Here is a 72,089-nt window from a genome sequence, read left to right as displayed (position 1 = left end):
ACACAAGTGATTTGAAGATGGATGAAGTCTACAACAGCTTCTGTGTGTGGGAGGAGGGTTGAAATAACCAATGAGGAGAGCAAAGAGGACCTCTGAGCCCGGGGGCCTTCCTGAGGTTGCAAGGGCATCTTCTGTAGACGTGGCCATCAGCTGGGCTCCCTTCCCTCTGCGCCATCGAGAAGCCCAGGGCAAGAACCATTAAATGTTCATTTGGCTCCTAAAATCTGGCTCCACTTGAGTGTGGAAGGTATCGAAAAAACAAACAAACAAACAAACAAACAAATAAGAAACGAGCTCACCTGTAAACACTTCCCACGAAGTTGCCCTCAACTTGGTTTCTAAAGGTCAGCGTAATTCACACGTGCATCCCGTCACAGAGGAGGTTATCCTTTTTGAGAGCAGCCTGGAGATTCCTCTGAGGGTGATGCAGATTTATGAATCAAAATGTTGAGCACGGAGATGAGCATCTGAGGATTTCATACAACTCGAATACAGGGAAAGAATGGCGCTGTGACCACAGCCTCCTACACACGGGGACTACTCTGACGTTCCCCTAGATAAAGCTGGAGTCTTTCCTGTGGCCACGGGGGTCCCCACGATCTGCTCCCGCCCCCTCTCAGCCACTGCTGCTTCTTTTTTATCCCCAGTACTGGGGATTGAACGCAGTTGCACCCTGCTCTGAGCCACACTCCCCAGCTACTTATATTTTTATTTTGAGACAGGGCCTCATTAAGTTGCTTACTCTGGCAGCTTGCAATCCTCCTGCCTCAGCCTCCTGAGAAATTGGATTAGAGCTGTGAGCCGCCATGCCTGGCACTCTACAGCCTCTTGTATCATTTACCCTTCAGCCATCCGTTTCAGATCAGCAGTCTTCAAACTTCTCTATATGAGGGCCTCTCTAGATTCTTAGAGATTATTTAAGGCTGCAAACAGCTTTTCTTTATGTGTATCATACAGATTGATGTTAACTACAGTAGCAGTTATGAGAGAACTTTAAAAAGTACTCATGTTTAGTTTACTCTAAAATGAAAATAAGAGAAGATGGCGACCGAGAAAAGCGGGGCTTAAGAGCCCCGCTAACAACAAATCTCCATTACCACAAAGAGATCCATTCCATGTTACCAAAAATATGCTAATGAGGGTTAATTATGTTTTCCAAGGCATAAATAAATAATAAAGAGTGGCATCACAGATCCATTTTATGTCCAGTTGAATGGAAGCATCTCATGTGTGTTTCTGCCTTATAGGTAGAAGGTGAGATACCGCTGCCACACGCAGCCAGGTGTGGAGGCACACGCCTGCAATCCCAGTACCTGGGAGGCTGAGGCGGGAATCGCCGATTTGAGAGCAGTCTCTGCAGGAGCAAGACACTCAGCGGCCTAGCAAGATTCTGTCTCAAAATAAAAATTGAGCCGGGCGTGGTGGCGCACGCTGGTCATCCCGCGCTTGGGAGGCTGAGACAGGAGGATCGCGCGGGTTCGAAGCCAGCCTCGGCTACTTAGGCTCTCAGCAACTTAGTGAGACCCTGTTTCCAAATAAAGTATAAAATAGGTCTGGGAGTATAGCCCGGAGGTAGAAAAGCCCCTGGGCTCCACCCCCAGTACCATACACACAATAAAAATAAAAATAAAATAAAAAGTAAAAGTAAATAAAAAGGGATGGGGGTATCAGTTTCTGAACTCAGAAACTCCCACTGTACCTCCTGAAAGAATGAAAGTGACAAGCAAATAATTTCTAAGTATGACCAGGAAAATAGTTTTGAACTCATGGGTTTCTTAAAAGGGTCCTCAGAACATCCCAGATCCTTGACCCCACTTTAAAAACTCCTGCCAGATACTCGCAGGCCTTGATTTTGTTGGAAACTAATGGATAGTGTGACAGACAGGAACAAGTGGAAATAAGGTTTGTCTTAATCTTTCTCATCTCTGTAACAAAATACCAGAGGCTACGTTTCTTTATTTTTCAAAAATAAGTCTATTTGGGTCACAGTCTGTAGGTTCAAGGGTTATGAACTTTTTGCTGAGGAAGGCCAAAATCAAGCAGCATCTGCAGGACACCACAAGCACATGTGTGTGTGTTTTCTGGTCTCTCTCCCTCTTCTTATAAGTCCACCAGTATGCCTTCATGGGACCCTCCACCATCACCACCCCACGATCTAAGACTAGCCACTTCCCAAAGACCCACCTCCACACACCTCAGTCCCATCAAGGACTGAGTTTGCACGCTTGGCTACCACAACTCTATGAGAAAACCACCTCTATTCTTCTGTAGAGATTTGTAGTAATTGTAGTAATTGGCTAATTGGCATCTAACTCCTCAAGGAACAGCTGTACTCACACTTACGTCTTCCGGTCCTTCCGTAGGATATTCGCTTCTTCTTACCTCAAGATCAGCTCTCTCTGAGGGAGACTGAGAGGGTCAGCAGATCTATAAGCTTATCTCCGATTATTCACCAACATATTCTCTTATTTTTTTTTTTTTGTATTGAGGATTGAACCTAAGGGCATTCAACCTCAACCTACACCCTAGCCATTTTTATTTTTTATTTTGAAACAGGGTCTCATTAAGTTGTTGAGGGTCTTGCTAAATTGTTGAGGCTGGCCTCAATCCTGCAATCGTCCCGTGTCAACTTCCAAAGTACAAGAATTATAGGTGTGCATCAACCATGCCCAGATCTTTTTAAATTTTATTTTTAGGAAATAAAAACAGTGTCTCAGAGAGGCTCAGCAGTGCTCTTTGTAGGAGTTCTTTGGCCAGTACAATGAAAGTTTGCATGTCTCCTCCTACCATCTGCTGAGACTAAAACCAAAGTTTTTGAATTAGTGCTAGGCTGTTCTAGTTCTGTTCCAAACTGCAGTCTTTTAGTACTTTACAAGTATTGACATATACTCTTAATTCTTTCCTTTTGAAGATCGAGTCTAGTCTACAAAAGGGTAGCCAAATCATTCCAGGAACCATTTTGACAGTAGCTTTTTAAAAATTTTTAATTGCAGTTAGTTAAATACACATGACACAAAATTTATCATCTTTACCATTTTTAAGTGTACACTTCAGTGGTGGTACATGCATTTATATCATTGTACAGCCAGCTTCCAGGGCTCTTTATTTCGCAAAGTTGGAACTATACACTCATTACCAACTCCCGATTCTCTCTTCTCACTGGCATCCACCATTCTACTTCCTGTCTCTGAGCTTGACTATTCTAAACCACCTATAAATGTAACTATAGGAATTATAAACCAGGTGTGGTAGGACACACCTGTAATACCAGTACTTATGTTAAAAAGGGGTGGGGTATAGTTTGGAGGTACAATTCTCCTGGTTTCAATTCCCAGTCTCTCTGTCCTTGACACCCCACCCCCACTGTCTGTCTGTCTGTCTCTCTTTCTCTCTCTCTCTCTCTCTCTCTCTCTCTCACACACACACACACACACACAGAATTATACAGTATTTATCTCTGTCTGATTTTACTTGGCATACTGTCTTCAAGGTTAATTCATATTGTAAAATGTGTCAGACTTCCCTTTCTTTTCCAGGGTACGTCCGTCCGTATCGCATTTTGCTTACCCATTGACCTGCTGATGGCTTCCACCTTCTGACTATAAGGACCATGAGTGTGGCTGTCCAAATATCTACCTCCTCAGGATCCCACTTTTGGTCCTTCAAGTGGACAGTAGCTTGGGATGGAACTGATTGGGAGGGTACGTCTGTAGGTCGGAGGTCTTGGAGGCCTGAGCGGATCGGAGGATCACAGTTCCGGGGTGTGACCTTGACAACGCAAGGTGACCTCTCCCGTGGAATCCTGTGACAAATGAACCCTTTCACACAAAGCCTCTGTCTGGAAGGCGCATTCTACTTGGAAACATGTTTTCTGTGATTTTACGCTGTGAAATGAAATGTCTTCCCTGATGGAGCAGCTATTGTGGCTTATGGGACTGGAAAACAATGTATTCTAGAAATTTAATGTCATGTTAATTTTTCCCTTTGCTTCTATAAAAATAATAACTCCTTTCTTTGAGGGAATTCACATTCTGTCTCACGGCTCTGACCTGCAGCACATATGAACTGGGTTATAATTTATATTCTTTGAGAATGTGTAATTAGAATTGCGTTAGTCAAGCTTACTGGGATGTGTGAGTCATTTTCCTGGGTTTTGGGTTATTATATGGAGGGGACCTAAGCCTTTACCTTTAGCCGCCCCCTCCGATTCTAGTGCAGACTTGCCTTAATTATTTTCGTGTCCCTATATGTTCATACAACTCTTCCCTATTACTTTTCTGGAAACATCTATTGTATACTCAAGCGGGGTTTGGGTGTGTATTCTACTTGCAACTGTTAAATGAAAATGCCAGCTAGCGATCCCTCTGTACTTCGGCTGAATGGTCTACCTTGTTTTTAACAGAAACATTCTCCTCAGCTCACGATGTCTTGGCAGTGGTGTGGTTTCTAGGAAGAGGGAACCGTTACTATCACACTTTGCGTAGAGTTAACCACCGCCTGTTGTTGAGCCATTTCTAAACTATGTTTTTCTTCTTTTTTTGGGTTCATCTACCTGTCTCCCTGCCTCTTGGAATATGGAATGTGACTCTGCCCATCACCTGGAAACAACGATTACCTTTGGACATTGGGACATGGATGACGGGGGTGAGTCCTGAAATTAAGATTTAAGGTGCTGATTTCTCTCTTTGTGGAAGAAGAAAGATGTCAAGTGAAATTGTATGGTGGGAAAATACCTTTAGCGTCTATCTCCTCCATGTATGGCTCTGTGCACAATGCGTATTTGTATTGCTTCCTTTTGGATTTCTTGCTGTGGATTGCAGGTTTTGAATACAAAAGTAACTACTTTGGAGTTCAGCCTCCTGCCGTAGAGAGGGAAAGTCTTGCTGTATATATACTGTTAGTAGCACCTAAATAAACCAAACATGGTCACATTCATGGACAAAGTTGCCACTAGGATCTATCTTGTTGGTTTTCTTTTGGGCTGATAGCATCTTTAATGATAGTTCCTTAGGAAAAATTAGTTGATTAGCTTTATGTTGAAAATTTTAAGACTCTTATTCAGTGGTTTCTATATGCCATGCTCCTCAAATCTTTATACATATTTACCATCTATGGCAGATAAAGATACAAATGTGTTTATTCCTGTGATGTTTATTTTGTGGTGCATTATTTCTGATATAAACCCATTGGAAATGGTACATAGTTAATGTGTTTATATTCAAAGCGCTCTACCCTGTCATGACTTCACTGCTCAGTTCACTCTTAGCAGATGATGTAGCAAAACTTCTAAATATTAAACTCTAACTTTCTTCCCAAACTGACCAATAGTGATGCACCTCACCTCTCTGACGGCCGCTCACTAGCGTCCTCTGTTGGTCCACAGCTGTGGACTGCTGGGAAATTACATATCTGTATCATGAAATACACGATTTTGTAGAGTATCAATATGATATTAATCAAGAACATGGCCATATGGTATTCTCTTTATAATTTATATATTATTTTAATGTATATTATTAGTGCTTGCAATTGTCCATCGTAGTGAGGTTCACAATGTACCCCTATACACGCACACAGCGCTTGCGGTATTTCCCTGCTCCCTCCCTGTGCAAGCTAGTGAGATCGGCGGTGATACCTTCTTGGATGGACGCATCACTATTGGAACTGTTTCGCTGTGGATTTCTTGCTATGGAATGCAGGCCAGACAAGACACGGGTTTTGGCTAAAACCATAAGTAATTTAAAATACATCTTTTCCTAGTTCTCAAGGATAAAGGAAGCAAGATTCCAGGAAAAGCCTTGGTGGGGCTTGGTATTATGAACTAGGCTGGGCCAATATCGTCTCTACTTTTCCTTAAAGGACTTAGCGTGGCGGATTAACCAAGGAAGTCAGTGGAGACAAAGCCCTCCCTGAGTTTCCAAACTGCTACGTCACTTCCTCAGCCAGCTGAGGTGGCAGAATCTCAATTGCTGGGAGCAAACACGTTTGAGGTTACAATCTTCTCTTTCTGAAATTTCTAAAATTATACTGAAGGTTGGCATGCAGCTTGGCATTGATGTTTGTAAGAGTTTCTATTCTGGGGTAAGTAATTTGGGAATCTTGATCTTAGATGATTTAGTTACCCATAAATATGCTGAGGAATATAAGTTGTTAGGGTTTAATCTGTTGAGCTGCGAGTGGTTGATTTGACACAATTACCATCTAATTAGCTGTTTTGACTATTGCATTCTCTTATGATTCTTCAGTTCCACATCAAAATATCTCTTTGGGGGATTCACGGTGTGCATTCCTTTACCATTTCCCATCTTGCCTCTCCTCACAGGAAATTAACCAAGTGGACCCTCACTCCCGGAACCTCATTCTCTTTTCCGGTATTAATTGGTAGCCAGAGCCTACTGCCTTTGAATCGAGCACCAGCCAGATCTTGCGAATTCCCCATCTGGCTGGGGCCTTGAGTGCTTCTGAAGATTATACTTTATTTGTGAACTACTCAGGAAGTGCTCAGAAATCTCTGATTCTAAAAATAGCCAAGCAGCAGCAGGGTAGGGAGGGGTCTGACTGTGCGGCCCTCCCCCATTTCTGTGGCCTGGTGCAGGCCTCTGCTTCATCTGCTCCCTCTCCAGCCTCCTCCAACCAGGACTCTTTGGTTCTGGAGGTTATTTAGGGTTGTCTGATCTTGTTCTATATAATAAGAAAAAAGAGGCTTAGTACGCCACCCAAAGAGTCACTAGCTGGGGCAAGAACAGATCTTTTTTTTTTTTTTTTCTTTCCCTTTATTTTTCTTTTTTAGTACTGGAGATTGAACCCAGGGGCATTTCTACCTCTGAGCTACACCCTAGCCCCTTTTTATTTTTCCTCTTGAAACAGGGTCTCACTAAACTTCTGAGGCTGGCCGACCTCGAAACTGAAATCCTCTTGTCTCGGCCTCCAAAGTTTTGGGATTACAGGTGTGCACCACCATGCCCAACTGGGATAACTTTCTTAAAAATAAATACAGAAATTATAAATAAATAAATAAATAAAACTGGCCCCTGGTGGGCTCACCATGCGGACACAGCTCACCTTCTCGTTGCCACAAGATCATTCCTCTGTACGAGGCTCTGGGCTATGGCCCTCACGTGGGTCGCATTGAGTGTTCACAGTGCCTGATGCTCCGGAAACTTTCACCATCTTAGTTTCTGGCTGGGCAGACAAGGCTCTGCTTAACCTGCCCCAGGCCGCCCCGAAACAGTGAATGGAAGGGCGCGGTTGTAATCACAGCAGCTGAATTACATAATCATATTCATACACTGTCACCTAGCAAACCTTTAGCTCCATCTGTGCCTCCGAAGGTAGACCCTGGGTGCATCCCGGTGACACGGCCTCGGTTCTATTTGCGTTTGCCTTTTATCTGGCACTTATGTAAAGCTCTTTCACGAAGCACACGTGACCTCTCACGGTGGTAGAAAAGGACAATTACAGGAAAAGACGTGTCAAGAGAGTGCTTTGTCCTGCAAAGTGCATTCTGTCTCGAGATAAATAGGCATCTTTTTATCTGACAGCATAATCACATTTTAATAGAACTAATAGTAGTTTAGGAGGAAAAATCAATAGCATCTAGTTCTTTCTCTAAATTCAGAGGCACCTTGTTTGTGCAAATCCCGTTTAGATTTTTGACTCTCGTTCTTGGGTGTTGGAACTCCTAACTCTGGCCGGGAGTCCTTCTTTAGAGGCTAATTTTCTGCTTTATTGGTCGGGGCAATGCGGCCCTTCTCCAGGTCAGGGAGACGTGGAGAGCGGGCATTGATCTTGGTCCGCAGCCTGCCCTGCGCCTTTCAAGGAACTCCACTGGCAAGTGGAGAAATTAATAGGGCCAAGCTTTGGAAGTGCTCGGCCAGAATTCTGATGCTTCCACGTCACCGACTCTGGGAAGACCCTCGCTTGTCTTCCCTGGGTTTTGTGACAGCTCACTAGAGCCATCCTCCCGTCCTTATCCCATCTTCTCCCTGACTCCAGAGAGATGTTTCCAAGCTCTCAATCTCCCCGTACCTCTCTCTTGCTTCGTGATCAAGGGGCTCCCTGGTGCTTCGGGTAGGACTTTTCCATCACAGTACTGAAACGGCCCAGTGAGGATCCATCGTGAGTGTGGGTGTCACAGGGAATGTGTTGCTGATAAAAAAAGTGGGCGCGAAGCTTAAAAAATGCCTTAAGTAAAAATAGGCTGGCTTTAAGCTTGCCGCCAGAGCAAGATTGTGGACGTTCACTTTTATCCTGTATCATTTCTTGCGTGTACGTGTGTGGAGGTGGGGTGGGGGAAATGTGACCAGCATCAGGGCTAGCTCAGTACCGAGGATTGTGTTTTCATCACTGCTTTCTGTCCCATTGCCTAATGGTCCTTGGTATACATACGGTTAATTCGGGTCACCAGGAATTTCTATAACGCTTCTGTGTTGTAATTATTTAACTATTCACTTCGTGCAATTTTTTTTTTCAGTACTGAGGATGGAACTCAGAGGCATTTTACCGCTGAGCTATACCTCCAACCCTAATTTTTTAATTCTTTATTTTGAAACAGGGTCTCAATGAGCCTCAAAGGGCCTCACTAATTAGATGAGGCTGTCCTCGAATCGTGCTCCTCCTGTATCAGCCTCCCAAATGCTGGGATGACAAGCGTGCGCCACCACTCCTGGTATCTATGCAATTTTTATGTTTTTTAATGTGTTTTTTGTGTTTTTTTGTTTTGGTTTTGGTTTTTTGGCGTTACTGAGAATTGAACCCGGGAGCATTCTACCTCTAAGCTACACTCCCTGCCTACTTTTTTTAAAGTCTTTAAAAATTTTTTTTAATTGGTGATTGTAGTCATACATCTTAATGGGATAAAAGACTACTGGATACATACATGCACACATCATCCAATTAGCCCTTACCTGATCCCCACCCCATTCCCTCCCCATCCCTCCTTCCCATGCTTGGCTTAGTGATTGACTTTGATATGTTTGTTTAAGTACAGCATGTGCTTTAGAGAGTTTCCTCTCCCCCCTCCCATCCCCTCAGTTAGGTCTCCTTATTTGCTTCTCTGTAGAATCTCCTTCTTCATCTAGAGTTCCTCCTGTTACCCATTTCTCCTTAGCTTTCGCATCTTAGGGAAAGCATCCGATTTCTTCTTTTTTGTGACTGACCAATCTCACTTAGCATAATGCCCAAGATCATTCCTCACAGACATAGAATAATTAGTCCTTAAATTCATTTCGAACAAAAAAAAAAAAAATAGCCGAAGTAGTTCTCAGCAACAAAAACCATGCAGGAGGAATTACGATCCCTGACTTTAAACTATACTACAAAGCCATTGTAATAAAAACAGCATGGCACTGGCACAACAACAGATACATAGACCAATGGAGCAGAATATAAGACTCAGAAACAAATCCAGGCACTGCTTTAATTCTTTTTGAAACATGGTCTCCCTAAGCTTCACCCCCAGCCCCATTTTTTTATTCTTTATTTTGAATCGGGGTGTCACTAAGTTGCAGAGGGCCTCACTATGTAACTGAGGCTGACCGTGAACCTGCGATCCTCCTGTCTCAGCCTCCCAAGTACTGGGGTTACAAGCGTGAGCCACCACGCCAGCCTGCAACTGGAAAATTATAAAAGCCTTCATTGTGTAAGAGGATGTGGGCGGGGTGTTACTGTGGCCACCATTCAGGCTTAACTTTTAGTGAAATTGATTAGAGAAGAGCAAGGTGCCTGTGGATCTAGGACATCGGGGATAAGAAAAATGAAAAGCTCGGCAATTTTTATTTTAATAGAAGTGGTTTCAATAGAATGGGTTTCTCTCTGAAGACAGGCTTTTTAAAGACCCCCGCCTGTCGGCCCCACAAAGAGTAAATACGTAGTTCTTAACTATTCTTAGTATCAAAACTCTGGCTACTCACTCTATAAACATGTATTGACGACCCCACATGTTATGCGGCCATCAAAGAAAAGAAGCATACAATGACCTGGGAGATAAGAAGATTTCAAACCATTGCAGGTGGGAACATTATTCAACAAATGATCATAAAACTAAACAAAATTAAACAATGAGTCTAGTATTCATAAAAGCAGACTATACCAAAGAAAGGATGTGCTGGTCCTGATGGCACATGCTGGTCACCCTAGTACATGGGAGGATGGAGACAGGAGGACCGTAAGTTTGAGACCAACCTCAGCAACTTAGTGAGAACCCATTTCAAAATACAAATAGCTGGGCCTGGTGGCGCAGGCTCATCATCCCAGCATTCGGGAGGCTGAGACAGGAGCATCACAGTTTGTGGACAGCCTCAGCTACTTAGTGAGGCCCTCTGCAACTCAGTGAGACCCTGTTTCAAAATAAAGTATAAAAAATAGGGCTGGGGGTGTAGCTTAGAGGTAGAATTCCCTGGGTTCCATCCCCACTACTGCAAAATATATATATATATCAGGACTGGGATGTAGCTCAGAGGTAGAATTCCTCTGGGCTGGGTTTAATCTCCAGTACCCCCCACCACAGGATATATTAAATAAGACTTGGCAGAGAGGACAGTGCTGTGTGTGTGTGTGTGTGTGTGTGTGTGTGTGTGTGTGTGTGTGTAAACACACTCTGGAATAAGATGTCATATGATCTAAGTTTTGAAATTTTAGAGACCTCAGTTTGACCCTTTCTTTTTCTTTTTCTTGTTCATACTATTTTTTTGTGTGTGTGTGGTGCTGGCGATGGAACCCAGGTATTGGTGAATTATAGTGTGGTTCATGGTGATGGTGGCATACATGCACAGAGAACATGGGGGGCCTTCCACCAGCCCCTCCTTCCCCCTCCCCCTTCGTGATATTGAGGTTGGATTGGTATTCTCACACATGCATGTAATGTCAGCAGAAGTGTTACCTTCAGAAAGTGTTAGCTTTTAGTTTTTTCTACCCCAAACCTCATTCTCCCCCTTTTTTTTCTTGATGGTACTGGGGTTCCTGGAAACCCTTCTACCTCTAGGCTATACTCCCAGACACCTATTTTTTATATTTTTATTTGGAAACAGGGTCTCTTAGGCCAGCGAGGCTGGCTTCGAACCTGCGCCATCCTCTTGTCTCCGCCTCCCAAGCGCGGGGATTACAAGCGTGCGCCACCCTCATTCACCTTTTATAACTCCTGCAACAATAGCCTCGGTGTTCTGGAAGGAGGGGTACAGGATCCTGACAAACCCAGAGTCAACAGTGAGATTAAAACCCCTTCCTCTTCAGCCTCACTTGGTTCCAGCTCCTGTGGGAGAACGAGGTCCCCACGTGTGGGGCTCCGCTGAGCCCCCAGGCCCGGGCTCCCGTCTGCCTGATCAGTCCTGGGCCTCTGCTGTCACTCCCTGGGCCTCCCTGGCCCTGGGCCCATCTGGGACGACTCTCAGCTGATGCCAGGGTGGAGGAGACTCGGCTCTTCCTCACCACCTCTGGGACAGTGTCTTCGTCACTTTCTCTCCCCTTCGAGATGGCTCCGTTCCTTTCAATGGTTTCTGTGAATATATACTTCCTATGGTTTTCCTACCTTATCTTTAATTATTGTTCAGATAATGGCAGTGCTGATGAATAAGACATTATGACTCTCTCTTCTCAAAGCTTTCTTGAAAAGAAAGCCCCGAAGCATCCCGAATTACAATAGCAAAGTTCTAAATTATGCTTAGGAGGCAGTGTTGATGATAAGAACATAGTTAAACATTACTTTGCTTAGAAAGAAATTGTTCGCAGGACCAATACTGGGTGTCAGCACAATGAAAAACAATTGATTCATCAAGTTCTTCCCTTCCTGCCACTTAGAAAGTGAGCCGATTAGCGGGAGGAATTTATTTTAAAATCTATTTTAGGCTCTAGCTTTCTTCAGCCACCAATTCCCTGTCAGCCCTGCAATCTTATCTTTAAAAGCTGCAGTTATGTGGGTTCGAGGGAGGGGGAGGGAATGGGATGGGGGCTGGATGAGGGCTAATTGGATGATGTGTGCTTGTATGTCCTCTCAAGTCTTGTGTTCCAATGTGATGTATGATTACAATGCACCAATAAAAATAAATTAAAAAATAAAAAATAAAATAAAATAAAATATTTTTAAAAAGAAAAAAGCTGCAGTTACCTGTCCTCCTCTTTGGAAACGTCACCCTGAGGATAGAGGAGGGAGGGACAGTGGGAGTGTAAATTCCTAGAATCTGCATGGATCCTTCCAAATGGATTTGACCATCTTTCTCGGAGGGTGTTGGAAGCAGTCGTGACAGGCTGTCTTTCTCTTATCTTTCAGGGAAATTACTTGATGTAACTTTTAAGGGTTTATTATCTTACTGATACCGGCTACAGTACTGCAGTGGGTGGAGAAGTTGCAGTGTTTAGGGGAATGTATGATTGGGATTGTCAGTGCTAGGGAACATACTGCTTGGCCGCCCTCCCCATTTAAGAAAAAGAATTGGAAAACTCCAGTATATTGCAGGCCAAATTGTTTTACTATCAATATGAAAACTTGGTATTAAATTATGCATATCTTAATGACTTCTGTCAGTCTTAAAGGTATTGAGACAACTATGGATTTTATTTATTTATTTATTTATTTATTTATTTATTTTTGCGGTACTGGGGATGGAACCCAGGAGCATTCTACCTCTGAGCTACAACCCCAGCCCTATTATTTTTTATTCTTTATTTTGAAACAGGGTCTCAGTGAGTTGCAAAGGGCCTCACTAAATAGCTGAGGCTGTCCACGAACTGCGATCCCCCTGTCTCAGCCTCCCAAATGCTGGGATTTTTAAATAATTTTTCCAATTCACTGTCTTTATTTTAGCCAATAAATGGCTTGAGAGACCAATGCCACAGCTCGTATATAGGAGTTTCTTCTCTTTTTATTAAAAAAAACAAACCACCACTGTCATCAAAGAAGATTAGCCACTCCACAGAGCTATTTTGTTTATTCCTGTCAGTCTTGTTTCTACAAATCAGTTATGGTAGCAAACTTACCATTTGATCTAGTAATCAGTGTACAAAGGAGGAAAAAAATCAGCATACGCATGGAAATTATGAGGCAGACATCCAAGAAAATGGGATTTCTCTTTGTTGCTTTGTTTTAACTTGACATAAATGCCGAGTTATGCACAGAACAGAATTTTTGGGATACGTCTCGCTGCCTTCACGCCTCTCTGACCCCGGACCCATCGGACTGCTTGGACTTTCCCGGAGGAATTTCTGTGAGGTCAACGATCACACGTGTTCAAAGGTGGCTCTGCCACATAATCCAGCCGTCAGCAGAACTATGTCTTGTCGGGCTCAAGATTTGGTAGAAATCAGAAGACGAAGGAAAATAAAATGAATTCGCAACATTTTATGGCCTCGTGAACTGCCAGGTCCACGGGGCCATGTCAGCAAAAGAGGAGGGTTGAGCAAACCCGGGGCTGCTGCGCTGAACTTTGCCTGCAGAGCCCGGTGTGCTGGGCTGAGAGGCGCCCAGAGCACAGGCAGCGGGTGTGGGTGGCGTCCTCCTGGGGCAGGAGCCATCAAGTTTGGAGCATTATCTCTGAAGTCTTATCTTCTCTAGCAGGAGCCCACTGTGGAGCTCCAGAAAGTCGAGTGAGAGCCTATTTTTAACCGCAAGTCCCACTGATGCATAATAGAGCCCTGCTTTGCTTAGCTCAGGAGCCCTCCCTCCCCGCAGACATCCTGAAATGCCTGGTTAAGGCTGCCCTGTAGTTCCACATCATGGAAAATATAGAGGTTTGAACGTGTCTGGGATACTTTGCCTTTTGATAGCGCCCTAATTTTTTAAGAGCCCGTGTTTTTGGTGTTTGTTTGTTTTGGTTTGGTTTGGTTTGGTTTGGTTTTTGTGTGTGGTACTGGGGTTCCTGGAAACCCTTCTACCTCCGGGCTCTACTCCCAGACCTATTTTTTTTTTAATTTTTTATAGTTTACTTGGAACTGTCTCTTAAGCCAGCGAGGCTGGCTCCGAACCTGCGGACAACAAGGTTTCTCTAACTGGAATGGCAAGAATTATCTGACTTTAGACACAGGAGAGCATTAACATTGTTAAAATATTTTTACAAGGTCCAGAGGGGCCCTGGGCCCTCTATTTCTCTGGAAATTAAACATGGTGTTTGTATTGGAATCCAAAGCCTTCCAGTCCTGGGCCCCGCTCAGCAGCCACTTTCTAACTAGTGTTTCAGGGCAGTAAATGTTAATGATACTGTGTTCATTTTAATGGCTGCAATGATTAGAAGAAAAAAGAAAAAAAAGCTCTGGTAGTAATGTAGATTTGAAGGATATATTTAAAAAGGAAAAAATGAATACCTTCTTATTTTCTCTTTTAATTTTTTTTTCTTTTAAAAATCACTTCAAATTTTGGACAAGGGGCTCCACCTAGTGTAAGCATTCGGTTAAAAAATAATATGTTTTTTTTTAAAAAGGACAAAAATTAGCAGAATGCACTCCTTTCCGATTGCAAAATAAAAACGTTTACATTTCATAAAGTGTTTTCATGGTTCAGCTCACTCACATAATTGGGATCATAGAAACATTAATCATTTCTTTATTTCTCCACAAATTCATTTATATATGGTAAAATTATATCACTTATGTGGCTAGATTCAATTTTAGGTTGTAATTGTTACTGTTGCCTGTAGTAAATGGATTTTGATTCTATTTTCTAGTGGTGTAATGGGAGTCTTAAATGAAACAGTTTGGATAGCCTCAACAGTTAGTAAACTTAGAGTTATATCCTGGAATGGTTTTGTTTTGTTTTATATAAACAAGGCCTTGAGTTTTAGCCTGACCATTTTATTTCATATTTTTAATAACATCCTCTAATTACATTTTGAAAATGTTTCTGCTGTATCCAACACTAAGATTCACACTTGTTTATTTCCCAGCCACTCAGCGGAGGTCTAGGACTGGAGAGAAAGCAACTTTTTACAGCTTGCAATGCAGCAGACCAGATGTGCATGTGTTCTGCCTTCTCTTGGTTATTTTTGTGGGGTTGTATGCTTTTACACTTAACATCCAGAATTACTTTAGCGGCAGAGTGTAAGAACAGCAAAAGAGATGTGACAGGAGATTCTAGGGCTGTGTCAGCTAAAAAGGAAGGTAAAAATAAAGAAAGCAGATATGGTAAAAAGAAATAAATAAGACATCGCTGAAGGAGCTGGGCGGGGTGGTACGTGCTTGTAATCCTAGGACTTGGGAGGCTGACACAGGAGGATGGCAGATTCGAAACCAGCCTCAGCAATTTAGTGAGTCCCTGTTTACAAATAAAAACTAAAATAGGGCTGAGGGTATAGCTCAGAGGCTGAATGCCACTGGGTTCAATCCCCAGCACCATATACACACAAGAAGGAAAGAAGGAAGGAAGGAAGGAAGGAAGGAAGGAAGGAAGGAAGGAAGGAAAAATAAAATATTATTGGAGGATGGTATTTTATTTTTTCATATATATATACACATCTCTATATACATCTCTATATACATCTCTCTCTATATATATACATCTATATATATATACATCTCTATATCATATATATACACATCTATATATATACATCTCTATATACATCTCTCTATATATAGATATATATATGTATATATATACATCTCTCTATATATGCATCTATATATACATCTCTATATATACATCTCTATATACATCTATATATATATACATCTCTATATACATCTATATATACATCTCTATATACATCTATATATACATATATATATACACATCTCTATATACATCTCTATATACATCTCTATATACATCTCTCTATATATACATCTCTATATACATCTCTATACACACAATATATATATATTTGTGTTGTTGGTTATTTGTTTGTTTTGAAGTACTGGGGATTGAACTCAGGAGCATTCAACCTCTGAATGATATCCCCAGTCCTATTCTTTATTCTTTATTTTGAAACAGAGTTTCATTAATTTACATAGAGTCTCACTAATTAGCTGAGGCTGGCCAGGAACCTGTGATCCTCCTGTCTCAGCCTCCCAAGTACTGGAATTAGAAGCATGGGCCACCATGCCCAGATCCATTTCTCTTTCTCCTCCTCCTCCTCCTCCTCCTCCTCCTCCTCCTCCTCCTCCTCCTCCTCCTTCTTCTTTGCGGTACTGTGGGTGAAACCCAGGGACATTGTACCTTCAAGCTATTCCCCCAGCCCTCTTTTATTTTATTTTTTTATTTTGAAGCAAGGTCTCACTAAGCTGCAGCGGACACCTCACTAAGTAGCTAAGGCTGGCGGGGAACCTGTGACCCTCCTGTCTCAGCCTCCCAAGTACTAGGCTTATAAGCATGTGCCACCACACCCAGCTCCATTTCTTCATATTTTTTCATAGATGAAAATTTCGGGTGCTAGCCGGACATGGTGTAATCGCCCTTGGTAGGCAGAGACGGGAGGAGGGTTGAGCAGGTTCAAAGCCAGCCTCTCTGGCTTAAGAGACCCTGTTTCCAAATAAAAAAAATATAAAATAGGTCTGGGAGTATAGCCCGGACGTAGAAGGGTTTCCAGGAACCCCAGTACCACCAACCACCAAAGAGAGAGAGAGAGAGAGAGAGAGAGAGAGAGAGAGAGAGAGAGAGAGAAAGGAGGAAGGAGAGGAGAGGAGAGGAGAGGAGAGGAGAGGAGAGGAGAGGAGAGGAGAGGAGAGGAGAGGAGAGGGAGAAATTTCCGGTGCTCATTGCTATAGTCACTGAGTTCCAAGAAGAGAATATAAATACAGTTGTGTGTCACCTCATGGCAGGGGCCGGTTCTGAGAACTTTGTCGTTAGATGATTTCATCTTTGTGTGAACACTGCAGGGTGGACCTACACAAACTAAGGTGGCCACGAGGTCGCTAGGTGATGTAGTCTGCGGGGCTCTGCATACAGGTGGCCCGTCATTGACCTAGTGTTGTTATGCGGGTGCCTGGCTGTGTGTCCTTAAAGGACTAGATAGACTGAGGATAAGGTCCCCTTCCTTGGTGACCCCGTCACAGCCAGTGGGTGCCGAGAGCTGAGAAGCTCCCTCGGGGGAGCATCTGGATCCCGGGCACACTGTCGGCATCTGGATCCCGGGCACACTGTCGGCATCTGGATCCCGGGCACACTGTCGGCATCTGGATCCCGGGCACACTGTCGGCATCTGGATCCCGGGCACGCTGTCGGCATCTGGATCCCGGACACGCTGTCGGCCCTCACACTGGCTGGTGGAGCAGTATACTTGAGTCCACTGTAGGACTGCACATACAAGGTGCGTTTAATCCTCCTCGTGCTTCGTGAATTAAGGGACCTTGGGCTCCCAGATTGGCAGAGTAGGAAGCTGAGGCCAGAGGAATCCCGTAACGTATCTCGGCCGTTTCGGGGATCACTCTCGGCTCTGCGCGTCTCCAAAGCGTTGGTGGCTCCGGAGTAACTTGTGTGTCTCTTTCCTTCACCGGCTGACCCAGAGCCAGAACATGCCAGATGACAAGAGAGTTGAGGCTCTCCCTGTCCTCAGACAACTTGCAGTGTCTCTAAAGAGACCGGACACAGTGCATCTATTTAGGGTTGTATGTTCCTTCATGTTTTAAGTTCGTGGCTAAGGTTATGAATAATGGAAAAAGTAGTATTTCATATCTCTAGAAGTAAGGAGTCTTATTTTTTCTTTTGTTTTTCTTTTTTGGAGGGAAGTACCTGAGATTGAATTTAAGGGCATTCTACGTCTGAGTCATACCCCGAGTCCTTTTTACTTACTCATTTATTTGTTTATTTATTTTGAAACAAGGTCATGCTAAGTTGCTGAGGCTGGCCTCAACCCTGTGATCCTCCTGTGTCAGCCTCCCAAGATTATAAGCGTGTATCACCATACCCAACAAGTCTTTTTTAACCTCTCCTCTAGCAGTGCGAACCTTCCTTTTGGAATGAAGTTACTGTAATAAATCAAATGACTATTACTGAATACTGATTACCAGTACTATGTCATCGAGCACAGTATTTTACAAACTTTTGGAGGTTGGTACCCTTTGTACTCCTAAAGGTTATTGAGGACCCACGAAGATCTTTTGATTAAGTAGCCTCTGCCTGCAACTCGGCTGAGCAATGAAAACTCATAATATCTTAAGTAGCTATCAATCTGTTTAAAAACCACATTAGTAAACTAGTTACACACTAATATACAAGGCATATTTTTGTATAATAACTATTTTTTAAGACGAGACATTTTAGGGGATAAAGGAGCATTATTTCTATATATTTTTGTATTTTTTCAAATCTTAATGTCTGATGTAATAGAAGACAAGTCGTTTCTCATCTGTTCCTGCATTCACTAACGTGATTTGGAAATATGTAAGCAAATTTACCTGCAGGTGGAAATGTCATTGGAACAGGGAGGAGTCTCTCTCTCTATTTCTTTGTGTGTGTGTGTGTGTGTGTGTGTGTGTGTGTGTGTGTGTGTGTGTGTGTTTCTGTCTGTCCTCTCTCTCTCTCTCTCTCTCTCCCCCCCTCCCTCCCTCCCTCCCTCCCTCCCTCCCTCTCTGTTCTACCTCTGAGCTACATCCCCAGCCCCATTTTCCTTCTTAGTTTGAAATGTGATCTTCCTAAATTTCCGCACAGTGACAATTTTGAATTTACATTTGTCCCATCTCAGCCTTCCTGGTACTGGGATTAAGGGTGTGTACCGCCACATCGGCTAGGAGGAGAACCATACTTAGATTTTTTTAGATTATTCTTTAATGTTGGAGATTCACAAGAGAGTTTCAAAGAATTGTCAGGGGTTCCTGGGCCTCACTTTGAGAACTGCTGGTCTAAGTAAGATGAGGCCTAGTTCCAAACCTCTGTTCTTTTATTTACTGTAAAGCTGTAGAAGTTACTTAACCCGCCGGGCGTGGTGGCGCATGCTCGTAATCCTCGCGCTTGGGAGGCAGAGACAGGAGGATCGTGCAGGTTCGAAGCCAGCCGTGCGCGCTGGCTTAGGAGACCCTGTTTCCAAATAAAAATGTAAAAATAGGTCTGGGAGTGCAGCCCGGAGGTAGAAGGGCTTCCAGGAACCCCAGTACCACCACACACACACACACACAAAAGAAGTTACTTAACCCTTGGCAGAACTGATACAGAAACTAGAAACAATGTGCCGACAGGCCCTCACACACAGAAAAGATGCTGAGCAAATTGTCATGATGCCAGTGTGACGCTGGCGAGGACCGTCCTGCGCATCTCACCGACCTGGGCTGGCACAGACTCCGTTTCCCAGCCCAGAGACTGAAGGCACACGCAGGCCGCGGTGTCTAGGAAGACGTTGCTAGTAGCTGCAAGGCCGGCCTCACCTGAGGCCTATGGTCCATTCCATTACTCTTCCACCTTGCTCTCCAGAATAAGGTTAATCTGTGGGCTTGTGCACCTTTCCTACTTTCTAAGTGCACTCCATTCAGGAAACCAGTTATGGGGATTATTCTTAGAACACAGTAAAACACAGATGAATTCTATAGGGTATGGTCATTGAAATTGGCACGTGAACCTCATTGCTTAACACATAATGAACAATTGTGATTTGTTTTCCCCTAAAGTAAAAGATACCATGGGATTTTCCTAAAATAATAAATACCATGAGGTTCCCAAAAATATATATATGCATAAAAAAAAATCCCAAGTGCTGGGAAGGCGTTGCACAGGGTCTCCCATGGCTCACTGCCCCAATGCTGAGTGGAGCTTTAGCCCCCCAGCACTCGTTCACTTTATACCACCAAGAGTTTGACATTGAAGGAAGGTTGTCAGGATGAGGCAGGACCTGGAGGCCACTCTCAGGGGAGGGCCTGGAATCCAGGTCCTGTACAAGGAGACGGGGAGGAGCATTCTGACGTGGAAAGTTTTGAGTTGTTTTTTCTTTTTTGTGGTACTGGGTGATGGAACCCAGGGGCCTTCTACCTCCGAGCTACACCCCCAACCCTATTTTTTTATTCTTTATTTTGAAACAGGGTCTCACTGAGTTGCAAAGGGCCTCACTAGGTAGCTGAGGCTGTGCACGAACCATGATTCTCCTGTCTCAGCCTCCCGAATGCTGGGATTACAAGCGTGCACCACCACGCCCGGCAAGTTTTGAGGTTTTTTTTTTTTTTTTTTTTTTTTTTGGTGGTACTGGGGTTCCTGGAAGCCCTTCTACCTCCGGGCTACACTCCCAGACCTATTTTTTACATTTTTCATTTTGGAAACAGGGTCTCCTAAACCAGCGCGCACGGCTGGCTTCGAACCTGCGCGATCCTCCTGTCTCTGCCTCCCAAGCGCGGGGATTACAAGCGTGCGCCACCACGCCCAGCGAGTTTTGAGGTTTTGAGACAGGTCCAAAATAAGGTGATTCCCCAAAGCGAAACAAACAGCAGAGGGGTCTTGGGAGGACCTGATGGTCCTGGCAGGAGGTCAGGAAGCAATAGCAGACCAAAACCACGGCCCCAGAGCCTGTCACGGGGCAGAGCGTGAGTGTAAACAATTTGGTTTAAGCCAAATCTTGTGGACTAGGCTTAGGGATGGGGAGGGTTGGGGAGGCGACTTCAAGATGCTGGAAAAGATACTCTTCACAAACAGCTGTAAAAATATATTTGAAAAGTTGGTGGGAAAATACCTTCTTATTAAAACACTATGCAAGTGATCCCCAGAAAAAGGATTTCATTATCACACTGCCAGAGGATGACATAATGTTTTTTATCTTAAAAGAACATTTTAGCCCCAGCAATAAAACTGCCACACAGATTTATCATAGAACCAGGAGGGACAAAAGAAACCAGAAACTCTCACCAAACTTTTTGTCTGGGATGAGCGGGGATATGGGATTCCTCGATATATATATCCTTAGTGGTATTAGGTGAAACTAGCATTGCCAGTAGGTTTGAGTACCTCTGGCCGAGACACATTTTTGACATCTGCAAGTTCCAGAAATTCACGGGTGACCTGACTAAGGGGCCCTGCTGCAAGTTTCAGAAATTCACGGGTGACCTGACTAAGGGGCCCTGCTGCTCAGAGTGTGGTGAGACCCCAGTTCTCATATGTAGCTGTGTTAAAGAAAGAGTTCGGGTAGGTCACACCTACCTACTGAAGTTCTCCGTCTGCTTATTTGTAATATAAGAAATGAGACTAGATCAGTGATTCTCAAAGTAGGGGCCAGGACATCAGTATCACCTGGAACTTGTTAGAAATAAAGACCTACTGTAGCATAAACTATAGGGGTGGGACCCAGCAGTGTTCTGCCATGCCTTCCAGAAGATTCTATGGATGCTCTGGCATACTGTGTGTGTGTGTGTGTGTGTGTGTGTGTGTGTGTGTGTGTGTTACTGAAGATTGAACATTGAACCTAGGAGCATTTTCCCACTGAGCTACATCCCCAGTCCTATTTTTATTTTATTTTTATTTTGAAGCAGGGGCTCAGTATGTTGTGGAGGGCCTCACTAAGTTGCTGAGGCTGGCTGCAAACCTGTGATCCTCCTGTCTCAGCCTCCCAAGTACTGGGATTACAAGCCTGTGCTACCAGACTGGCTACAGTTTGAGAGCTGCTGGATCCAGGCCCCTTCTAGCTTCAGTGATCTAAGATTCTAAGAAGTCTTGGGGTTCAGTCTAGTCTTCTGGTACATGGTTATCTGGATCAATCAGAACAGACTATTGTTCTTGGAGACAGCCCTGGGGGGTTCCACTGTTTAACCATCCAGTAAAGCCCTTACCCCCACTGTTTATATAAAATATATTTAGAGCAGCAATTCTTGAGTTGTGTTTGGATTGCAGTTACCTTACAACTGTAGAAAGAGTTGTTAAGATTCTCCAGGAGGTTGAGAATAGAGCTCTGTGGTAAAATGTCAGTCTGATGAGTACTAGGCTCTAGGTTGGATCTCCAATACTGAAGAAAAAAAAGAAAAGATTCTTCAGAGAGTAAGGAGGGGTGGGAAGAGAGGAGCCTGTCATGCTAAAATACACATTAAATATATCTAGCTGTCCCTATATAACTATTTAACGTGTACAGTCATATGTATTAAATTTATGTAATAACCATGGGTCCTTGGTTCCAGGACCCTCTCAGGTACCAACAACCCACAGATGCTCAAGTCTCCTATGTGAACTGGGAGTGTTTGTGTATGTTCTATACTTGTCCTCCTGTGTACTTTAACTCATTGCTACATTACTTAGGATAGCTGATACAATGGATATGTTACATAAATAATTGCTATACTGTATTTGTTTGGGGAATCATGACAAGAAGAGCGGTACATGATCAGTTAGTACACGGTCAGTCCAGACGCGCTGTTTTTCTGAGTATTTTCAGCCCATGGTTAAGCTCGCGCTCTGAAGCCCGAGGTTACCAAAGGCTGCCAGTGTGCAGTTCAGGGGACATGTAGTCTCCCCAGGACCCTCTTGAGGCCCCGTAGACCTGGCTGAGAAGCACTGACTTAGAAACTTTTGGTGGAAGGTTAAGGAAAATAAGCAGGTGTCCATATATTCCGAAGCAGAATCCCCTCCTGCGTGATTTTCCTCTGGTTCCCATTTGTCAATCGAATATGTACAAAACACTGATGGGGAAGGTACTGTTTCGAGTCCTGGGGTGGGATTTATCCCACTTTCTGTGAGTTTTCACACAATGATTATTGCAAAAGTGGGCAGAGCAGATATTGAATGAGGGATAGGTTCCTCCTGCCAAAATCTATTGAGGGAATTCCCAAGATCAGGCAGATGAGTTGTCCTGATGGGCCGGCCTCGGTCGCAGAGGGGCGGAGGAGCCGCCTGCTGAGGAGGCAGCTTGGTCCTCTCCTGGGAGAGGCATCCAGCCCCCACAGACCTCAGAGCCTTAGGTGAGGAGCTGGTGGCTCTGGAAAAGCCGTCTCCTGGGGCATGTTAATCTCCAGAAAGGGTTGAGGGTCTTCCCTTCTTACACACGTTAATGAGCAGTTGTTCCTTCCGTTACTGAGCTCCAAGGATTCTCTTGGCAGCGAAGAACATCTTTCAATTGTTCCATCTTCAACAATTAAACCGGTTCTCTATACAGAGAAGTTATAGATGGCATTGTCAAGAATTTTGAGATTTTTGTTTGTCTGTTTGTTTGGTTGGCTTTATTATTACTGTTGGTACCAGGGGTGGAACTCAGGGGCATTCACCCTCCAAGCTATACCCCAATCACTTTTTATTATTTATTGATTTATTTTGAAATAGGGCCTTACTGAGTAGCTGAGGGTTTCACTAAGTTGTTGAGGCTGGCCTTGAGCATACAATCCTCTGTCTCAGCCTCCCAATAACTGATGTTATAGGCGTACACCACATAACACCCGGCTTGAGTTATATTTTTACTTCCCCTTTTTTGAGCTGATGGGATATTTTAAGAAAAGCTTAATAGCTAGTCAGTTGCCTGGTATAGATTCATTAATTCTATGTACTTAATAGGTTCTCATAAGGCACTGCATTATAGTCCTTTAACAAGGTTTTAATTAATTCTTGCAAGAAAGATAATTTTCTCCTTATTTTCTAGACCTTTCTAATTATAATAACGATAGTTTTATCTTGATGACCTCATACAGCCCGACATCATTCTTGGTCGTTTAATTCTAGCAGAAATAGGGCTAGGGGGAAGTGATTTTCTGATCTGATCACATCTTCATCCTTAGTATTCACGCTGGATGTGTTAGGGCTTTGGTAGGGACAGCGGCTGCTGAAATCCACAGGAAGAGGAACAGCACATTTAAAGAGCTGGCTCGTGAGGCTGACCTCTGAGAGCTGGGTGAAGGGAAAGGACAACATTGCTTCGTCTCAAGCTGAAATATGTGGACTCCACCAGCAGCACTCAATAGGGCCCAATGAGAAGTTGTCACCCATGTTACCGTGATCAGTGAGCTGGATTTTTCTGGAAAATGCAGGTTATTCCTTTTTGTATATTTTATTACAATGCAAGGCCTAAGAAGAAAAAGTGTTTACCTCCCTAACCTGCTACGACTGAATCACATAGAATAAGAGTCCAACAACCTAAATTTGTGCATCAAACATAATTGAGAAATCTTATGTAGTAAAGAATTAGTGTCAGTGTGGGTAACCGGTATTTAGAATATAGTAGAGTGAATTCCATATTAGAATGAACACATAATGCTCTGATCAATCCCATCAACAGTGTCAATGTGGGTAACAGATATTGAGACTATAGTGGGGTAAATTACGTACTAGAATCACTTGTAGACAATGCTCTGAACAGTCCACTCGACTCGTCTCTGTTGATTGTCTGTGTCTCTGGAGACTGGGCCCTGGCTTTGGAGTTCAAAGGCTCCCGGGTGATGCTCAGTGCCTCTGCATCTGTCTCCATGAGAACTGCATGGTCGTCACCTCTGGGCAGTGATGTCATTGGTGGGAAGACGCCCACATGTACAGCCAAGAGCTACGAAGCCAACTTTAATGGCAACTGATCTGAAAGTGTCCAGGGCTAGTGCGAAAAGCAGAAGCTAACACAGCACATCTCCGAGGTCTCGCTTTCCAGGTGCCTACAGCCTTCTGCAGTGATCCACAGGCTGGGCGGATCATGGAAATGTGGACTGAGGAGCACCCGGGGGGCAGGTAGCTGTGCTGGTCCTTCTGACCTGAGCCCTGTCCACACTCCAGCCTCACCACCCTCTGCCCTGCTCCTTCCACTCCTGTTCTGGGAAGGAGAGTCAGGATGGCTGCTCACAGGGCGCCAGTGGCCAGGGCCACTCTGACCTGCTTCAACACCCTCCTGTGTGCTACCAGGCTGGGAGGGACTTCCGGGAGGATCCCCCAGGTGGCCCAACAGAATTGCCACCTGTCTGAGGTCCATCCCTTTGTAGTTACGTGGGTCTGGGGATGGAACCCAGGGACATTCTACCTCCGAGCTACACCCCCTGCCCTATTTTTTATTCTTTATTTTGAAACCGGGTCTCACTGAGTCGCAGAGGGCTTCACTAAGTAGCTGAGGCTGTCCGCGAACCACGATCCTCCAGGTCTCAGCCTCCCAAATGCTGGGATTACAAGCGTGCCCACCACGCTGACTTCTTTTTTTTTCTTCACTCTTATTCCCTAAGTTTACCATTGTATTCATGTTCCAATCCTGTGAGATTACAACACTCTTCACTGTAGCTCATGTACTTTACATAATGGCGTCAGAATGCTTTTTGTACTTCAAAGAGGTACATGATTTTCCTGTCAATAATTGTTGGAACAAAATCTAATTGTGAAACAAAATGTGCTGTTTATTTTGGCAATATGGAAAACTAGAATCTGGACTGACACTTCTACCCAAACAACTCAAACTCTAGTAAGAGATTTTTGTAGTATAACTTCTTTTTTTAATTTTTTTATTGAACATAAATGGTATACATTTAAACTATACTTGGTGCCCTCTCCCTCCTCGCCCCTGTTTTCCCTTCCCCCCTCCCACCAATGATTGTCCAGGGTAACCATGTCATATGCATAATTTTACACATATTCAGATGTAGACCCTCATTAATCAAGTTCAGCCTTCCTCCTCCTCTATCTTTCCATTCAAGCCTTGCTGGTATTTCCCCTCCTTTTCCTGGAGTACCACTGGTATCCTCTACGTTCCCTAGTTTGGACATATTAGAGGGAACATATGTATCTTCTCCTTCTGTGCTTGGCTGATCTCACTTAACATAATGCTCTCCAGGACTTTCCATCTTCTTGCAAATGGTATGATTTTGTTTTTTAACTTCTTAAGTAAATTATTGACCACAATATCTGATTCGCTCATTGTTTTTACCTGTTTTCAAAAGGTGAGGCACTGAGGAAATTTGCTGTTGTCAAAAGCATTTTTGTGTAAGTCTGAACCATGGCTGGTTTAATATGGCTCCATAGGAAGTAACCTAGAATCTTCCTCGGCTACCAACTATTCCAGCAGTTGTTTGTCAATTATTATGTCTTTTTGAAAAAGGCAGTGACCACATAAAATTATATCACACATCTATTTTTTCTGTGTGTGGTGTTCTCCTTTTTCTGAAGGTGATAGATTAAAATTGTTTTCTTGAGCCGGGCATGGTGGCACACTTGTAATCCCAGCATTGGGAGGCTGAGACAGGAGGATTGCGGTTTGTGGACAACCTCGGCTACTTAGTGAGGCCCCTTGCAACTCAGTGAGACTCGGTTTCAAAGTAAAGAATAAAAAATAGGGCTAGGGCTGGGGATGTAACTTGGAAGTAGAATGCCCCTGGATTTCATCCCCAGTACCAAAAAATAAAAATGTTCTCTTGTTGTGCTAAAGTTGTTCTACCCCAGCTCTACTTTATATTTTGATATGAATCAGGGTCTGAGTTAGCAGCACTAGACTGGGATCCTCTAGTCTCAGCCTCTCAGGTACTGGCTTTATAGGTGTGCCCAGCTAGATTCAAATATATAAATATATATAGAGAGAGATTTTGTGCTACTGGAGATGGAACCCAGGGGCATTCTACCTCCAAGCTCCACCCCCAGCCCTATTTTTTAATTCTTTATTTTGAAACAAGGTCTCACCCATTTGCAATGGACCTCACTAAGTGGCTGAGGCTGTCTGTGAACTGCGGTCCTCCTGTCTCAGCTTCGCGAATGCTGGGATTACAAGCATGTGCCACCATGCCTGGCTCTAGATTCAAATATTTTGACTGTCTTCTTTAATATAATTTTCCCTTTCTCTTGACATTTTTCAAGACTTTCTACTTAGAGTAAACTGAGATTCTCACACAAATTTTACCAAAGAAAAATGACATATCAATTTTTCTCATATCTCTTTTACTTTGTTCCCCAAGCAAAAATCATCTCTTTCCATGATCTGAATGCTTGCATCCTCTCCCTAGCCCCTCTCATTTATGCATGGAAATCCTAACCCTGAGACCACGAGCGTATCGGTTGGCAGGCCATTCTGAAGATGATGGGGTCACACATGTGATCAGCACCCACAAGCGCCCCAGGGAGACTTCCGGCCCTTCCCCCATGGGAACCATGGGAGCACGCTGGGAGAAGGTCCTCTGCCAACCAGGACCCTACCGGCCAGAGACTCTATCTTGGGTCTTCCAGCTATAAGCACTGTGAGAAATAAGTTTCTATGGTTTGTAAGTTACCCGGTGTGTGGTATTTTGTTTTAGCAGCCCAGACAGACTGAGACATTCCTTGTAAGCTTGAATATGGGGTCTCTGAGTGTGTAGGTACCAGGAGTACTTATGAATGGAAAGGAGCAGAAAGAACACGGAAGATGAATGAATGGTGTTTTCACTTAGAGTATTTTACTGATTCCAAGCTAAGTCCCTACTCCCAAAAAAACACATATTTTTTCATTCATTCATGTAGTTAGTTAGTTCTGAGGATGAAACCCAGGAACATTTTATATCCAAACTACTCCCCAGCTCTATCTTTTTATTTTTTATTTTTTGTGGTACTGGGCATGGAACCCAAGAGCCTTCTATCTCCAGGCTACACTCCCAAACCTACTCTTTTATTTTATTTGGAAACAGCGTCTCACTAAGTTGCTGAGAGCCTCACTCAGTATCTGAGGCTGGCTCCGAACCTGCACGATCCTCCTGTCTCAGCCTCCCGAGTACTGGGATGACAAGTGTGCACCAGGGCACCCCGCTTTCAGGTTTAAAGTTAATTGACATTAGTCTCTACCCGGAGGAGGACAAAACACATTTTACTCTATGAAAGGTGATCAAAGAAGAAAAGAAAAGTTCTAGGAAACAGGAGTTAAAATAATCAAAGCACCTCTGTGCTTTGTCTCCATCGCTGGGCCACCAGCAGAGAATGTGATAAATGTCCTTGGAGAGACCCAGTCACTGCCTGGCAGGGGGGTCCTCATTAGCACAGCAGTGCCCCCCACCACCTGTATACAGTTCTGAAGAGAGATATACCTGTTTTTAATTGTAAAAGAAAATAATAGCAAAACTTAGAATTGGGGGAATTGATCATTGAAGCCTAAGTATAAAACTGCTGGGACATATTCAAACTATAGAGAGGTTTCTATTTTATTTGTACATTTGTTTTTTTAATAGCACGTTCATATGAGCATCACCCAAACATAGCTAACGCAGTGGCACGCGCCTGTATTGGGAGGCTGAGACAGGAAGAGCACAGATTCAAGCCTCCACAACTTAGCAAGACCCTAAACAACTTAGTGAGTCTCTGTTTCTAAATAAAACATAAAAAGATAGGCGGAGGGTATAACTCCGAGGTAGAATGACCTTGGGTTCAATCCTCAGTACAAAAAAGTCCACCTAAACATAACAATTAAAAAGAGCTGGAAATGTAGCTTAGAGGAAAAAAAGCCCCTGAGTTCAATCCCTAGTACCACTCACACAAATTATCGTCTTTACTAGCTGATTTTTTCATACAGATAATAACTAATATGAATTAAGGTTCATGTTCAAGATAACATTAAAATCTATTTTATTCAATTTTATAAATATTACAAACAAGATATATAATTGGCTCAAAATTGCTTAGAATATTTAAAGATGTTGTAGTCTTGCTGCTTGGTCTTGCACAGGTGTGGGACTCACACAGCGTGAGGTTTCTGAACAAATTGTCAACTGATAACTAATTACCTGGGACACAGTGGAATCAGGTGCTGAGACTGTTGTTCCCACACCTGCCTGGAATTGCGTCTTCTTGTTGGGTTTCACAGAGCAGTCTGAATAACCAACTGCTGGATAATTATCTTTAGAAATAATTTAAGTCACTGTACATGAACTTCTATTTATTTTAAACAACACTACACACAATATAATAAGATTCGTGGATTTAAAAAAACCATTTAGACTACTTATAATGTCTGATCCTTGAGTCTTGCTTCTCTATCTCATGCAGATTGGGCTAGTGAATGCTTTTTAAAAAAAAATCTGACACATTCCAAAATATAGAATTTGGCTCTAACTGAATTATTGAAATAAAGAAGAGATTTTTCTATCAATTGGCTTGATTTCTTTGTGTCATGTATCATTCAAGACCAGCATCAAAACCAGGGGGCTCATTCAGCTGTGGGCTGTAGAGAATAGGGTGTAAAGCATTGTATGGAAGGTACAATCAAACAAACCAAGAGGGGTGTTGAGGTGCCCAAGGACTAACCCTAGGGAATTCTGTTACCACCTCTATGGGGAATAAATGCATGGTGTTAGCAGAGTCCCCTGAGCCAGCAGCAGCACTGGAGAAGTAGGTCCTCGCGGGGAGAGGTAGCCAGGGCAGAAACGTGGCACTAGCACAGAGGAGGCTGAGGACAGTCCTCCAGTTTTTTTCTCCTTAAGCTCTCATGGTGGACGAGGCTCCTTCAGCCCCTCTTTGTTCTTATACGGGATTTTTGGCTGGATATAGGAACTCAGTTAATACAAGTGCCGATTAACTAGAGAAAGGTATACAAACTTTATTAATTTTATATATTCATGAGGATATTCTCAAGAGAGTATAGTCCAAAGAAAGGACCAAAACATGATGCTTTTATACCTTTCAGACAAAAGGCAGTACATTCTAGAGGAATGTCAGGACCAATGAATCTTTGAGTGAGGACAGCAAATTCTAGGGATGTTCCTAAGAATTATAGAAGATGGGGTATAGATGGAAGATAGGGGTTGCTTCAGAATTTGTTTATTCCTGTTCATTCCAGAGCCAATTACTAGGATTTGGTAATCGAGGCTATTTGGTACTTTCCATCTTGGGTGTGTGAAGAACATCTCTTCTCAAAGACTCTTTGTGGTTTCCTACACATAAGAAAAGACCAGTCGAATGGCCCTTGCTGAAGTTACATTTCCTCAAGTGACGTCAGCTTCAAACGGATAAGTTACAAATTTGGTAATATTTTTAAATTTAATTTTTGGTGCTGGGGATTGAAGGAAGGAGCAGTGTACCTCTTGGGTCCCGATGGTGTCTCCCACCCACTGGCCAAGGTCAATCCGAGCCAGAAGTCTGTGAACCTGAGCAATGCAATGCTATTCTTGGGGTAGACCCTCCCCCAGACTCCCGAGCACCACACAGAGAAGGGAAGATGCATGATAGGACGGTGAGGTTCCCTTTGACAAAATGTGCGGCTGAACACAGTCAGGTAATGGTAATCACTCGTCTTTCTAATAGAGATGCCCTCGCAGGGCTTGCTTCAATGATGCACATTTCAGATCTTGCCCTGGCGCTGGGATTCTGGGTGCAGGAGCACAGGGAGGCAGATGGTCACACATTGGCACGAGTGGTACCACAGCCACAACTACACCTCCGCTTCTTGTGACTTAGTTATAAGCTCCAGTTTGACAAATGGGGAAGAGCTAAGAAAAACACAACACTAAGATGCATCCTGCAGCTAAGCATGTTTATTAATTCTTTTCTCTTTGAAATTGCAGTTCTGAGTCTTCTCTTTTGAAAAGTTTCGGATAATTCTAGGAGGGACAAAATGATCAGTAATTTGGGGGACGTTGCACCCTCCTCTGAGCAAAGCAGCCATTAACTGACAAATCGAAGTCAGGCAGTCCTGGGATCCGGCTTGCTGAGTCATCCTTTAATGCTGTACTTAGCATTATATTTCATTTTTTCATCTAAGTCAGTCTTTGAAGTAGTATGTCTCTGGTTTTAATTTGCTACAAATTCTCACTTTCAAGCAGATGAAAAAAATTGATAGTTGGGACGTCTCTGCATTGCTGGTTGTAGTTGTTTTCATGTATTTGTTGACTGTCGTGGTCAAATTCTCTCCTTCGCAAGGGGAGGAAACATGCCCAGAACCGGTAACTAACACGACTGGGCATCCCGCCATCTTTTTATCTTTTCTTTTCTTCATTCCTTCATACATTGTTTTAGTCCAAAAAGAAATCTGGTATGATTTTTGTCAACAGAGAGTAATCCTTACGACACTGTAAGAATTATTCATTTCTCCTTGAAGATAAGGAAAAGAAGATTCAGAGGACTAAGTAACTTCACAAACTTATTAAATGACCCAAGTATTTAAGCTAAGTTTTGCTGACTGTCCTTGTGTCCTGCAGTGGTCAAGACCTGTCGTTCTTAGCCACCTTTGCTGGGAGTTAGAATATTATGCTAAGAAGTAGTTTCAAGTTATTATTTCCCTAACCCGCCCCTCTGCCTGCATCTCAGGAGTTCCCGAATCTTTACACATTTCTTCTATCCCTATTTACCACCTTTTACTCTGAAGAACCTAGGTTGTTGCTTTGCACGACCCCCCCACCACCACCGCCAATTCATTGGTGCATCGCAGTTCCAAGTTCGAGCCAGGCGCCTTGTGTTGAAACACGCATGTGCATAACTCTTTGGGCATCTCCTCCTCCACAACCCCCGCCACATCCCACCCAGCTTCCTCTCTCCAAGCGCGAGCCAATGAGATTGGGAAGAAGGCGTTCACATACTGCCAGTCTGACTTAACAATTTCCTTTCCCGGGCCCCCCTATTGCCCTCCCTAACCCTCATCCAACTCCGTCAGCTTCTCTACAATGCCACCTTGCAGGCATGACCCTCTTAGATCCCTGTGGGTTCTGAGGCCCTCCCTGCCACCCAGGACTCCTCAGCATCTCCTGAGAGACACAGCCAGGTCTCCCACAGCCTCGCTGCCCCAGGAGACTCCAGTGTCGTGTTGGCCCTGACTATACTTTTAAAAATCCATGGGACATTTACATTTTTATAAGAGGTAAAATATTTAAAGTAACAATTCCATTTAAGTCTTACTCCCAGTTGATCCCAGACTATTCCTGTAGAATCAATAAAAGTCACTCAACCTGCTGGGACTCAGTTTCTTCCTTTATAAAAAAAAGGGGGGGGGTGTCTAACAATGCCTCGTCTCTACCATCCTTTCTAGGACCTTTCTGTGTTACTTGGTTAAATGTACCAAGTTTCATTTGTAGCATTTACAAAACATTCATTTTAGTATATCTTTAAACATACACTATTTAGCATTTAAAAACTAAACATCTGTGTAATGCTGGGGAAAATTCAATTGTCGGCTCCAGATGTGGTTCAGTTCTCTGGGAATGTATCCTGAAATCATAGAGCTATCTCTCAGTCTTGAGGCAGCTGCCAAGTGCTTGGTCCTTCAGGCCATTTATCCCTGTACCTGTTTTCTCCTCTGAGATGAGGAGCTTCCGGGTGGTTCCATGTCTCTTCCCTTCTGCCTCTCTTCTGTGTTGAATGGTGATTCCAGCCAGCCATGGTGTTACTATCTGATGCATTTCTTTTTTGAAGCTTTTATAAAGAAGGATCCCGCTTTTTTATATATTTTTTTTTACTAGAGATTAAACCCAGGGGCATTCTTTCTCTAAGCTACATCCCCAACCACTTTTGTTTTTTATATTGAAACAGGGCCTCACTAAGTCGCTGAGGCTGGCCTTGTATCTGTGATCCTACTGGTCCAGCCTCCCAAGTACTGGGATTACAGGCATGCAAGAACAGAATTTAGTGATTTTGAGGCCCCATAGACTTGGGATTCAATATGACAGATCACTCTGGTCTTTGAATTTGAAATCTCTGGGGGCTTTCTTTTGAGGCCCTAGAAAAGACTTTTTTTTTTCCTAGTTCAATATAAAATTGAACATTGCAAACTTTTTTTTTTTTTTTTTTTGGTGGTACTGGGGTTCCTGAAAGCCCTTCTACCTCCGGGCTACATTCCCACGGGCTACACTCCCAGACCTATTTTTTAACATTTTCATTTGGAAACAGGGTCTCCTAAGACAGCGCGCGCGGCTGGCTTCGAACCTGTGCGATCCTCCTGTCTCTGCCTCCCAAGCACGGGGATTACAAGCGTGCGCCACCACGCCTGGCTATTGCAAACTTTTTTAATCTTTGCCTTTTCTGTTTTGTAGGTGAAAGATATAGGTTAAATTACAGCATCTTTGGAAAATTTAATTTCTAAAAAGTGACCTGAGTCCTGTTTCATGGAAAGTGGTAGAAATACACTGAGGAGTGTGTGTGTGTGTGTGTGTGTGTGTGTGTGTGTGTGTGTGTGTTGGGGAGCAGAGTTCCTCTAACTTTTCCCCCAGTACTAACTACATTTGGTTTTCACATATTTGTTTTCAGGATTGGGGGTGTTTTTGCTTGTGTATTTGATTTTTATGCCCCATTTCCAACTCATATGCTTCTCACATATTTACATGAGCAGAAAATATTAAAAATGGCCACCTATTTGCCCTTTCCTGTCCCCTGGTGTTCCTAGGCAGTCAGAACTTGACTTAGACGATGCTCCTGGACCAGAGCTGAAGCCCACGGAGAACTTCATAGTTTTTTTGTTGGTGGTGGTGCATGTCCACTACAGTGTATGGTGAGGCTCCCTGTGGCCTAATGGTACATAAAAACAGAGTTTGATCATTTCATTCCCCATTCCTCCTCCATCACCTGGCCTCTTCTTCTGTCCTAATGGTCTCCCTTCTGTTTCTGTAGCATCCCCTTTTCCCTGGTTTTCTCCTCCCCACTCCTGCTTTCACATATTGAAAGAAAACACAATTCTTTTCAGAGCCTGAATATTTTTGTTCCACGTGACGGTTTCCAGTTCCGCCCATTTTCCTACAGATGACATTATTTTGCTCCCCTTTATGGCAGAGCAAAGCTCCATTGTGTACATGTACCACATTTTCTTTTTCTTTTTTTTTTTTTTGGTGGTACTGGGATTCCTGGAAGCCCTTCTACCTCCGGGCTACACTCCCAGACCTATTTTTGCATTTTTATTTGGAAACAGGGTCTCCTAAGCCAGCGCGCGGGGCTAGCTTCGAACCTGCGCGATCCTCCTGTCTCTGCCTCCCAAGCGCAGGGATTACAAGCGTGCGCCACCACACCCGGCTTTCTTTATACCTTCATCTGTGGATGGATACCTAGAGTATAACTTGACTCTTGTAAATTGTGCAGCAATGAACATGGTGTGCCTGTATCTCTAAAGTATATTGGCTTTAATTTTTTTGATAAGTACCTGAGAGTGGTATAGCTGGATTCTGTGGTGATTCTGTTCTTGGCTTTTTGAGGAATCTTCATACTGATCCCCATAGTGGCTGTGCCAATTACATGCCCACCAATAGTGTATAAGACTTTTGTCTCACATCTTCACCACATTTTTTTTTTCTTCTGTGGTGCTGGGGATTGAACCCAGGGGCATTCTACTTCTGAGCTACATCCCCAGCTGAGGCCGGGGCCGGGGCCAGCGAAGCCCGGATTGGAGCCTACTGTGAAGCAAGGCCAGTTCAGGGACCTCCGAGGCCGGGATATGAGCCTGACAAGGGATGAGGCCAGTGCCGGGGCCAGCCTTGCCGGGATCGGGGCCTGCCATGAGGCAAGGCTGGTACTGGAGCCTTCGAGGCTAGGACCTGAGCCAGCCAAGGGTGAGGCCAATGCCAGGGCCAGCGAGGCCAGGATCAGAGCCTGCCACGAGGCAAGGCCAGTTCTGGGGCCTCTGAGGCTGGGATTGGAGCCTGCTGATGGGTGAGGCTGGAGCCGGGGCCAGCGAGGCTGGAATAGGGGCCTGCCATGAGGCAAGGCTGGTGCTGGGGCCTCTGAGGCCAGGATTGGAGCCTGCCAAGGGGTGAGGCTGAAGCCAGGGCCATAGTGGCTGGGATTGGAGCCTGCTGTGAGGCAAGGCCAGTGCTGGGGTCCTCAAGGCCGGGATTGGAGCCTTTTGAGGGGTGAGGCCAGAGCCAGTGCCAGCAAGGCTGGGATCAGAGCCTGCCGTGAGGCAAGGCTGTTTCTGGGGCATCCGAGGCCAAGATCAGAGCCTGCTGAGGGGTGAGGCCAGTGCTGGGGCCAGCAGGGCCAGGATCAGAGCCTGCCATGAGGCAAGGCTGGTGCTGGGGCCTCCGAGGTCAGGATTGGACCGTGCCAAGGAGTGAGGCTGGGGCCAGCAAGGCCAAAGTCAGAGCCTGCCATGAAGCAAGGCCGGTGCTGGAGCCTCTGAGGCCGGGATCGGAGCCTGCCAAGGGGTTAGGCCAGTGCCAGGGCCAGAGAGGCCGGGACCTGAGCCTGCCGTGAGGCAAGGCCAATGCTGGGGCCTCCGAGGCCAGGACCGGAGCCTGTCGATTTTTTATTCTTTATTTTGAAACAGGGTCTCACTAAGTTGAAAAGATCCTCACTAAGTAGTTAAGGCTGGCCACAAACCTGCAATCCTCCTGTCTCAGCCTCCCAAGTATTGAGATTCCAAGCATGCACCACCACACCCAGCTGTTATTTGTATTCTTAATGATTACCTTCTAACTGGAGTGAGATGTAAATTTAGTATAATTTTGACTTGCACTTCACTGATGGCTAAAGATGTTGAACATCTTTCACATAATTGTTGGCCATTTGTATTTCTTTTTTAAAGAAGTGTTTGTTCAGTTTATTTACCCATTTATTGATTGGCTTATTCCTTTCCTTTGTTTTTTTCTTTGTGTGTGTGTGTGTGTGTGTGTGTGTGTGTGTGTGTGTGTGTGGTAGTAGAGTGGAACCCACTCTATCTCTGCGCTACATCCCCAGCTCGTTTTACCTTATTTTAAAACAGGACCTCCCTATGTTGTGGGGAACCTCCCTAAGTTGTGGGGGCCCTCCCTAAGTTGTGGGGGCCCTCCCTAAGTTGTGGTGGACCTCCCTAAGTTGTGGGGGACCTCACTAAGTTGCAGAGACTGGCCTTGAACCACTGATTCTCCAGTATTAACCTCCCAAGTACTGGGAATACAGGAGTGTGCCACCATGCCTAGTTGGACAGATTGTTTGAGTTCTTTATGTATTCTGGATATTAGTCCTCGATCACAATAGTAGCTGGCAGAGTTCTCTCATTCCACAGGCTGCTTCTTTACTCTTTTGTCTCATTTGCTGCATAGCCTTTTAGATTGATGTCATCCCATTTATAGATCTTTGCTCTTATTTTCTGAGTTATAGGGTTTCTCTTCAGGAGTCTTTGCCCACACCTGTGTGATGAAATATTTCCCTTCTGTTTTCGCCTAACATTTGCATAGTTTGGATCTTTTTATTTTTCAGTACTGGGGATGGAACCCAGGGGCATTCTACCTCCAAGCTACACCCCCATCCCTATTTTTTATTCTTTATTTTGAAACAGGGTCTCACTGAGTTGCAAAGGGCCTCACTAAATAGCTGAGGCTGGCTGCGAACCGTGATCCTCCTGTCTCAGCCTCCCAGATGCTGGGATGGCAAGCGTGCGCCACCACGCCCAGTTATAATTTTGGTTTTAAACTTAGATCTTTCATCTACTTTGAGCTAACTTGTGTGCAGGGTGCAAATAGGATCTTGTTTCATTCTACCTCTGAGCTACATCCCCAGCTGAGGCCGGGGCCGGGGCCAGCGAAGCCCAGATTGGAGCCTGCTGTGAGGCAAGGCCATTTCAGGGGCCTCCGAGGCCGGGATATGAGCCTGACGAGGGGTGAGGCCAGTGCCGGGGCCAGCCTGGCCGGGATTGGGGCCTGCCATGAGGCAAGGCTGGTACTGGGACCTCCGAGGTTGGGATTGGAGCCTGCCAAGGGGTGAGACTGGGCCCGCGAGGGATTTACACTCATCTGAAGAAGAATAGTTTCCCACATAGATGCTCCTTATAATACGTGCTGGAGTGAGCTTGCGTAGGAAGTTTTAACAGTAGTTAATGAATCTCTTATGCAATTCTGTGAAAGCTAGGCTTGTGTATTTTTCTGTAAATAAATAAATAAATATATATATATATATATATGTGTGTGTGTGTGTGTGTGTGTGTGTGTCTATATAGACACATACGTGTATCTATATAAGTGTGTTTATACATATGCATATATGAATGCATGTCAATGCTCACATATAGATGTGTGTATATAAACCTGCCTATTGATGTATGAATATGTATCTATACATATCTATGTTTGAGGGTATGCCTGTGCATGTGTGCCTGTAACTGTGCCTATGAGTGTGTCTACATATGTGTGAATGAGTATGTATCTGCATCGGTGTGTGAGTGTGCATTTATGCAATATGTGTCTGTACATATGTGTGTATGAGCATGTAGCTATACCTGTGTGTTTATGCACATGTATGTATGTCTCATGAGTGCATAAATGTGTGCATGGGTGTGTTTCAGTCAGCATTCCCACTGCTGTGACTCAAGATGCCTTATAACCACCACTGAAAGGGAGAAAATGTATTTGCTCACAGTTCTGGAGATTTCAGAGGTTTCAGCCCATGTCACATCTGTGGAGCACAGGTCATAGCGGTGGAAAGCAGAGAGAGCGTGAGCAGAGGGACTCTGTGCTCACATCACAGAGGCCAGAAGGAGAAGGAGAGAGAGAGAGAGAGAGAGAGAGAAAGAGAGAGAGAGAAAGAGAGGGGGGAGAGAGAGATTGATTGATTCATGGACAGAGCATGAGGAGGGACTCTGCCCTCACATCATGGAGTCCAGAAGCAGAGAAAGAGCAAGCGCACAAGTGAATGAGGGGGTCAGATATATTGTCCCCAAGGCCGCACCCCCAGTGACCCACCTCCTCCAATCACACCCTACCTTCCTAGGTTACAACCGATACATCTGCGTGAATGCTTATGTATATATGTGTGTATGCATCTGTGATCTCGTGTCTATCATCACGTGTGCATGGATGCGTACACCTGCACCCTCCCGTGTTTCTGCATATGCTTGCATGTCTGTACTCATATCCATCCATCTGTGGGCTGTCCGTCTGCGTCGTCATCTCGTGTGTCAGCACACAGGCGAGGAGGGCAAGAGCTGGAATGAAGGCTCCTTTTTCTTTCTCATACTTAGATGACCTTGGGCGAAATTTCTTAACCTTTTTTTATTACCTTCTTTTAAATCGGGAGTTATAATAAGTCATGCCTTCTAGGTGTCAGTGGAGATCATATTTTTAAATGGTGGCAAATCTTTGGCTTGTAAGTAACAAGAACTGTTTGGCATCTTTATCCTCTAACCCCACACACATCACAGTGAAACTGAGACCCAGAGACTGAAGTATCTCCTAGATCGTCATTGGCAGTATGTTGAGGCCAAGATTCTAGCCACACCCAGCCTTTCTACTGCCCCAAATATCCATTGGACTTGTCGTGTCTTTCCTGCCTTTTTATAGTATTTCTAAAAATATAAGTTTGTTAGTCTGGTTACGACCCATAGACAGGACACTCACAGCCTGAGCAGGGAGCAACATGGGCCATCTTGGCATCTCTAGTTGAGGAAGGAGGAGTGCTTATGGCCCTGGAGTCAGCCTGGGGTTTGGAGTCTGCAGACCGGAATGTGAGACTGAAAACATCACTGCAGGACCTGGGCCAGGATTCTGCCTCCTTGTATTCGTCCGGCTACTTTGAGTGTGCCTAGGACCTCAGATACACAGAGTGGGGTTGCTAGTAGCCTTTGGCTCATGACACACTCTCACCAGTAGTTCCTCTTCGTTTATTACCTCATTACTAAATAAACAGTCTTAAATAATTTTAAAACATTTCAAAAGTACTTACAAAAGTGAAGATTTTGACAATAGCCTTCACCTACACTTTATTTACCCATTTGGCCATTCCCTGGTCTGCTCTGTCTCCACACGTACAACCTTTTACTCTCCTTTTTATGCAATTTTATTATACTCATAAGCCTTCTGCAAAGAAATTTTAAAATTTCAACCATTTCATTTTTGTGGTACTGGGGATGGAACCCAGGGGCATTCTACCTCCAAGCTCCACCCCCAGCTCTAATTTTTATTCTTTATTTTGAAACAGAGTCTCACTAAATTGCAGAGCCCTCACTAAGTAGCCAAGGCAGGCTGCGAACTTGCGATCCTCCTGTCTCAGCCTCCCAATTTCAACCATTTTGAACAAGGAGTCCCCGTTGTACATAATCCTTTGAAACTAACTTTTTAATGTCAAGTTTTGTCTACATTGTATGGTGTCTACGCATAGTACGATGCACACCACCTTTCAGGATAAGGGAGAATCAACAACCTTTCCTTCTCCTTCCCTGCTGGATCCTGCCCGCTCTGGAGCCTCCTGCCAAAAGGCTAGTTTTCCTGGAAATAAGCCCCATTTGCTCAGGAGAAAATATCTCCGCATATTGGTGCGAACAGTATCATCCTATCAGTATTGTACTTTAGGGAAAAAAGAGAATTAAGAGAATTTCCTTTGGAGGAAATAGAAGGAAATAAATAGAAGAAAGAGGCTCAGTAGAGTCCTTGGCAAAAAAAAAGGGGAAAGTCAGTATAATTATTCTGTAGATCTTAAGAGCCTCGCTTGCAGATATTTGATGATGCGTAGAAAATATCAGTTGGGAAAACCAAGCATTTGAGAGATACTTGTTTTAAAACTGAAAACTCCATACCAAGCCAGGACTCCACGCTGGCTTCTGCACGACCGGGGATCAGAGGCAGCCCAGTGACATTGGGCTTCTGCTCCTCTGCGGCTGGAGGCTGGAGTCTCCTTCCAAGGTGCTTCGGCGAGAGCTGCACAGTCATGCACAGAAACTACACCCACCGGGGACCTGGAAGGAGCAGACACAGAAGGGGCCGGACCGTGCTGGGCAGGGACCGCGTCCAGCTTCTGGCTTGAGTTTTGAGAGCAGGATTCAGAGAGAGAAGTGAGATGGCATAGGAAGGCGACTGTCCCTACCGCCCTGGATCTGCTGTGTTTCCCTGAGAATATTCGTGGAGCAGAAGCCGGAGCGTCTGTGCTTCAGCCACGCTGAGACCGCTGTACTGCAGCATGCCTTCTCTCCTCTGCCTCTATCTGTGTTCAAAGTCCCTCTTAGGATTTGGAGGTAAAATATTTCTATCGCTAACATTAATGCACAGTTAGGAGAAGTGACCACTGCCAGTGATTGGAACTCTCGATTTGATGTGCATTCAAACAACTCTATATGTAAATTCAGCTGGGGAAATGTGGGCATTGTTCTTTGGTGCACGCTGCCCTGAAAGATTTCTTTTGAATTGTTCTTTAGTGCGCAATTCCAAGGTTTGTTCGTTTGTAGCTGTGCTGTGCTCGGGATGCTCTGGTTCTCCTCTGGTTTGAAAGCTGCGCTTGGCAGTTTTTAGTAGGAAAATCTTGAATTAAAACAGATAGGATTTAGCTACAATGTCGACTCACCTTTCTTGCTGTCCTTCTTCACGCAACCGCGGCTGACCTCTCCACTCCTGCAGAAAGTCTATGCCCTGGGCATACACGCTTGGAGAATTTGAAAGCAGCTTTTAGTTGTGATGGTAACTTCAATTTAGGAAGTCATTTTTCTTAAAAAATAAAAATAAAAAAGAAAGAAAGTTTGGATGCTCTCCAAAAACAAGAACGCTGCGTACTTATGCTTAGATTTTGCAATTCACAAGTTGTAATTCATTTTCTTTGGTGCCAAGAATTACATACAAGTTGTTCTTATGAATTCGGAGTGAAGTAGAATTGAAGTTTATTTTGAAAGTCACTGTAAAAACAACTGGAAACTTGAGTTCATTGAAACACTGGGGAGTAATGCCTAAACATAAACAGACTGGGGCTGCCCAGCTTACCTGCTTCAGGCTGGAAAGCCTTACATCTGGGGCCCTCGATGAATTTGTTGGTTTTTTGTTGATCCTTAGGGAAAAAAAGAATTTTAACAATGATTGGTAGTGGGGGCGAGTAATGAACAAGGCTGTATCCAGGAGCAGTAGAAATTCAAAGAGGCAACTCAGTAAGTCCTTCCCTTGGTGAAATATTTTAATCTGTTATCTGTATTTAATAAAGGAGGTGCTCAACTAATATCTTAGAAGGCATGGTTTCCTCTTGGTACCACCTCCCTGACATGGGCTAGTGGCTGAACAGGGACCCATCCCCATACCTACCAAATGTTAGGTTGCTGATACCTCCTAAGTCTTTTCTTTCCACTGTTATCTGGGAGAAGTGCCTTAGGATAGGATAATTTGGGTATTCCTGTTTTTGCAGCACCTTCTCTTTTCTTTAAAATACCTACTTCTGAATTTTTCTCTTCCATTTTCCAATGAAACTAGAAATTTTCAAAGGACTATCTACAAATAGCTTTCTGTATTAGAAGTTGGAAAATTGGCCCCTCTTCGCTGAGCATTTTAACTTTAAAATCAACTGTCACAAGAATGTACTTTTAGAAGCAAAATGGTGAGGAGCTACCAAAAATCAAAGTGTGACACCTGGGTATTATTTGTTCCTGCAGTTTTAATCACAGTATATGCGTAGGTATAGTAAGGCCATGCAAGATGGTGAATTGTTCAAAAACAAACAGCAAATGGTAGAAGGAAGAGAGGGTCTCTTGGCTCAGAACTCTTCTTGGCCCTGGGGATTAAACCCAGGGGCATTTTACCCCCAAGTTACACCCCCACATATATAAATCTTTGTTTTTTTTAATTTTACATGGAGATATATTTTATTATTTTTTTATTTTTTAACAATTTTTTTATTGAACATAAATAGTATACATTTAAACTATATTTGGTGCCCTCTCCACCCCCCCCGCCCCCATTTTCCCTTCCCCCCTCCCACCAATGGTTGTCCAGGTTAACCATGTCATGTTCATAATTTTACACATGTTCAGATGTAGACCCTCGTTAATCAAGATCAGCCTTCCTCCTCTCCTATCTTTCCATTCAAACTTTGCTGATATTTCCCCTCCATCATCTGGAGTCGCACTGGTATCCTTTGTGTTTCCTAGTTTGGGCATATTAGAGGAAACATATGTATCTTCTCCTTCTGTGCTTGACTGATCTCACTTAACATAATGTTCTCCAGGGCTTTCCATCTTCTTGCAAATGATATAATTTTGTTCTTCTTTATGGCTGAATAGAATTCCATTGTGTGTATTTCCCACAGTTTTGCTATCCATTCATCTGTTGATGGTGATCTGGGTTGGTTCCATATTTTGGCTATTACAAATTGTGCTGCTATGAACATAGGTATGCATATGTTGCTGTATTTCTCTGAATTCAACCCCTTTGGGAAGATACCCAGGAGTGGTAGAGCTGGATCATATGGTGGATCTATTCCCACCTTTCTTAGGAATCTCCACACAGATCTCCATAGTGGCTGAACTAGTTTGCATTCCCACCAACAGTGTAAAAGAGTTCCTCTTTCCCCACATCCTCGCCAGCATTTGTTGTTGTTTGATTTCTTTACGCTTGCCACTCTGCCTGGGGTTAGATGGAATCTCAGCGTAGTTCTGATTTGCGTCTCCCTGATGGCCAGTGGTGAAGAACTAAATCTTTGTTCTGAAATAGGGTTTTGCTATGGTGCTGAGGGCCTCCCTAAGCTGCTGAGGCTGGCCTCAAATCTGCCATCCTTCTTTCTCAGCCTCCTAAGAACTAGAATTGCAGGTGTGCACACGCTAGGCTCAGAACTTTGTGGACTGCCATTCCATGCCACAGAGTGACGTGACTGAAACGGTGGGCATATATTCTCATGGAAATGCCCAAGAAGCAATAGCAAGGGCGGGGTGTGGAGGGCTTTGCGGGGTAGATAGGAGACTGGGAATGGGGTCTCAGGTCCAGCAATTTTCTTGAAGGACTCAGCCTATAGTGGTGCTCAGAGCTAAGAAACATCACAGCAAAAATAAAAGGCTGACAGTGTGCGGTCTTGGTGAAGCCAGGCGTGAGCTTCCGAAAGTCCCCTCCTGGCATAGATATAGCGTGTTCGATTCTCCAGCAGGATCTGTGACCACATGCGTGACACGATGTAAAGCTCATAAGGAGCTCAGAGCCCAGGACTTTTCCTGGGCTCTGATCACGCAGGCAGCCTGCAACTAGTGTGTATTGAAATTTCAGACTCTTGGAAGGAAAGCAGGAGCTAGACAGATAGCACACTGTTTAGGACGAGAAGGAAAGGCGTTCTCAGTTCTACAAGGATTGACTCAGAGATGATATAAGGAGTCCAATTAGAAATACACACATATGTATGATTCTAATATGAAGTAATGTCCATGACACATTGCTCATGCCATGATGAGAGGTTTAGAATAAATCACACAATAGAGAAGTATTATGAAGGGGGAAGTTGTACAGTGAATTAGCTCTGAAGGCCATACTGTTCATAAAGGTAATTTTCACATGAGCTAGGCATGGTGGTGCACACCTGTGATCCCAGTACTTGGGAGGCCGAGACAGGAGGATCGCAGGTGCTAGACTAGCCTTAGTAACTTAGCAAGATTCTCAGCACCTAGCGAGATACTGTTTGAAAGCAAAGAATAAAAAGGGCTGGGTGTATCCCAGAGTCTAGTAGAACACTTCTGGGTTTAATTCCCAGCACAGAAAAAAAAAAAAAAAAAAAAGCAATTTCAACATGAAAATATTATCTGGGTTACCAAACTATTTACAAATTACATACCTTTTTCTAAGGACCTAAGTTAGATTTGATTGAAAAGATAATTTGCACTCAGCCTTCATTGAAATTAAATAATTTTTTCACCTAAGTTACATATCCTAGTCTTAAAACAAAACAAAACAATGCTTTAGTCAGCTTTTTCTTCACAGTGATGAAAATACCTGACAAGCACGACTTAAAGAAAGAAGAGTTTATCTCAGAGCTCACAGTCTCAAAGGTCAGTCCATGATCAGCCTGTGCTAGGCGGCAGGACTTTAGGGCCAGACTGCCAAGACATAAGGGGGGAGGGGCAGGGAGGGCAGTCCCGAGGCCACGCCCCCAGGCGGCCCCCAGCCCTGCCCACCTGGCTGCAGGGTCTGCACAGGTGGTTTGGGGGGATGATTTTTAGTTCAGATAGTAACACAGAAGTAGTTATTTTTCTTATTTGTAAACATAATGTGAATAATAATAATATTTGTTTCTCACATGAGATGAAGGTGCTAGTGGTTATAGATTTAGAAAAAAAACATAGAAAATGGGATGTTCTGGGGCTGAGGTGCCTGCCAGACTTTGACCCGAACCATGAACACAGTGTGTGCCCACAGACTTCTGAACTTCCCAATGTAAAATCCTTTCCTCTGATGAGAACTACCTAGGAGTTTCCTCTTACAACTCTAGTTACAGAGGTTTCTGAGAATCCATGTTTTCTAGTTAGGTTTCTACCTTATAGCTACTGAACCAAATCCTTGAGTACTATTTGTGGAATATATATGGCTGCTACTGATTGGCAGTGTAACCATTTTACTTAGCTAAAGCAATGTTTCAAAATTCCTCATGTGTTTTGTTTTTGAATGAAACTGTTCTCTTACTCATGAAGGTAAAAAATGTAGAATCCGGTTTGGGATAAATATTTATTTATTTATTTAATTCTTCTGGTACTGGGGACGGAACCCAAAGGCATTCTACCTCCAAGCTACACCCCAGCCCTATTTTTTATTCTTTATTTTGAAACAGGGCCTCACTAAGTAGCTGAGGCTGGCCATGAACCTGTGGTCCTCTGTCTCAGCGTCCCAAGCCACCACACCCGGTTTGGGATAAGTTTTTAAATTGTGTCTGTGTGAATGGCAATGCAAATCATTTTGCAATGTGATGAACAAACTACTTCCTCAATACATAGTTGTGTCGGGATGACCTTCCCATGTTACACAAATTGGATGTGTCAGGATCTTAAATGTCATGTTTGGATTTAATGCAAGAAGTTCCTAGTTTGCATTTCCCTGGAAGTGACCGGTAGCCACAGAAACTTACTTTCTTCTTTGCTACCAACGAGTATGTCTGTCATTATCTCAGCAGATGCTCAGACTCTCAGAAACATTAACTGGATGTATTGTACATCCTACTTGGATACGCAAAGCACAAGAAAGAATAAGAGAATTCTCTTCTTTCTCCTCTCTGAGATGACTTCGTTAGTTTTAAAATTCTTATCTCACGTTGTTTAAAGTGGACTGGAGGTAGGCATCCCAATTATTCTGATACATGATTGAAGAAGTCAAGGTTAAAATACAGGAAAGGAAAAAAAAACGAAGGCAAGACAAAATAAGCATGATAAATATGTACTTGAATATCTTATATCTTGATAGAGGTAGGTTGCAAATTTGTCGCGAGCGGTGAAAATGGAGAGAAAAACACTAAAGTGAGAATTTGAGCTATCTGTAACATAAAAACTCAAGTTTTCCTGATTCTATCACATGAGAGAAATTTCTTCCTTGGATGGTCTTAAAAGGCCGCAGCACCCTTTTATACGTGGCATAGTGAGACTCGCATGTTATTTTTATTTTTAGGGACTGGCTATACAGGAAACACAGGAGAGGAAGGGGCAGGGGTCCTGTTATGGTTTAGATAGTGCCTCCTGGAAGAGTTCATGTATCGACAGTGAAAAATGCTCAGAGGTAAAATAATTGACTCACGAGGGGCCTGAACTCATCACTGGGTAAACCCATTGGTGATAAAGGGATTGGTTGGGTGGTCAGGTAGGCAGGTAGGATGTGGCTGGAGGAGGCAGGTGACTAGGTATGGCCTGGGAAATCTGTATGTCCCTCATCCCTTCCCTTTCTTCTCTCTCTGCTACTTGCAACTATGCCCTGAGCCGTGCAGACACGACCCCGCCTAACAGAGACTGTAACCTCTGAAATCTCCAGAACTGTGAGCAAACAAATCTTCCTGTAAGTTGTGGTCTTCAGGGATTGGGGGTCATGGCAGTGGGAATGCCCACGGAGACAGTTATCGATTGTGAGATCGCACAGTACGCGTATTTACATAGTACACAAACCTGCGCATGTGCAGTTGAGAGAGAGCCAATGACACCGCATACACAGGCCTGTGCAAGCATGAGGTTTGGGAGATTGGGGGAAATGGCAGATGCCCACGTCCTTCAGGCAATTGTATTCATAGATATATTTTTCCCTACTGAGCTTTTGATATGAATTAATCAACATAAGGTCTTAGTTTGTATCCTCAGACTACAACTTAGAGTGTACTGTTGCCAAAGCATTTGAGAACAAAGAAAGGGCAGAATTATAAACATGGATATGCTTATAAAGTATTCTGACTTTAATTTTTTTAATATGCTTTTCCGGGTGCATAGTAATTATACATCATAAAGGTTCTGAGTGGTAGGAACACACATGCTCACAGCCCCTGGTAATTTACTTTCCACCCCCTTCCCCCTCTCCATACATGCCATTGAGATCGGCATTGATAATTTCACATGGAATTTTTTGAAGCGTTGGCTCGTCAGGTCTCCCTGCCCCCCACCTACCTCCTCTAGCCCCCTCTGTTGCCCCACTGGGGTTTCGTCTCATTTATCTGAAGTCTCTTTTTTCCCAACTTCTCTCTGGCTTCCACATGAAAAGAAACACAAACCCTTCACCTACTGTGACTGGCGGATCTCATTTAGCGAAACATTCTCCGGATCCATCCTTGTGCCTGTAAATGACATAATTTTGTCCTGACTTTAATTCTTTTGGAAAGCTGCTGTGCAGTGGATTCTGCTACCTGAGTGAGGTCAGCAAGTCTCAGAAAATCAAGGGCCGAATGCTTCCTCTCATATGTGGACCCGAGAGAGGAAAACAGAAAAAGGGACTTTAGATATTGAGGAGAGACCAGTAGGATAGTGGGAGGGAGTAAGGTGAGAGGGATTCGGAGGGTACAAAAAGAAGCACTGATGAAAGAGACAGTTCCGATTATGCTGTGCCCAGGTACGAAGACATCGCTACCAACCTCACTAGTATGTATGGGGAGGGGTGAGCTTCAGGGCGGGGCGTGACGGAAATTCCCCAGGACCTGTGTGCACGTTTGTTTTTATGGCTTTGAACCTCACTATGATATATAATTACAATGCACCAATAAAAGTATATGTAGAAAAGGGTAGAGTTATTCTTCTCTGATGAAGTGTAGGGACACGTGTCTGAATGGCTGGTGGCCATTGCTCTGTTTGGAGATGACATGAGAGAAAAGCAAGCAAGAAGTGGAGATTAAAAAAAAATCTAATTCTGGATTCAGTGCGAACCAACATGAAATGTGATCCTGACCCAGGATGCCTTACTTCATATCAGTGATTGGGGAGAGCAGTGTGAAGATTCCTTAGAAAACAGGGAATGGATCCACCGTATGATCCGGCTCTACCACTCCTGGGTATTTGTCCAAAGGGTTTGAAATCAGGGAACTACAGTAGCACATGCATACCCATGTTCATAGCAGCACAGTTTGTAATAGGCAAAATATGGAAACAACCTAGGTCTCCATCAACAGATGAATGGATTGCAAAATTATGGGAAATACACTTAATGGAATTCTACTCAGCTATAAAGAAGAAGAAAATAATAGCATTCACAAGAAGATGGAAAGACCTGGAGAACATTATGTTAGGTGAGATCAGCCAGGCACAGAAGGAGAAGGGACATGTGTTTTCTCTACTATCCCCAAACTAGAGAGCAGTGGGGATACCAGAGGACCCCAGATAAGGGAGGGGAAACCTCAGCAAAGCTAGAATGGAAGGATAGAGAGGAAGAAGGCTGAGGTTGATTAATGGAGGAGCTACATTTGAATATGTGTAAAAGTATGACTGTAGCATGGTCAACCTGGACACTCATTGTTGGGAGGGGGGAAAGGGAAGTGAATACATGTAAAAGTATGACTGTAGCATGGTCAACCTGGACACTCATTGTTGGGAAGGGGGGAAGGGAAGTGAGGGGAGAAGAGGGCACCAACCACTGTCTGAATGTATGCCATTTTTAACGTGATCCACATAGAAAGGAAAAATAAATTAAAAAAATAAAAACAAACTTGCAAAAAAAAAAAAAGAAAAGTTAAGTATTGGGCCAGGACTCAGAACATTGCTGATAAGAATATCATTAAAGTTTATCGTGTCATCCCCACTGGAAAAGGAATCTTGAAATGTGGCATGCTGAAACGCAGCTAACTACCCACGAGTGATGAATCTTTGGGAGTATTTGGTACCAAAGAGTCTTAAATAATAAATGCCAAAGAGGATGCTTACATGTTGGTCACATCCTTTCCTGCCTCAAAATACAGACACGCAAACCTATGGGACTCTTTGCAATCCTTTTGCTAAAGACACATTTTTAATAAATACACGAACATATCTGAAAATAGAATTTAATTCAACATTAACGAATGGTTCAAAGTGAGGTTGTTTAGAGCCAATGTTTGTTTCCGATACTTCTTGGAATGCTTTCAGATGTGTTCAGAATGACTTTTTCACACAGTACATGGCTACAGAATGCCTGACGTTTTTCACTTTAACCTTCAAAGTGTGCCCGTGTAACAGAGAAGTCCATTTCAAAGCGCTGTCCATAATTACAATTCCCCATGCGTAATGGACTCATATTCAGAAAGAAAAAATGTCTCTCAAAACTTGGCATTTGATGAGAAAAAAATACAGGCGTTTAATACAATGAAACCTATTTAATTTCGAACACTGCCGAGTTAGATGGAAAATTCCGATTAGGTCTTGCTTTCCGTAATGACTTTAGTCTGCTCCTTAACCTCTGACATCGCTTGCCACATCTCCGTTGCCAAGCAACAGCAGAGAAATAAAACCTGTGTGAGTGACAGAAGTGCCCAACATGTAAGAATGGGCTGCATTCGAGAAGCCGGCGAGCCAGTTATTTAGAATTTCAAATACATTTTTCTCATGTCAAAAATATTACAAATGGTAGTCCTGTACGAAAGCCAGCCATTGGAAGCCTATTTATCACACAATTCTATTGATGTATTGAAATGCAGTAGCTTTCCTATCTGGAAAAACTTGATGATTCTCTAATCCTGAATGCCAGATTCTAGGCAATGAGAAATGTATCTGAATAGCCAGAAGAGGTGTCACAAAGCCCTTGCATTAGAGCATCTCCCTTGGTCACAGGAAAGCGAAAGGGAAGACTTCTACAGAAAGGTAGCAAGCTCCTTCCACCTCCCGAATCTTGAGGCATCCTTCAATTTTGTCTCCTTATAAGAATTATCATAATCTTCCCATAGCAAAAAAAAAAAAATTGATCTTTTAAAGACTCACAAACATGCAGTAGAGAAAGCTCGCACCATACATAGCTGCCTGCATTGCCAGCCCAGCTATATATCTAATATTTAAAAGCCAGAAGCCTTGATCACAAGTTTAAAAGGGGCATGACTTCAAGTCTAGGCAAAATTTATCTAGAGGAACAAAAACCTGAGAGTTCTACACAGCTGAAGTTTACTATAAAAATTTAATTTCATTAGACTTGCAATTTATAAGATGCTGCCATAGGGAAATGTATTATGAATTTCAGCTTGGGACACCAGATAAATATCTCCTATTCAGAGGCATTGAAAAGTAATTACAAGTGCCAGCCTACTCTTAGGAAATGTAGAGAAAAATTCTTTTTTATCCCTGCTGAGGAGGAATAAATTGTCCCTAGGTCAGCCATCAGAGTATCCTGGCCAGCAGTAAGAGTCATTTGCCCCAAGGAAGCCAAGAACGCGCATGCCCACCTCCTCCTTCTCTCCTGTCCCTCGGGTACCAATTTGTCTGAGCTGCTTATTTACAATGGGGAGATTTCTCATTAGAAAGACTACTTCATGTATTGTGCCTCAGCAACATTTTAATCTAATTGTTCACAAACCCTGCAGACTCTTAATTACTGTTTTGGTCATGCACACAGCAGCGAGAGTAATTCCAAATTAAAAGGTGAGCGAGTGCTATTAGGCACTGGATTAACTTAATACAATAAGGACAAGCACTCGCCCAAAATACGGAAGACGGCTGAACTCCTCTTCAAAATGGAAGCTTCGGACTAAAAATGTTTACCAAGAGGGAGCCTGCTGTTATTGTTTTCTCTCGTTATTTCTTCTTCCAGATTGCCTCCATCTCTGAAGGACAAATTTTTGAGTGTGTCTTATTCTAGATTACTGAAAATTGCCCCTAAATGCTATGCAGCCCCGCTGAAGGAAACATTGGCCAATCAAATCCATGGGTTGTAATCAAGATGCACTTCGCAAAATTGTATTTATGGAAATGTGCCTTAGGAGATGGCAGAACCAGCCGCAGACTCAATCTTCAAATAGTTCTTCGAGATTTAATAACTCCAAGTTTGGGGTTTGCTTTCCCAATTTTTCAACTTGAGTTTCTTGTAGAATTCTCTGAATCCAAAGCATACTAGGGCTATGTCAGGGCCTCTTCACAGATTCTGGTGCAAGATGGGTAGCGTATGACCTATGCACTGGCAACTTCTTAATTTGGAAAATCAGGGTCCCAAACTATGAACTGTAAGAGCAAAATACTTACCCTGTTTCCTCCATTAGAGAGTCTGGGAATGTTCTGAGTATATATTGCTGAGAAGATGCCTCGGGGAAAGTTAGCGCAACTCCGTGAGTCTCTCCTTATGTTGACAAATAATCAGCCTCACACACAGATGTTTTGCATCTAATCAGGGACTGAGTATACCCTGTGGGCCCCCTAGCAAATGTGGGTATACCTCTGGGAAATCTAGATCTGTATTTCACATTTAGTGTTTCAAAAACATTCTCTGATATATCAACAGAGCTTTGCTTTCTCTCGTACCTTTTCTTTTCTTTTTCTTTTTTAATCATCCAGCAGAATTGGTAGAAATCTTGGCGGGCAGAGAAAGGAGGCTTTTGAGTATGAATGGAGATAATAGCCTCGGAATACCCCGGTTTCATTTTATTTTATTTTCTCTTTTCTTTTCTTTCTTCTTTTCTTTTTTACTCTTTTTTTTTTAATCACCCAGCAGGATTGGTAGAAACCATGGTGGACAGAGAAAGGAGGCTTTGAGTATGGATGGACCTCTTGGTTTCCCTCTTGAGGACCCTCTGCATCCCCTCTTTCCTCGTGTGCCCTGGAAACAATTTGGAAAAACTATGTGCTTCTTGAACATTATAAAATTCACATCTGGCCGGGCGTGGTGGCGCACACTTGTAATCCCTGCACTTGGGAGGCTGAGACAGGAGGATCGCACGGGTTCGAAGCCAGCCTCAGCTACTTAGTGAGGCTCTCAGCAACTTAATGAGACCCTGTTTCCAAATGAAATATAAAATAGGTTTTGGAGTATAGCCTGGAGGTAGAAAGCCTCTGGGTTCCACCCCCAGTACCACCCCCCCCAAAAAAAATTCACATCTGAAAGCTGTTTATCATAAATTTGAATATTATGCAGCACATAATTTCAGACATCATGCATATTTTTACTTTTTATAATCAAACACACACATCACTTTTTATTTGTATCTTTTGAATACTATAGCATTGTGCTGGCCATCATGTATTTCACAAATATAAGAGTAAACTTTCTTCTTTTCTTTTGATACTAGGGATTGAACCCAGGGAGAGTCTACCTTCAGGTTTTACTCCTAGCACTTTCTTTTTCTTTTTAAATTTTTGAAACAGGGTCTCACTAAGTGGCTGAGGCTGGCCTTGAACCTGCAGTCCTCCTGTTTCAACCTCCCAAGTACTAAGATTGTAGGCGTGCACCATCATGGCTTGCTCACACTTTAAACGTATTTCTGTTATTCCTTTGTCTCCATAAGCTTCTTTTTTTATCCTAATTCCCATATAGAATATTACCCTATTGTTTTATTTTTAGATTTGAAAGTATTTTGCTAATTACTTTATCATCAACCTCTGCCACAGAATGAGTATATACATTGAAATAAACTTTATTTTTCATCTTAAGTGACCATTACATTCTAAGTTTTAAAAAATATTTTTGAATTCAACAACCCTTATAATTATTAATATTTCATGCTTACATCTAAACAATATAAATATGTTACAAAATGAAACATACTACACCAAAGTATAAAATGTTACCGAGACATAATATAGGCAGAGTGACTTTTTTTTTTTTTTTTTTTTTTTGCGGGTCTGGGGATGGAACCCAGGGGCATTCTACCTCCGAGCTACACCCCCTGCCCTATTTTTTTATTCTTTATTTTGAAACCGGGTCTCACTGAGTAGCAGAGGACCTCACTAAGTAGCCGAGGCTGTCCACGAACCGCGATCCTCCTGGTCTCAGCCTCCCGAATGCTGGGATTACAAGCGTGCGCCACCACGCCCAGCCAGAGTGACTTTTTCTCCACTAGATCTGTGGATAAATGTAGCACCTTGCTTTGATGAGAAAGGGTTCGGCAAGTTTCCTTCCTTCTTTCCCATTTTCTCTTTTCTCAAGAGAAAAGCATTGGGGTACAGAGTGCCTGTAATTGAAGAAAAACCAAAGCACAGCAAGTATCCTCCCAGTCACTGAAGAACTGTTTTAGCCAGTTCATGTTCTCCTTCTTCCATTTATTGATTGTAATCCCAGCATTCCGGAGGCTGAGACAGGAGGATCACGGTTCGCGGACAGCCTCAGCTACTTCGTGAGGCCCTATGCAACTCAGGAAGACCCTGATTCAAAATAAAAAAAAAAAAAGTAGGGCTGGGGGTATAGCTCAGAGGCAGAATGCTCCTGGGTCCCATCCCCGGGACTTAAAAAAAAAAAAGGAATTTAACTAAACTGTAAAGGATTTGATTTTTTTCCGGTTATTTTTCTAGTACACTGCAATTATGCATCACAGTGAGTTTCAATGTGATAAAAAACACACGTGCACACAGCCCTTGGTATTTTTCTCTCCATATCCCGCCCTCCTCCCTCTCCACCGGTGTTGGTGAGATGGGTAGTGATACCTTCACATATGGACAGAGTATTGTTTGAAGGACTTGTTAATCACTGGTCAAAGTCATTTTAATCATTGAAGAAGGGCATTTCTTCAAAGCCAGGATCAGTCTTTCACATGGTGTTTTTGCTGTTGCTGCTACTATTGTTGCTGTTGTTTTCTAGAGGTTCCTGTCCTAGGACAGAGCCTGGTGTAGATTGGGAATGGGGCTGGTTTGCCTTTATTCTCCAATGGGAGGAGGATGGTTGTCAATGGATATACAGAAGGAGATTGTGCAAACATCAGTTGCTTCCACAGGCAGAAGAGTTTGAGCATCTGGGAGCTTTCCCTTAAAACTAGACACACGCAGAGCCAGTGGTACCCTCCTGGCATCCAAGTACTTGGGAGGCCTTGTCGAGGATCACAGCTTCAAGGCCAGCCTCAGCAACTTAGTGAGACTCTTCAAAATAAAAGCTGAAGCCAGGCATGGTGGCGCACTTGTAATCCCAGTGGTTGGGAGGCTGAGACAGAGGAGGATCACAGGTTCACAGTCAGCCTCCGCTCTTTAATGAGGCTCTATGCAATTTAGAGAGACCCTGTTTCAAAAAATAAAGAATAAAAAATAGGGCCGGGGGTATAGCTCAAAGGTAGAATGCCCCTGGGTTCAACCCCTGGTACAAATAAAATGAAAGTTTAAGTCAAGCTAGGGGTATAGCTCAGAGCTAGAACACTCCCGGCTTCAATCCCCGTACCACCAAAAACCAAAACAAAATGAAGACCAAAAAATAAATAAATAAGTAAAGAAAAGAACACATCCCAGTACTTGGGAGGCTAAGACAGAAGGATCGCAGGTTCATGGCCAGCCTCAGCTACTTAATGAGGCCCTTTGCAACCTGGTGAGACCTTGTTTCAAAATAAAGAATAAAAGAACGGGGCATAGCTTAGAGGTAGAAAGTCCCTGGGTTCAATCCCCAGTTCCACAAAAACTAAACAAAAATTGAAAACCAGACAGGAGCCAGCGTCTTCCCTCGAGAGGCCGCGCGCTCCCTGCCGCAGCGAGGTCCGCTTTGAAGGCTGTTGCAGGTAGGCACGGAGAACACAGTTGTCTTAAGAAGAGTTCTGACGTCCTGTCTGGTACCGCCCTGGCCCTTGGTCCAGGAGCCTCCATGAGGGCAGAGAACTGGAGTTCAGGGGGCACAGACAGTGTGGTGGGAATGAGGGGTGTCAGGAAAGGAGGGGGGGCTCCTGATTTCCTTGGGAACTAAGAGGAAAAGTGATAGAGCTGAGCTGTCGTGAGACTGACCCAGTATTCCTGCACTAGTCTTCCTCCCCCTCCCTCTTCCTGAGGAGAGCTGTCCTTCTCCTTTCAAAGGCATTAAGCCCACCCAGTGCGGTGTATGTGTGTGGTGGGCAATGGGGAATTGGTGGAACCCAGAGGCATGTGCCACCGCGCCCAGCTTTATTTTGTATTTTGAAAGAGGTCTTCGCTGAATTGCTGAGTCTGGCCTTGAACCTGCGATCCTCGGTCTCAGTCTCTTGAGTACTGGGATTATAGGTGTGTACCACCACACCAGGCTCCATCAGTGTTCTTGACCCCTTCTCCTCCCGGTCTCTGCTCAGGGAGCCTCCATCTGCCCGATAATTCAACATTTCCTTCTTTGTGATTCTTTTCTCTTTAAGTATGATTGCATTCAAGTCTAGATCATCCTTCAAAAGCAGAAACAAACGTAAAATGTTCCTTTCCCTGATTCCTTTCTCACTAGCATCCCATCCCCTTCCCTTTCCTGTTTCTTCTTCTCTGGAATAGCAGACATACTGATAGTTACTGCATTACTGAGCTGAGAGGATGGAGTAAAATAGCATAAGCAAAGCACACTGAGTTCAAGTCCTATGTGTACGTGTAAGCCTTATCTTTATTTTATTTGCTTATTTATTTTTGGTGTGTGTATGGTACTGGGGGTGCAACCCAAGGACTTTTCTACCTCTGAGCTACACTCCCAGACCTATTTTCTTTGGAAACAGGGTCTCACTAAGCTGCTGAGAGCCTTCCTAAAGTAGCTGAGGCTGGCTTCGAACCTGCGCGATTCTCCTATCTCAGCCTCCCAAGTACTAGGATTATAAGCGTGCGCCACCATGCCCGGCTTCTGTCTGCTTTATTGATAAATGGCACTGCCGTCCATGAGGTGACCTGGCGAGGAACCTGGACCCTGTGCAGTCCTCCTTCTGGAGCCAGACAGTGAGTGCCACCAACACTTCACAGAGTCATCAAGGAGCAGCAGGCAGAGTGGTGGACGATGGGCACTAGGACACAGGTAGAGTGGTAGACGATGGGCACCAGGACACAGAGTGGTAGACGATGGGCACCAGGACACAGGTAGAGTGGTGGACGATGGGCACCAGGACACAGGTAGAGTGGTAGACGATGGGCACCAGGACAAAGGTAGAGTGGTGGACGATGGGCACCAGGACACAGGTAGAGTGGTAGACGATGGGCACCAGGACACAGGTAGAGTGGTGGACGATGGGCACCAGGTCACAGGTAGAGTGGTGGACGATGGGCACCAGGACACAGGTAGAGTGGTAGACGATGGGCACCAGGACACAGGTAGAGTGGTGGACGATGGGCACCAGTACACAGGTAGAGTGGTAGACGACGGGCACCAGTACACAGGTAGAGTGGTGGACGATGGGCACCAGGACACAGGTAGAGTGGTGGACGATGGGCACCAGGACACAGGTAGAGTGGTAGACGATGGGCACCAGGACACAGGTAGAGTGGTGGACGATGGGCACCAGGACACAGGTAGAGTGGTGGACGATGGGCACCAGGACACAGGTAGAGTGGTAGACGATGGGCACCAGTACACAGGAAGAGTGGTAGACGATGGGCACCAGGACACAGGTAGAGTGGTGGACGATGGGCACCAGGACACAGGTAGAGTGGTGGACGATGGGCACCAGGACACAGGTAGAGTGGTGGACGATGGGCACCAGTACACAGGTAGGCAGGGGCGCAGCTTCCGTCTTCAGCAGCACAGTACTGTGACCAGGGTTTGCAACACTTCATTATAGATTTTACGAGGAAGAGTTTGAAGACTCCCAGTACCTAGAAATAAAAATGCTCAAGGAGATAGGAAATCTGATTACTCTGACTTGATCATTACACATTGTATACTTGTGTCCGGTTGTCCCACTGCACCTCTTAAATGTGTACAATTATATCAATTAAAAATCTTAAAATGCTATTTTAAAAAGAAGAAAAAGAGCTGGGTGTGGTGGCGCACGCTTGTCATCCCAGCACTTGGGAAGCTTAGAAAGGAGGATTGCAGTTCACAGACAGCCCCAGCTACTTAGGCCCTTTGCGACTCTGTGAGACCCTGTTTCAAAATAAAAGAATAAAAATAAGGCTGGGGTGTAGCTCAGAGGTAGAATGCTCCTGGGTTCCATCCCTAGTACCACCAAAAAAAAAAAAAAAAAAAAAAAGAAAAGAAAAGAAAAGAAAAGAAAATGGAACATCTAATTTCAGCAGTTTCTTTCTTCATTTTTCTCAACCCACTTTGCCTCTTTCCCTCCTTAATGAATGTCCTAGTAATAATGTAATAGCAGAAATTATAACACCAATTGCTTTATTGTTTTTGTGGTACTGGAGGTGGAACCCAGGGGATTTTCTACCTCCAGACTATACTCCTAGACCTCTTTTTTTTATATATATTTTATTTGGAAACAGGGTCTCATTAAATTTGCTGAGAGCCTCACTAAGTAGCTGAGGCTGGCTTCGAACCTGTGCAATCCTCCTGTCTCAGCCTCCCAAGCGCCGGGATACAAGTGTGTGCCACCACGCCCAGCTACCAATTGCTTTATTAACATTAATATTATTTCCTGCTTAAGTGTCAGCAAGACTCTCCATTTGGCCTCTCTCCAGCAGCCCATTTTACATCTCTCCAGTATTTTCTCCCCAAGGCTCTAGAGCCGGGCGTGGTGGCGCACGCTTGTAATCCCAGCATTTGGGAAGCTGAGACAGGAGGATCGTGGCTCGAGGACAGCCTCAGCTACTTAGTGAGGCCCTTTGCAATTCAGTGAGACCCTGTTTCAAAATAAAAAAGAATAGAAAATAGGGCTGGGGGTGTAGCTCAGAGGTTGAATTCCCCTGGGTTCCATCCCCAGTACAAAAAAAAGGTAACTCTAAAATCCAAGTCTAACCGTGCCGCTCCCCTGAGCCATCGCCCACAGGTGAGATCCAAGACCTCCCTGAGCGCGAGCCCTTGACGTCACCTGCCTGGCCTGCTGCTTCCACGCTGCCCTTCTCTCTTCTCACGGGGTTCCCACACTCCTGGCCGTTCCAAGGATTCTGCGCTTTTCCTAACGTGTGGTTGCTTCCTGTCTGGAATCCCTTCCCTCTCCCCCGCCCCATGCTCATTTGCTGTCTCAATTCCTCCTGCCCATCAAAGCCGGCTCAGCAGGGTTCTGTGCCATCAGAGGAGGCCAGGCTTATCTCCAGCGAAGCATTCCATTCTGAAGTGCTGTTTCCAATAGTGGTGTTTCTAATCTCCTCATTCCTCCTTCAGTTGTTAACTGGATTTCTCCCATAGGAAGAGGTCTTCTAGCACCTCCTTTTATATTTATTTAACCATTTATTCAAAGAAGTATAGACTCACGCGTATTTCTTGTATTCTTTGGGCTACAATCCAATGCTATCTCTATTTTCTATTTTTGTTCACACTGTCCAGGGCTCTCCGTTAGGAGAAGCTCTGGGGGAGGGGCTTCCGTGGGGTCCCTTCTAAATGTTCTTCCCTTTTTTGTTAAAGTACTTTCTTACTTTCTGGCACCTCAGGACACTCATCAAATAAAGCAAAATTTTTAGAAAAATTAATTGCAGGGCCTGGTGGTACAGGCTTGTAATCCCAGTACTTGGGAGGCTGAGACAGAAAGAGTGCATATTCATGGCCAGCCTCAGCTACTTAGTGAGGCTCTCAGAAACTTAGTGAGACTCTGTTTCAAAATAGAAAATAAAAAATAGGGCTGGGGTATAGCTCAGAGGTAGAATGCCCCTGGATTCCATTCCTAGTTCTTCACAAAAAAAAAAATTAGTTATAGCTATAGATCATACCAGAACATTACAATTTCTTATCTATGTGTTGTGCAGTTTATTACTAGTCGTTTAGAAGTTTGGCACTTGCATGGATTCGCTTTATGTGGGCCATAAGAAAACCCCAGGAGATTGTACGTTCTCCCCCGGCCTCATATAAAGTCTTGAAATTACCATGTAAAGTAACATTTCCATCATATAACGACACTTACCATGCAATTTCCCTCCCATAAATGAGCAAAAGTTCCCCTTCCTGATCAACGTACCTGAACAAATGCCGATTCTCCCACTGCACTGCCAGCGGCACGGGGGGCATCCTGCCGTGCTCCCTGCGACTTTCACCAGCCGTGCGCAATTCCCCGACTCCCGTGAACTTGTCCTTTACCCGAGGCTTCCACCCAGCCCGGGGACCAGGTGTCTCTTCCCACAGCTCAAATTAAGTTGGAGAAAGTTAAAATTAAAAAGTTGCTCTTACCAAGTTGAGAGTCCTGCCAAAATGGCTTCGTCTTTCTGGATGTGTCTCTGAGGGAGCTTTTTCTTAAAAAGTAACTTGAAGGCGAGGGTGAGAGCACTCGTCACTCAGAGCTGGTGACTGGATGGTGTCGACGGGCTGTTCATCACTCATTAGTCGGCTGCTATGCCATTAATCAAGGAACCTGTCTAATTTTAGGTGTAGCTTTAATCAGCTCGAGTGCTATTTCCATTTTTATACCATCCTTTGATATAAACACCTTAAATTGCCCTCAGCATTTTTGTAAGTCAGAGCTATAGATGAGACTAATGGAACAGGTGAATTCTAGCAGGACTTAAAGGAAAAGGAAATTCTACTGGGCAGGTCGTCTTGGGCCAGGGCAATGGAGACATAGATAGATGTTTTCACATCTGGGTGGTGTCCTTATTTGAGCTAAAGATCAAACTAAGAAGAAAGAGCTGGGTACAATTCTGTACACCTGTAATCTCAGTACTCAGAAGGCTGAGACAGGAAGACTACACGTTCAAGGCCAGCCTCAGCAACTCAGAAGACTTGGCTTCAAAAGTTAAAAATAAATAAATAAAAAGCACTGGGGGTGTATCTTGGAGGTAGCAGGCCTCTGGGTTCAGTTCCCAGTACCAAAAAATAAAAGATAAAAAAAAATCATAAAGGTAAGCTAAATAACATGTCCTTGCTATAGTCTGGATAAAATTGAAATTTTAATTAGAATAACTAAGGTCATTATATAGGTACACTGTACAATAAATGTTTCTTGTCTTATTAGAAAAACTGTCAATTATGTGAGAAATGAAAAATTTTTTATGTGGATCCTGTACGAAGGATCTGAGATAGTAATTACATCCTCTGTAACTTTGCTAAGTCTTCATAGGTTTTGCTAGGGAAGTAGCCAAGTAAATACTGTGTGATTGGTATCAACTGTAAAGAGTTTAAAATTGCACCAAATTTATAAACACACATCTATAACTTTATTCATGCATGGAGTATTTGGAACTCTGAAAACATTTTCCTTTGGAAAGAATAATTTAGTGGTTGGCATTCTAGGTAATTGGACAAAAGTTTATTTCACATTTTCTTTTTAAAAATTTTATTGGTACAATATACAATTTATAGTTATATTGGTGCAAAGCACTGTGGGGAAGATTCAAGTGATACGTTCATATGCACACACATCTTTTGGTGTGGTTCCCTCCCAGACCCACCCTGCTCTCCTCTCCTCCCTCCCAGTACGAGCTAGCAAGGTAGTTAGTGATACCTTCCTACATGGATGTAATAGTATTTGGTCTGTCTCCTTCTTAAACCTCTTTCCCTTACTGTTCTCCTTTCTCCAGATCCCCATCCACTATTCTATGGGCTCTCCTCTACTTTCTCTCTCTCTCTCTCTCTCTCTCTCTCTCTCTCTCTCTCTCTCATCATTAAATTCTTTTTTTCCCCTATTTTCTTTCCAGTGTCCACATTGGAGAGAAAATCATGACCCTTGACTTTGAGACAGGCTGGCCTCAGTTAGCATAATGTCCTCTCTTTCCATCTGTGACTTGCCTAAAGCATGGATGAACTGCGGCGTCTCGGTGACACCGCATTGCTAGCGTTTGCCTTGCGGCTCTGAAACTTTGCCTTCCTCGCCCTCTCTGGTGGCTGTCGAGTGAGCTGGGTGCTTCTGACCCCGGTTCAAGGTTTCTCTTGTAAGGCTGGTAAGAAGCAAGCACTGCCCATAGTTAAGGTACATAACCAAGCACATATCTTAGATGCACGTCTCTGTCTCTTTGCATAAAATCAGTGCTCCAAATTAGGAAATCAAGGAAATTTTTCTTCTCCTTTCATTTGTAAATAAGGCTTTTACTGAGACCAGACTTAATGGTATGAGAACATCCATTGTAAAAAAAACATTACATCTGTTTTCCTGGTTTACAACTTTGGAATAACTGGCTGCTTCAAGTGTGTGTGTGTGTGTGTGTGTGTGTGTGTGTGTGTGTGTGTGTGTGTGTGTTACTAGGGATTGAATCTAGGGGCATTCTACTTCCAAGATAAACCTGCAGCCTTTTTTTTGTGTGTGCGTGTGTGGGTCTGGGTATGGAACCCAGGGGCATTCGACCTCTGAGCTACACCCCCTGCCCTATTTTTTATTCTTTATTTTGTAACCGGGTCTCACTGAGTTGCAGAGGGCCACACTAAGAAGCTGAGGCTGTCCGCGAATCGTGATCCTCCAGTCTCAGCCTCCCAAATGCTGGGGTTACAAGCGTGCACCACCACGCCCGGCAACCTGCAGCCTTTTTTTTGCTATTTATTTTAAAACAGGATCTCACTAGTTTACTGAGAGTCTCATTACATTGCTGACGATGTCTGTGAACCTAGGATTATCCTATCTCAGCCCCCCAAGTCCTGGGATTACAGGCGTGGACCACCACGCCCGGCTTGCTTCAACTTTTTAAAAGTAAAACTGCAGCCAAATATTTTGAAGATCACAAAGTCCTCTACAGGAAAAAAAAAAAAAAAGATGTTTATTCATAAGGGTTGCATGCCAAATTATTTTTTTTCCAGGGCTTACACAGAAATAGTTCTGAAAAATTTTGCTTTAGCAACTATCATTTCATTAACTTCAGACACTGTGTAATATTGGCAAGGAAAACACTCATAATATTCGAACAGCTCATACCTGCCGTAATTGAATTACAACGTCACTGTCAAAGACCAAATTCCCCTGTAGAATATGATTGTTGTCATTATGACCTCTTCTAGATAACGTCTCTTCAGATAAAGTAATGCACTTTTCTAGAAACATTAATAACAATAGCTAGCTAATAGGTGCTGCTGTGTGCTAGGCACAGTGGAAATCTCTTAATGTATTCGATTCTCAAGCATGGTGCTGTGGCCATCCTCAAGAAAGTCATCATACGTTCCAGCAACTCCCAATGCCCAGGGCAAACTCAGTGCGCACTGCCCAGTCTCTGCTCTTATTGTCCCGACCCTGCAGCTTCTATAGGATAAAAATAAAGAGCATATTCTACATGCCGCAGATACGCACTATCCACGAAAGCACAAGGATAACTGCTGCAGATGCCGTTATCTGCCCCAATTTTATTACGCTCCTTTCTGCTGCCCTTTGTATCTCTTGTTGCACCTCTAGGCGAGGGGACTTTCTACACTGGCAAGCTTTGTTCTTATGGTGTGGGCCCAGACTCAAACAGTCCTGCATATCTGTTGCAGCATTCTGTTTTTGCATTGATTAAATAAAGCTCAGCCATTTTTTAAAAAAACTAATATTTTAGAGCGTATGTATGCACTCAAAGGAATGTTGTCTCCCTAGAGAGGAAGGCAATATTAAAGGTGCAGTCCTCCCCGGCAGCAGTGGGGGATCGGTCCCAGGACTCCTATGGATACCAAAGCCCAGATGTCAAGTATTTACAAATAGCCCACATACATCCTCCTGGACAGTTGAAATCACCTCCAGATTACTTGTAATATTTAGTGCAATGCAGATGCTATGTAAATAGTTGTTATACTGTACTATTTAGGGGATAATATCAAGAAAAAAGTCTACATGTTCAATCCAGACATGGTTTGTTTTGCTAAATATTTTAAACTTGTGTTTGATTGAATGCGGGAATGGGAACCTGCTAGTATGCATATTCCAACAAGAAACCTTTCCATGCAGGTACGTGCAGTTCTGTTACTTGATTAGCTGTGACCTCCGGTGAGTTCTCCTCTGTGAGATGGGTGTAATGACAGGGTCAGGCATTTTCTGAGTCTTCCGTTATAGACTGCGTGGAAAGTGCTTACTGAGTGTCCAGAATAGTAAGTGCTCACTACACGATGGTTGTTCTTGTGGGTGGAGATGGTTCTGTTGCTCACAATGTTTTCACAGCCAGGCCTGGTGGTGCATGTCTGTAATCCCAGGACCTGGGAGGCTGAGACAGGAGGACCGCAGGTTTGCAGCCAGCCTCAGCAACTTAGGACCATCGCAACTTAGTGGGACCTTGTTTCAAAATAAAGAATAAAAATAGGGTCAGAGGTGAGTTCAATCCCCGGTACCACACACATATAGTCTTTCTCACAACTACTTCTTGGACTCCCTTTCACAGTACCACATTGAACTATCCTAAAAATGTAGCCTGTTTTAATAGTTAACACTTGGGTCTTCTTTTTCTTTTGGTTTCGCTGCCCTGGAGGAGTCGTCCTATCCTTTAGAGCTGAATCATTTCAGCTCCCTCAAAAAAAAAAAAAAAAAAAAAAAAAACAGCCCATCTTCATGGACATTAGCACATTTGCACTTATTGGCTCGTTCATTTTTTGTGATGCTATTCAGGGCTGCTGGCTGTGTCTCCAGCTTCTCCAAATGGACCTGTAAGTTCAACACCATCTTCCTGGGGGTAGAGAGCCATCCTCCTCTACTCTGGAAAACAGGCCAGTCCTCCAAGGGCTTGTGGATGCAGTGTGTGCTTTCCCGTGGCCACGGAGGTGAGGCCGGAGGGAGAGAGCGCAGCTGAGTGGCATCGCTGAGTCACACCCAGAAGCCACAGTAGCAGGACACCTGAGCGGGTGCTGGACGGCACTTAGAGCTCTCAGCATGCTTTGGGTGTGACTTACTTCATTTAGTCACCTCCATGGCCCTTGAAGCAGGTTTAGTCGCTCAGCTTAGAAGTGCTGAAGCAGATAACAGAAGACCAGGCAGTGCCACCTGCCATGGTCAGCGTTCTGGACAGAGGAGGAGAGGACACTGTCCAGGTGTGGACGCCTCCTGCTCCCTTCTCCACGCAGCTCACCGGGCAGATGGACGCTCACTTTCTGTCCTTGGTTCCCTGAGCCCATCACACATGGCTCGGATAGGATGTCCCTTGTTTTTTTACCCTCTCTAACTTTCCTGTCAGGACTAATCACTGAAATCCAGGGAGCAAATAAAAGTAATTATCTAAGTTCAGAGAGGCCGACCCACAGAACTGAAGGAGAGCTGACTCAGCTCCCCGGGGAGGGTCAGCATTCCCATGCCAACTGGACCTGCCCCAGCAGGACCCCAGAGGAGGCTGCGAGGCTCAGCTTCTTGAAGATAAAGTACCACCCTCAGCCTGGCTTATCCCAGAGCACGAGCTCAGTCCGCATTGCGAATGTGTGAATATCCAGAGATCAGCGTGTCCGTTGCGAGCCGCAGTTAAGCCTCCAGGATCTCAAAAGTCCTGATGATGGTGCTTTGGCCATTTGCATGCTTTTTCCTTTGCACCTAGCAGAAGTAGGGAGCCCCTGGCTGCCCAGTGTGCTGGCTGAACCCTAACATTGCATGGGTACTGTCACTAGTGAGGATAGTCCGTTGATGTTATCGATATCATTCTTTGAGCGTCTCCCCCAAGCCAGGTGATGTGCAGGCTGGAGACAGTCCTGCACAGAAGTGGCCCGTGACCTAGGTAGGGATGCTCGAGGAGTGAGACGGACCGCGGCGCAGCTGCTGGAGGAGGAGGAGGGAGCACTCCCGGCACTCCAGGGTGTAGTGTCTTCTCTCTGGCAGCAGTGGGGTGGAATGTTGCGGGCAGGCGTGGTGCCATCCACTTTGGGTCTGGGAGAGCTCACACATGCTGGGACAGTGACTGGATTAGGGACCCTGGATGAGGACAGGCTACTGCGGGATTGGTGAGGGGCTGGACAGAGACCTAGGAGATCAAGGGAAGATACAGAGGACTTAGCCAGGCATGTGGCTCACACCTGTGACCCTAGTACTTCAGAGGCTGTGGCAAGGGGATCGCAGGCTAGAGGCCAGCCTTGGCAACTTAGTGAGATCCTGTCTCAAAATATAAAATTTAGTGGGGCGTGGTGGCGCAGGTTTGTAATCCCCGCGCTTGGGAGGCTAAGACAGGAGGATCGTGCAGGTTCAAAGCCAGCCTCAGCTGGCTTAAGAGACCCTGTTTCCAAATAAAAAAGTATAAAATAGGTCTGGAAGTGCCCGGAGGTAGAAGGCTCCTGGGTTCCATCCCTAGTACCACCAATATATATACATATATACATATATATACATATATACATATATATACATATATACATATATATACATATATACATATATGTGTATATATATACATATATACATACATATTACAATATATATTAAATATATATATTACAATATATATAAAATATATAAAAATATATATAAATTACAATATATATAAATTACAATATACATATTAAACAAGGTGTAGGTATGGTGGTGCATGACCAAATATCAGTATTTGGGAGGCTGAAACAGAAGGATTGCAGGATTGCAGGATTGCAGGATTGCAGGTTTGAGGACAGCCTGAGCAATGTACTGAGACTCTCAACAACTTAGGGAGATTCTATTTCAAAGCAAAATATTTTAAAAGGTGGAAATGTAGCTCAGAAATAGAATGTCCCTGGGTTCAATCCTCAGTACTCCAGTACCCCCCCCACACACACACATACTCACACACACACACATGCACATACTGATATACCTGTATCAACTCGGTGTGTGTTTGAATCATGGCTGTTGAATAGGCAGTGGTCACTCCCCAGGGAAGACCCTCCCACATGGGCGATAAGAGGGTGGACGCCTGAGAACTTGGGCGTCCTAGTGGAAAAAGAGGCTGAAGATGAGAAGACACACGAAGGAATGGCCTGGTGATGTTCCAAAGAACCTCATACTGTCTGGATAAAATAATGCAGACCACATGGAAAGGCAGCACGGGCTTCATGCCTGAGATGACGAGAACTAAATAAAATTCGTCTTCCGTGGGCACACCACGCACACAGAAGCGCGTCATCTCACGGAGTGGATCCAGAGGATGTGTAAGGACAAAGGGTAGACTGAGGCTGCTCTCCCTTCACCAGACTTTCTTAAGAGCATTTACTACTAGCTGGGCCTGATGGTGCATGCCTGTATTCCCAGGATTTGAGAGTCGGGACAGGAGGATCGCAGGCTCGAGGCCGGCCTCAGCAACTTAGCGAGATCAAATAAAAAGTAAAAAGGGCTGGAGGTGTTGCTCAGAGGTAGACTGTCCCTGGTTTAGTCCCCAGTATTAAAAATACAATCACTCACTACTTAGTGCTCATCACTAGGTCTTTATAGACATCACCATGGTAACCCATGATCTGAAAGCTAATCTTAGCGCGATACTCCTCCCTCGGAGGATCTGCTGTTCTCCACGGCTGTGGTCATTTCTATTGTTCGTTCACATGAGCAGAGAGGGGTCCTGCTCCAGGGAGGAGAAGGGGGCCCTGCTGGTGTTACTGGGTGAGCTCAGGAGTGAGGCTGGAGCTTTCAGAGCGGCCAAGGGGTTCTCACAAGTCAGGTTCGTGGTTGGATGGGAGCAGCGCACAGTAGCCCCTTCTCCATAACCATGTCCTACCGTCACCCACAGCTGGCAAGAAGGGGGAGAGAGGGTGTCTAGACACGGAGAGCCAGGCGGCCACGCTCACAGGCCGCATTACGGCACATCATTGGAGTGGCTCCGTCTTATTGTTGTTAATCTCTCACTGTGCCTAATTTACAAATTAAACTTTATCATAGACATGTACGTAAAGGAAAAACATAGTAGTCCACAACAGGGTTCAGTGCTGTCTACAGTTTCAGGGAGGTACTGAGTTTTGAGGTATATCCCCCACAATTAAGGGGGGACTAGTCTATGTTCCATAGAACTGTGTATACATTTTTCTCATGTATCTGTCTTTTTTTTTTTGGTGGTACTGGGATTCCTGGAAGCCCTTCTACCTCCAGGCTACACTCCCAGACCTATTTTTTATATTTTATTTAGAAACAGGGTCTCTTAAGCCAAGAGGCTGGCTTCAAACCCGTGACATCCTCCTGTCTCCGCCTCCCAAGAACGGGGATTACAAGCATGTGCCACCACGCCTGGCTGTCTTTTCTTTTTATACTTAGTTTTTGCTCCCAGTCATCTGTGTCTAACCCCAATCTCGGGCAACCTAACTCTTCTTTTCTGTTCTTTCTTTCTCACTAATCATGACTGCTGTCTTCATTCTTTCCATGAGGTAAGGCTTTTGCCTTCTGTGTTGGTCTGCTCACCATTGCAGTGACCAAAGACCTGAGCTAGCTGGGCGTGGTAGCACCTGCTGCAGTCCCAGTACTTGAGAGACAGAGATGGGAGGATTGCAGGTTCAAGGCCAGCCTCAGAAATCTAGGGGGTCTCTCAGGAATTTTGCAAGACACTGTTTCAAAGTAAAACATAAAATAGGGTTGTGTATATAACTTAGTGGGAGAATACTCCCAGATTCAGTCCCTGGTACCTCAACATGCACATGCATGCACGCACACACATTCATGTACACACACATCCTGAGATTAAACAACTCAAAGAAGGAGGGAAGATTTGACTCATGGTTTCTGTGCATGGTCACCGGCTTTGCTGCTTTGGGGTCTGTGGTGACAGGGTGCATCATTTCATGGCTGGCGTGTGTGGCAGAGGAAAGCTGAGAAGCAGGGAGAGAGAGGAAGGTCCAGGCTCCCACTCTTCCCTTCAAGGGCACGCTGCCCATGGCCTACTCTGCTTCCTGTGGGCCCCACCTCTTAAAGAACCACCACCTCCTAATGTTGCCATTGGTTGGCGACTAAGCCTTGAACACATGAGCCTTGGGGGACACATCAGGGCCAAACCCTAAAACTTTTTCTCTGCCAGGCACTGTTCTAAGTGACCAGGACACCTGGCAAGTAGGAGAGCCCGCCTGTGCGAGACTGATGTCTAGAACAGCATGAGACAGATGGCTCACATAAAGAAGCAGTGTGGTATGTTAGGCGATAAAGAAAACCTTGTTGCAGAGGGTAAAGGGGTAGCAGTTCTGGGGAAGCCCAGTGTGTCACTAGGGCATATGCCTGGGATAATCAACCTGCCGAGAGAAACGGTTAACCCTCGCTCACAGCGTCGGGCTCTATTTCACAGTCGCTGGGCTCCGTTGCTTTTAGACTGTGGAGGGCAGCATGGCACAGCAGGAGCGTGTGGCTGAAAAACTCCTCTTGCTTCACACCCAGAAAGAAAAATGGAGGATGAGAAAGAGTCTAGAGTCCTACAACCCCCCTCTTTCTGTGATTGTGAAGATTGAACCCAGTACCCAAGAGTTCTACCACTGAGCTACACCCCCCTACCTTTTGAATTTTTATTTTGAGATAGGATCTCACTGAGTTGCTGAGGCTGGTTTTGAACCTGTGAACCTCCTGTCTTAGCCTTCTGCGTAGCTGGTATTAAAGGCTTGCACCACTACACCCAGCTCCAACCATCCAACCAGCTCCAGTCTAAAGGTTCTTCCCCAAGCGACCTCAAGACCTCCCAATAAACCCAGCTCCTTATGGGTTCCACCTGCTCCCCTCCCAGCAGCACCAAGCTAGAGCCAAGCCTTTCCCACATGAGCCTTTCGGAGTCCCTAAAGATCCAAACCCTGGCCCTGATTTCTTTTATTGTATAAATTTAGGTTTTGCCGGGTAGGGCTAAGGTTCACAGGGCAGGAACAGAGAGGAGTGTATGGGTGTATCGTGGGGTGTCCCACAGCCCAAACACCCCAGGGGAGGTCACCAGAGCCCACTCACAGAATTATGGGGTTATGTTTGCTTACACACACTTTCCTGCCAACGACTCCAACTTTTCAACTATTTTTTATGTGTTCCATCACAATGCACATGCTGGGACCTTCTAGCATTCCTTGCCCAAGACAATCATGGGTGCTTGTGATGATCTTCTTTGTGTTTCCCAGGACCTGGGGATAAACCCATGATAATTTCCTTTGGGGTGTCCGAAGAGCTGTTGACATTCTAGTCATGCCAGTTCGTGTGTTAGGAGTTCTTTATGCCTGTCATAAAACCTGCCAGTGTTTTACTGACACATTACGAGGAAATGGGCAGCCGGCTGCAGACACAGGTTCCCCTAGTGTGATCTGATGGTAGACACTGCCAAGCATGCCAAGGTGTGTTAAAAAATGACTCGCTTTAGCTGGGTGTGGTGGCATATGTGTGTAATCCTAGTACTAGGAGGCCAAAACAGGAGGAAAATGGGTTCAAGGCCAGCCTCAATAACATAGCAAGACCCTTGGCAACTTAGTAAGACTCGGTTTCAAAATAAAAATAAAAGGGCTGGGAGTATAACTCAGAGATAGAATGTCCATGGGTTCAATTCCCAATCCCCCCAACCCCACACACAAAAGACTCACTTCACAGGGGAGAAGGGCAACATGTATATTTAATCTACTACTTCTATCAGTTACTTCAGGTAAACTCCAAAAATATAAATAAGTGCTTTCTATAATTTTTTGTGACATCCTTCTTCTGGGGATTTTTTCTTTAGGGTTTTAAAAATTATGCATAATATCTATATATATATGCATGAAATGCCCAGTTAATAATTTGATACATATATACAACAAGAAATGACCAAATCAGGGTAACTAGCATTTCTGTATCAAATACTAGTCATCTGTATGTGCTGGGAACCTTTAGACTCTTGTAAACTTATTTTAAAATGCACAAAAAATTGTTGCACACCATAGTCACCCTACTGTGTTATAGAACATCAGAACCCATACCTCTGATCTAAATGTATTTTGGCATTTATTTCCCAACATCTCTCCATCCTCCTCCCTTCTCCCCTTTCTAGCCTCTAAAGACCTCCATTCTGTACTTTTCTTCTATGAGTTTAACAACTTTTAGCTTACACAGATCAGAACATGCAGATTGGTCCTCTGCACCTTGCTAATTTCACTCAATATAATACTTTCTTAGTTTCATTCATTTGCCCCAAATGATAGGATTTCATGCATTGTGGCTGAATAATTTCCCATGGCATATACGTACCACATTCTACAAATGTCTTCATCTGTCAATGGCTACTTTATATTTTAGCAATTGTGAACAGTACTGTAATAAACGTGGCCTGTCAGTATCTCTTTGATATGTTTTATTTTGTTTTTTATTTTTTAGGAATTCTTACATTGGGCTTTAGTCTTCTTTTACTCCTGTTTCTTAGCTCTGCCCACACATAAAAATCACTTGGAAAATGTTAAAATATACTGATATGTGGGTCCCATACCAAAAGTTTTGATCTACCATTAGATACAGTATTATAACATGATATAGTGTAACAATCAACTCAGGGTATACTGCATAAATAACAGTATTTTTGTTCTAATTTAAACTTTAATTATGGTATAATTCTAATGTATACAAGGTATAAAGAACTGCATCATAACCCCATATTTACCTCCCTCAGCCATAATTGAGGTTAGCTTCTGTTTTTTAAAAGTTCCCTTAAGCCGGGCATGGTGGCACATGCTTGTAATCCCCGCGCTTGGGAGGCTGAGACAGGGGAATCGCACGGGTTCGAAGCCAGCCTCAGCTACTTAGTGAGGCTCTCAGCAACTTAGTGAGACCCTGTTTCCAAATAAAATATTTTTTATAAAGGTCTGGGAGTATAGCCTGGAGGTAGAAAGCCTCTGGGTTCCACCCCCAGTACCACCAAAAATAAAATAAAATAAAATAAAAAATAAAAAAATAAAAGTTCCCTCAAGGGATTCTTGTAACATGTAGGTGTGGTTGAGAATGGACGGGCTTTTCTGATGGTTACTGACATCAAGAAAAGTGTAAAACTGAAGGCCATATCATTCTAAAACACGAATGAGGATCCCATTCATCAACCCGCAGTGTGGATGCCTGTGTTGTTGTTGTTGTTGTTGTTGTTGTTGTTGTTGGGTTAGTTACTGGGGATTGATACAAGGGTTCTCTATCTCTGAGCTACACCCCTAGCCTTTTTTATTTGGAAACAGGGTCTTGCTAAGTTACCTTGTGGAGGCCTTGAAGCAGTGATCTCAGCCTTCCAAGTACAGAGATTAAAAGCATGTGCCACCACACCTGCCTGAAACCTCACTCTTTAACCCCACTTTCATAAAAGAAGAGAATTCTGATGCCTCATCTATCCCGTATCACCTCAAATATATGAAAAAGATGTAAAAACAGACTTAAATTTCTTATGTGTATAGGTCTCAGCAGACATAAAGCCAAAATATTATGAATTGATGTGAAAAAATACAAGATCTATACAACAAAATAATGAACATGTTAATTTAATAGGATTAATATTTTTGTGAAACAAAATTCCTCCTGTTGTGATCTTAATGGCAGGAAGATGGTGCCTCTGGTCAACGTACTGAATTTCCTTCACAAGTTACACAAGGAACACCTATTTGCTTTAGGTTTGTTATACTCAAAGGTATTCGCTTTGTGAAAGTCTTTATTTTGGGGCTTAGGGATGTCAGATCTCTAAGTTAACCCAAACTGGCAGCGATTACTCCTCCATTCCCATTTTTAATGAGACATTCCTTGGCAACTTTGTAAAGATGTTTTGTGTGCGAGGGAATTAAGGTCAGCGTTGTACTGATACCGCAATCTTTAATAAATGGGCATCTAATGCAATTATTGCTGGAACTGGGAACAGGACAATCCTTCATTGTTATTAGTGCACTTACTGCTAATGAACTGCTGCTGCAGACGCTGTGGAGGACAGGATCCAGGCAGTGGCTCTCCCTCCAGGCGCGGGACTGCAGCGCAGGGCTGTCTTCAGGCTCCCGGGGTCTTGTGAGGCTGCTCGCAGACCACTGCTCCAGTTTTGGGAAACATCTGGCTCTGCTCCCTTTGTTGCTCATGGATTGCTGATATCTATTGGCCGCCCAGATCCGCCGCTCTCTGGATTCAGTATGAATTGTCATCACCTGGAGAGCTTGTTAAAAATGCCTGCTCCTGGGTCCCCGCCACAGAGCTTCTAATGTGCTTAGTCTGGGACTAGACCCAGAAATTTGCATTATTAGTATTACTGATGCTGGGCTGGACCCCAGGGGCATTCTACCTCTGAGCTATACCTCCAGCCCTGTTTTATATTTTATTTTGAAACATTGTCTCGTTAAGTTGCCATGGGTCTCACTTAAGTGGCTGAGGCTGGCTTCTAACCTGTGATCCTTCTGTTTCAGCCTCCCAAGTACTGGGATTACAGGTATATGCCATCATACCCAATGAAGTATTAATCAGGTCCAACCACGCTTACCTTCTGATATCAGATGAGATTAGGCATGTTCAGAGTGGAACAGCTTTATCCAGAAATTTTCATTATTCATATATATATATATATATATATATATAATTTTTATTTATTGGTACTGGGGATTGATCTCAGAAGCACTCTGCCTCTGAGCTACACTGCTCTTTATTTATTTTTATTTTTGGGGTACTGGGGATGGAACCCAGAGGCATTCTACCTTCAAGCTATATGCCCAGCCCTATTTTTTATTCTTTCTTTTGAAACAGGGTCTCACTGAGTTGCAAAGGGCCTCACTAAGTAGCTGAAGCTGTCTGCGAACCCAGATCCTCCTGTCTCAGCCTCCCGAATACTGGGATTACAAGCATAGGCCACCATGCCCAGCATTTTTATTTTGAAACATCTCACTAAATTGCTGAGGCTGGCCTCGAACCTACATTTTTCCTGTCTTGACCTCCCAAGTGCTGATATTACAGGCATGTGCACGACTCCCATAGAAGCACTGCCCAGGTCTGACCCTGCTTAACTTTGAAGGTCAGGGGAGACCCAGTATGTATAGGGTGTCATGGCCTTAGATAGAAATTGTCGTTCTTTCTGTTTTTGGTACTGAAAATAGAACCATTCTAGGTACTGAATGATATTTGGTACTTGGTACGATACTTGGTACTGAAAATTGGGCCATTCTAACCTGGGTAGAGAGACTTGCTGGCATTTATTTTGTCTTTTTGGAAGAGAGTTTCACCCCCACCCCTTTTTATTTTTTAGTTCTGTGCATGGGAGGGGTAGTAGGGATTGAGCCCAGAGGCATTCTACCTTCAAGTTACACCCCCAGCCCGATTTCATATTTGGAAACTGGCTCTCGCTAGGTTGATGAGAGTCTCAGTGGTTGCTGAAGCTGTCCTCGAACCCATGATCCTCTTGTCTCAGCCTCTCAGGTGCAGGGATTACAGGGATGTGCCTGTAATTTTACAGGATGTGCACCTGTAAAAAACACCACTCCTGGGTGTTTTTTGATTTTTGAAACAGAGTCTGCCAGATTGCTGATGCTGTTTAGAATTTGCAATTCTCCTGTCTCAGCCCGCCAGGTCCTGGGACTATCGGCACGGGCCACTGCGCCCGGCTGAAAATATGCATTATTAACAAGCACTCTGGATCGTTATTATA

Source organism: Muscardinus avellanarius (assembly GCF_963383645.1).
Source record: "Muscardinus avellanarius genome assembly, chromosome: 17".
Taxonomy (NCBI): domain Eukaryota; kingdom Metazoa; phylum Chordata; class Mammalia; order Rodentia; family Gliridae; genus Muscardinus; species Muscardinus avellanarius.
The sequence above is the reverse complement of the archived record's forward strand: the minus strand, read 5'-3'. Positions refer to the sequence as shown.